This window comes from Nycticebus coucang, chromosome 3, assembly GCF_027406575.1.
Source record: "Nycticebus coucang isolate mNycCou1 chromosome 3, mNycCou1.pri, whole genome shotgun sequence".
Taxonomy (NCBI): Eukaryota; Metazoa; Chordata; class Mammalia; order Primates; family Lorisidae; genus Nycticebus; species Nycticebus coucang.
Window position 1 is genome coordinate 118,045,194 of NC_069782.1, and position 72,089 is coordinate 118,117,282.

Genomic DNA, 72,089 nt, shown 5'->3' on the forward strand with positions numbered 1-72,089 from the left:
TGAGTCATGAGGGCAGATCCGTCCTCAGGGACTCATCTTTCCAGTTCAGCTGTGGCTCCTTCACCCACCACCTTCCCAAAGTCTGCCTCCTGGTGTGGCTGCTGCTAGCTCAGCTCTGGAGAGTTGATGTAATGGTAGGGAAATATCTTACTTTAAGTAATACTTTTTTCCTTAACTTCAAACACATTCTTTACTTAAAATGACAAATAAATCTGCCATCTTTGCCTGCTCAGTTATCAGTCAGCTGAGAAATCGCTCACATTGTGTCACAACCAATTGAACTGGAGTGTTTAGTTCATGAAAATAACCAGGCCGCAACTCATTATTTGAGTTATTGAAGATGATTTAATTAGTAGTATCATCTAATCTCTCTCTCAGCAATCAACTAGCCCTTAAACACCCAGATAAAAATTCTGTATGTAACTATTTAATTGAATGGGAGAGGAATAGGCTAAACATAAAAGATTCATTTTCTTCCAAGCAGTGTTCTCTCCTATCACTAAAAATAGAAAATACTCTCAAAATTTTTGATATTTTAAATAGAAGTACTTATCACTGCATTTCTCTTCCACCAAAAGGCAGAGATCATTGAAGCCGCACAGCGTAACTATGGAACTTAACCATGTTTTCTGCAGATGGCATATCTTGCTACCTATCAAAGGAAGAAAACAACTAGGGATGGAAGGAAAGATGTTCCTTATTTCCTAGTGATAAAGAACAGCAGTTGTAGGTGCTATATCACGTGCATGAACCTCCAGGTTGCATCCGAGAAAGTTCTGCACACCTGGAAGTTGAAGGATTGGTGACAAGTTGTATGAGGGAGGAGCAGGAGGAGCCAGGGAAATGTTTCCACCCTCCTTCTGTCCTCCCATTCCTAGCTTGCTTAATTTGCTTCAGAATTTAGAGAAGGAATTAAAGCTGGAAAGTATGTGAAAAACTTTTTAAGCCTACAGACACTTCTTCTGACTTTAGAATTTGTTGTTATTTTGCCAGGAAACAATAAATCCAGATGTTGGACCATGTCAGAAATCCGGGCAAGGGAATGGATCGTCTCACACAGAATGGTGATGTGGCTTCTGATTCTAGTGGCGTATTTGTTCCAAAGCAATGTGAATTCGGGACGTTTGCCAACTAAAGCTGTGGATCCAGAAGCATTCATGAATGTCGTAAGTTCGGATTTTCCATAATGTTTTGGGGGAAATGAAGTAACTTACATGTTACTATTTGTATCTGGTTATTGTCTGCATTATGTATTATACAGTAGAACCTCTATAACTTGACCACCCAAAGGACTGTAACAAACTGGTCACTCTACAGAGGTGGCCAACATAAGGAACCAGGCCTACTGGGCTGATACGCACATGTAGGTGCATGGCTGGTCCATGAAAATTAGGTCAACTTAAAGAGGTGGTCAATGTAGGGAGGTGATTAGCTACGGAGGTTCTAGTACATTTATATAATGTATAAATACATTTTATACATACGTTTTTATATGTATAAAAATTAAATGGTAGAAAGAGTGCTACCCTGAGTGTCAGTAGACCTGGGATCTCCTGCAACAAATTCAATAAGCAAGTGATTTAATCTCTTTGGACTTTAAACACAATTTAAATTTTCCTCGAACTCTTAGGTTCATCCTGTGAGCAAAAAAAATAACTGTGTTATTTTGGGCCCACCCCAGACCCCTGATGATTTCCCATCTGTCTGTTCTTTTTATTCTTTTTTTACTTTCTCCCATGTGGTGAAGATGTCAGCCCTCGCTTCTTGCTATCAAGGCACCCACGTCTAGGAGCTTTGACTGCACTGTTCTAACCCACTCTCTCTATCCTGTTCTGGACTGGTAACTTTGTTGAACGGCAATGAAAAGACCCTCAGTGCCTGTTGGAAAAGGCATCCTATGAGTAAAATTCACAACAATAATACATCTGTTTAGGTCTACCAGGGGAATTTGGTGGGGAGGGGTATACTTTCATATCCTAATTTGGATTTTAGTAATGAACACCATGGAGGGCATTGTGATAAAAGCTACGGACATATTATTTTATTTCAGCTCCACTTCCCTACGTAGTAGATACGATCATCCACATACTTCAAATCAAGCACCTGACATGAAGAGATGGGGCAAGTTAAACAAGTCCTTGCCACTGGTACAATTTAAATTCAGGTCCGCCTAAGCACTAAGCCTATAATTATAACCACTCTGCATGCAATAAACACTCCCTGGTGAGAAGGAAGAGAGTTTCCCTCCAGATGAGTAAGATGGCTCTGTACAATTAACAACCACACAATGTAGGTGTATCTAACACCTCATGGAAAGACCAATTGTGACATACATTTATAAGAGTTAAGACTCTTTTTACAGGTGCTCCCTTCTACGGGTTCTGAAACTCTGAAAGACCATAGGAATATTCTGAATCTACATGGTGCTAAAGATCAGGTTTCTCTGGACCATTACAATGACTAATTGTCTTTTGATGGTGTGTGTGGATCCCTCGGAATGTTCCACAAACTTCCTCTGCTTTGGGGCAAGGGGAACTCAGTTAGCTGCAGACAGAGACCTGGGCCCCAACACTTTTACATTTGGGGTTTCAGAAACCTAGAGAATAAAACGCATTTATTTGGGCTGTGCCATGAGCAGCATATGGGACAAGTTCTCCATTGAAGGAGGATCCGGGTAGAGCTTCTCAGCGTCCGGCACATTATTTAACTAGTTCCCCAGTAAACGTGTTTACTGTTATAAATAACACTGGGATAAATATTCTTACAGGTATATTTTCATGTATACCTCTGATTTTTTTTCTTAAAATTTCAGGAAAGGACAATGGGATTAAAAGTTAAATATTCAATATGTTTATAATTTTTCAATTTACAATACAATTTAAACATTAAATATTATCAGTTTTTAAATATACATATGCATAGGTCAATAAACTGCCCTCGAAAAAGAGTTATACAAATGTACAAGTTCACAAATAATGCCTTATCCTTTTGAATACACTGGGCCTATATTTTTGTGTCTACAAGTTTATGTCCTGCTATTATCCTGTGTAAACTCTCCTGCTGAGTGTAGTCTTGAACAGCTGCCACCTGTATGTCACGTTCGTTGTGGCTGGAGTTCTTCTCCTGTATGTCATGTTTGTTGTGGCTGGAGTTCTTCTCCTTTGGGTATGTCCATGCCCTTATCTCTACCGCTTTGTGGGTAACTCCTATTCTATCCTGAAGGCCTGGCTCAAATTCTCCTTCCTCCCTCAGAGCTGGCCTTACCAGCTTTGTTCACTGTGCTCCCTTTGCTCAGAATTCCTTTTTCTGCTTCCTTCCTTTAGATCCTTCATCCCACTTTGGCATTACCTCCATCTTCTCAGTAAACACTTGTCACGTTTCTATACCCACCTTATCTCATCTCCCCAAACAGTTGACTACACATTATCCTTGAAGGATAGTCCCCAGATCACCTGCATCTGCATCAGGGAAGCTGTTCAAATGTCCATTTGGAGGGTTCAGCCCAGACCTACAGTGCCAGAGACTGTGAGAGTGGGGTTCAGCAATTTGCATTTTAATGAGCCCTCCACGTAGTTCTGATGCATGCTAAAATTTGAGAACTACTCGTCTATAAAGTTTCAAGGTTAAATATACAGTGGTACGGTATACACATATACACACATAGGCACGCACACAGCATTTTATAACACTTGGTTAACGGGGTTTTCATTACAGTGGTAGCTTCAAGCTCTAGGACCTGCTATGTGCCAGGGTTATAGTTACTGTTACAGGTGCCTGTCTTTTTATATCCCTTACAACAATCCATGGATTATGAACCATTAGTATCCCTAATTTACAGATGAATAAACGAAGGAATAAGGACGGTTTAACTAAATTTCCCACGGTCATAAGCTAGTATGTGTATCAGTGTTAGACCCAGAATAAAAACTCAAGCAGTGGCACGCCAGGGCTTTGTTGTAATGACAGTGGCACCCCAGGGCTTTGTCGTAATGACTGCACATTTTTGCCCTATATCCTACTCCAGGTAGTTCACCTGGCTTTCTCCCCTCTTGCTCTTTTTATGGTAGCCCCCGATACAGTTTCTTCCTTCTCTTGGTAACAACACTGGGCAAGAATGGTGAAGACGCTTAGGATATCTCTACAGCTTTATATTTCCTAAAGAGTTTCTGCATGTAACAAGTATACAGAGCAGGGATTCTTCAGCAGATGTATCACATAGGCATCAAGGCGTCTGGAAGCCCTGAGATTGCATGCTCGTGCAGCCACGTGCATGGCCATTCCTACAGGTCCCCTCAAAGGCACTGAGGGAACTTTACCCTAAAAATGTTCAGAATTGCTGCTCTTGAGCCTATGGTTTTAGAACTAGAAAGAACCTTCAGGAATGCATGGCCCAGAGATTCGCTTTAAGTGTCCTGAGGCAGGTGCCCCACTGGCTGCATTAGAATCCCTTGATACCTGACCTGAAGTGGGCTCAAGACTCTGTATACTTAAGTGATTCTGGGTGCACACTGAGGTTTTGGAATCAGTATTCTGGTGCAGTTATTCTCAAACATTACCGTGCATCAGAATTCCCTAAAGAGTTTGCTAAAACACAAATTAACAGATCCTGTCTTCAGAGTTCCCGACTCCGTAGATTAGGTTGGAACCTGATAATCTGCATTTCTACCAACCTTAGTGATGTTGATGGTTTGGGCCCAAGGTCTACACTTTGAGAACCATCTTTCTTATCCAGTCTTCATATTAAAGACGAAGAAAGTGAAAACCAGAAAGGGTTGGCTGATGTTTTTAATTCCCACAATTAGCTAGGGAAAAGCAAGGACTTTCTTGCCTATGGCTTACAGCATCAAAGATCACCAAGAATACAGCCATCTATAAATCAATTAAAAAGAAATTGTGCTTTTTCCATAGAGTGAAATCATCCGACATCAGGGCTATCCCTGTGAGGAGTATGAAGTCACGACTGAAGATGGGTATATCCTTTCTGTGAACAGAATTCCGGGAGGACCAGGGCAACCTAGGACAGGTATGTTTCACCCTGTATCACCCTAACATGGCCATCTTCCCTGCAGCCACGATTTCCCTGTGATTGAGTGAAGAGAGTCTGGGTTCTTAGGACAGACTGGGGCCCATGGTTCTGCTCAAAGGATCATGTCAGTTCCTCCATAAACTCCACCCCTGTGCACCGCATCAATTATCTCAAATAAACACAGCATTTGCTTTTCAAAAAGAATCTTTAAGAAAAGTCCATGTCTTGACCCCTTCTAGCACTCAACTCATTCCCCCACACCCCTTATACAGATATTCTGGAACATTCACTGATTATTCTTTGAAAAGACCATGAACCTCTCTGTTCATGAAGAATTCAAACTTCAGTATGACACCTGCTGCCAACCCCATACACTAATATTCCTCATCCAAAGAGCACTTGAGACATTTTTTTTTTAAACTTTTTCTTTTTTTTTTTTTTTTTTTTTTGGTTTTTGGCCGGGGCTAGGTTTGAACCCGCCACCTCCAGCATATGGGACTGGCACCCTACTCCTTGAGCCACAGGCACCGCCCAGCACTTGAGACATTTAAGATGTTGCTCAGCTTTTCATTGAGGGTGACTTATTTATTTATTTATTTATTTAATTATTTTTTTAGGCAGAGTTTCAGTTTGTCGCCCTCAGTAGAGTGCCAAGGTGTCACAGCTCACAGCAACCTCAAACTCTTGGTGTCTCTCTCTTGCTCAGGCTGGTCTCACACCTGTGAATTCAGGGAATCCTCCCGTTTCGGCCTCCCAAGTGCTGGGATTATAGGCATGAGCCACAGCACCCTTTTAAGGACCAGGTTCTATGTATACATTTAAAACTTTAGATACATTTCCATAGTTCATTTAATTCCATTTTTTGGTATATGGGATTTTCAGTTATTTCTGAATTTTAAAAAGTTTATCTTCATTACTAAAGTAGGCCAAACTCCCATGCCTTTTAGGCTAGGTTCCTTTAATACTCAGGATTTATGCTTATAACAGCAATTACATTATCTGCCACTTGCACAGTGAAATAAGTTCTTGTGTTCTTTGCATATGCCAGGTACAATGCTAACTGCATTATTTCTTTCGGGCCCATTTAATTTTCACAATAATTCTAAGAAACTGCTATTTAAGTAACTTGCCCAGAAAATCCATGCTAATACTTGCTAGCAAGTTGTAAAACCTGTACTCAAATCAAGATCAGTCTGCCACTATTGCCCATGTTCTTAACTAGATCCAGAAAGTACTTGGCAAATGCTACTGGGCCTCAGTGTGAAGAAGTTTCAGGGTTCTGTTTTGCTTCAATGTGTACCTGTATAGCTTTTTGTAAAACAGTTTTTTGTTTTTTGGGGTTTTTTTCCGCACTAGCTGCACAGTTTAGCACGCTCCCACCTCAGTGCCTTTGAACTTACAGCTCTCCCTCTGGACCACTATTCCGTCAGATATCTATGCAGCTTGCCCTGTCCTTCTTTCAGGCCTCCTTTATCCGAGAGTCCTTCCCTAGCCACCCTGTTCAAAATAGCAACCCCTTTACTCTGCTACTTTTCTGCATAGCACTTCATACCTCCAGCTGCAATAGATATTTGCTTGTTTATTGTCTGTCTCTCTACAAAGTGTAAACTTGGTGAAAGTAAAGACTGCATCTGTCTTGTTCAAAGCCATAACCAGTGGCTAAACAAGTGTCGAGCACATTCTAGATGCTAAAAAAAATTACTGGAATGAGTGAATAAATTTTGTATAAATAAATGAATAGCCTGAGGACACAGAACAAACTTTTTACAAAGCCCCACAAATCCTAGGTGGTGGGCAAGACACAGCTCTTCCAAGCAGTTAAGGGGCTGCAGCAATTTCTAAGGGTGAGGGTCCCCTGCAGTCTGGGTTCATGGACAGAGTTTGGCTTTCTCATATCTTATTAACTCACTGTCGACCAATTCCAGGTTCAAGGAATCTGCCTTTTTGGTCTGGTCAGTGTGGCATACTCCCCTCTAGTGGCTGATGTTGTCCCTGCAGCTTCCACTTGCCCCTCAAGGACGCATTCTCCCAGGACAAAGGGAAAGGGGATTTTTCACCATCTCTTCATAGAGGGTCAATGAAATTCATACTGAAAATAACTGAAAAATCTTTATGGAAAAGCTTATAGCTTGTGATAAAGTCTTTTTTATCTTTATCAAATCATTATACTTGGCTTCAAATATTTACATCAAGAAAGATATAGCCTGGAACATCCTCAGAAATGACGTCTTTTTAAAGTGTAGCCCTTACACACGCACCTACTGGCTATGATTTAAATAGAAGGCCATGGCTGAGGGGATGTTTGAAATGATATAAATGAGCCAGCCCTCTCATTAGGTGACCCACAAGTACAAACTGTACTGCTAATTGGGGCCAAGCTGACCCCAACAATAGGAAATGTCCTGAGGTCTCCCAAAGGAAGCAATGATCATCTATCTTTCTTTGATCACCCCATGTCAACACAACTGGGGTCACCTCCATGAGAGCAAAGAATATGAACCAAACGAGCAGACATCAAGGAAAACTTAACACCGAATTATTTTCTCCTGGCTCTGCACTTATGGTCCTCAGTGGCCTACACGTTCTCTCCCCAGAGGGATAAAATGAGGCAGATGAAACTCATAAATACCACCCAGATGCTAGATGAGTTTGTTGTAGAAAGGAGACTGCACACAGATTCTATTCCCTTTTGTAGCAACAGTAACAAGAGTTCCCCCTCTGATAAGAGGGCAGGCAGCATGCTGAGCACTTAGTATATCTCATTTGACTCCCCAAATCCCTGTAAAGTGGGCAATTGTATCCTCCTTTTGCTAATGAGACACTGAAGCTCAGAGTCACACGCTGTAGTGAAATGTAGCAATAACAATGACAGCAGCAATAAAGCCATTTTTTATTTCCTTTAGGCTGGGTACTGCAGTATGTGCATTTATGATATAATTTAATTGTCACAACTCCTATCAAGGGCATGATATTTTTCCCTCCTAATGGTACACCATTTTATTAATCTTTTAGTGATATTTCCTAATGTGAAAAGTGATGTATATCCCTTAATTTATCAAGTTGGGTCCTTCTTGATGCCTCGTATTATGAAACATGATGTTGGCTTATTTCAGCCATTATATATGGTGTAAATATTTTAATTATTCTGCAATCCTATCTCCTGGGCATTTTTGATATTTTCTGAAGAGCTCAGAAAAGTCCAATACAATGCAAGGGTATATTTAAGAATAACTAAGAATAAAAAGACATTTTAAATGTCTTACTACAAAAAATAAGTTGGTGAGGTGAAGGTTATGTTAATCAGTTTGATTTAAGCATTCCAAATTGTATATCAAATCATCACATTGTACCCCATTAATGTACACAGTTATTATTTTAAATAAAAATGAAATAAAGAAATAGAAAAAATTTTAATAATAATTACACAAAAACAACAAGTTAACTTTATAGACTCTTTCTCTGTGTCAGACATTGTACCACCTATTCCTTGAGTGCTATTTTATTTAACTATAACAAAAATTCTATTTCACTGATGAGGAAATCAAGACACAAAAAAGGTTAAGTAATTGGCCATAATAATTAAGCTAGCAAGAAGCTGAATCAAGATTTAAACACAGGATTATCCAACTTCAAAGCCCTTATACCTTAGTGAATAGCAATAAAGGTAGAGAGCACTTCATACCACTAATATTTTGGTTTTTGCAGGGTCCAGGCCTGTTGTGTTACTACAACATGGCCTGGTTGGAGATGCCAGCAACTGGATTTCCAACCTGCCCAACAATAGCCTGGGCTTCATTCTGGCAGATGCTGGTTTTGATGTGTGGATGGGAAACAGCAGGGGAAACACCTGGTCTCGGAAACACAAGACCCTCTCTGTGGAACAAGATGAATTCTGGGCTTTCAGGTATATGAAAATCTTGAGAATGAAGCAAATGTGGATGTCTGTTGGAAAACTGGGTAAAAACTGTTTTTTAGTATGGGGTTAATTTATTTTGCTGCATCACCAGTATCCCAACATGACATCCCCAGTTTTCTTAGTTAACTGGTGATTCTTCTGGGGAGGTAGTGGGGAATATTGGATTCCCCAAGCAGGTTAGGTCTGGCTATTGGGGTGATAGGGGTGTTTGGGATCAGGTAACAGAGATTGGAATGGGAGACAGGTAGGTCCATTTCCTTGCAGGTGGACAATTGTACTCCAGAAGGAGACCAGAGCAGGAAGCATTAGAAAAAATAAAATAAGAGAAATGATTAAGTCTTAGGGACCATCATTTTGACTCACACATCACTTATGCTCTTACAAAAGATTTTGAATGTTTTCATTTAAATTATCTATTGACATTCAACCTGCTCTTTGTGCCCACCAGAGATGAGTTCCTGCAGCCCCTCTAATACTTTTCCTATAAATGAATCCGCATGGCCCTTTGCTATTCTGCTAACAGTGTAATAGGAGACCTCCATTGGGAGGTGGCTCATGTCCCGGTAAATATTCACTGAAGATGATTATCGCTCTATGATAACATCTGGAGAAAACAGGCTTGCTGACACCCTGTGACTCCAGAGACAGCCACACATCACAGGTTTGAAATGAGTTTAAGTGTTGTGAGAGGCACCATAACAAGCTACTGGGGCTGACAAGTCACGGGATGGTTTGTAATCCTCAGGGTGTGCTTTATTCGTTTCTAATTGTAATTTTTCATATAACTTTGTCTTTTCCCCTTGTAGTTATGATGAGATGGCTAGGTTTGACCTTCCTGCAGTGATAAACTTTATTTTGCAGAAAACGGGCCAGGAAAAGATCTATTATGTCGGCTATTCACAGGGCACCACCATGGGTAGGTTCAAAGAAAAGCAGGTTTGTACACTCAGAAGAAATGTAACCATATAGTGCAAGCTATGCCTGGAATCAGTCGCCTTGCACTTCTCAGATCCAAGTGCATTATCTTAAGAACCATAAAGATCCCCAGCAAAGTGGCTAGCATATAGTTACCTCCCTAAATATATGTATATAATATACATATCTCAAAGTCAATATTATTGTATTTAATAATTTATTTCAAGAGAACCTAATTACTTGAAAACAAAATAGATTGTCATAGAGATCAAAGAGGAGTTTTTGCTATCTACCCTCAAACCCTGTAGGTTTATAGAAAAGTTAAGACACAGTCACACATAATTATCAAAATATCTCAATAAAAGTAAAATACACACTCTGAGTCCTAGGACATTCGCTATCCATGATGACTTATTTCTTCCCTCACAGGCTTTATTGCATTTTCTACCATGCCTGAGCTGGCTCAGAAAATCAAAATGTATTTTGCTTTAGCACCAATAGCCACTGTTAAATATGCGAAGAGTCCTGGGGCCAAATTTTTGTTGCTGCCAGATATGATGCTCACGGTATGTGACTTCCCAGAAAATATCTAGTCTACCTAGAAGTCTGCCTGGTTTCCTAAAATGTAGACTTTTAGACTGAAGCCTCTGCTTTTCTATCATGCAGTGTTACCATTTCACTTCATATTTTTACAGGGATTGTTCGGCAGAAAAGAATTTCTGTACCAGACCAGATTCCTCAGGCAGTTTGTTATTTACCTTTGTGGCCAGGTGATTCTCGATCAGATTTGTAGTAATGTCATGTTACTTCTGGGTGGATTCAACACTAACAATATGAACATGGTGAGTGGGAGCCTTGTGAATTCCCAGGGCCCCAGGGCAAAGCTGAGAATTATTCCTCTCACTCCTTGAGGGACAGAGAATGACAGTGAGGACTTAGGGAAAAGATGTACTCCCAGGATTTCAGTTCCTTCCAATTCATAAGCAAATGAGGGAAATGCTTCAGCCTGGGCTGACACAAGGTTAACGTAAGGGCCTTAGGTCTAGAGGCCGAGGCAGGTGAATCACCTGAACTCAGGAGTTCGAGACCAGCCTGAGCAAGAGCGAGAACTCATATGTACTAAAATAGAAAAACTTAGCCGTGCATTAGGGCAGGCACCGGTAGTCCCAGCTACTGGGAGGCTAAGGCAAAAAGATCACTTAAGCCCAAGAGTTTGAGGTTGCTGTGAGCTATGATGCCTCCACGGCACTCAGGGTGACAGAGTGAGACTCTGTCTCAAAAAAAAAAAAAAAATTAGTAAATGAAATAAAAACGTGAGGGCATTGCTAGATAATAAATCACAGATTCGAGATGGAAGAGGTCTGAAAGCAGCTTTGCTACAGTGACTTGGCAGATGAAAGGGAGCGATTAGAACCAGTCAACAGAGAAGTGCTGCACCTTGTCCCTTCTTCCCTCCACTAGAGTCCTCGGGGTTTGAAGTTGAAGTTCTTTGATGGAACATGAGAATGTTCCCATTTGGCTCAGACTATTAGTTAGGTTAGTGAGTGTTATTGGCAGTGGGTGGGGGGTGTTCCCCAGGAAGCATACTCTGAAATGGAGAGTAATGTGTAGAATGATTTGGGGCCAATACGAAGGATTGGGTAAATGGAAAAGTCAAGGTATGATGCAGATAGAATAGGAGCCTCTGTTGATCCTCAGAGATTTGTGGAGCCAGGTTGGTCCTTCGGAGCTCTCCCAAGTCTAGAGGAGAGAGCTGGGCCTTCATACCTCCGCATCAACCTGTCATTTAACGCAGCACACACCAGTCACAGGAGAGCACTGGGCAAGACCTCTCTCTGAAGCTGGGGCAAGCCTCAGAGCAGGCTGACAGCTGAGGGCTGTCTGCCAGCAGCACTCCCAGTGACTGGGGGCATAGGTGTCTTTAATCCTGAAGATTTTATTTCTCATTAAAAGTTAATAGTTTGGGCTTGGCGCCTGTAGCACAGTGGTTATGGCGCCGACCACAGACACCAAAGGTGGTGGTTTTGAACCTGGCCCAGGCCAGCTAAACAACAATGATAAGTGCAATAAAAATTAGCCGGGCATTGTGGCAGGCACCTGTGGTCCCAGCTACTTGGGAGGCCGAAGCAGGAGAATCGCTTCAGCCCAAGAGTTTGAGGTTGCTGTGACACCATGGCATTCTACTGAGGGCAACCTGGTGAGACTCTATCTCAAAAAAAAAAAAAAAGTTAATAATTTGATTTCTAGCTACCATTGATAAGCATGTATTGTGTGCCAAGCTAATATTTTCCCTACACCAAGCCTATGAGATGAGAGTTATCAACGTCCCTATTTTATTAAAAGTTAGTATACTAAGATTTAGTAGACAAATAACTCACCCAAGTTCACCTGAAAATTATATGACATAATTAAGATTTGAATATAGGCTCAATTCTACATCCCTCATCCTGAATATCCCTAGTAAAATTTTCTGAAAGAAGAGGTCATATCTCTAATGAAAAGTTATTCTCATATGAAAAAGAGGTGCCCAGGAATACAGTTAATGACATTTTATTTATGTGCCTGTGTACATTCTGGTTTCATGGATATTGCTGATAATTTAATGATGTTCCCATTTCTTAGTCTGATACTCCAGAGATTTACTCTTGACAAGCTGCCCATCTTGTGAATTTTTCTGTGTCCCACAAACCACTCATGCTTTGTTGCAGAGCCGAGCAAATGTATACGTTGCCCACAATCCTGCCGGAACATCTGTGCAAAATATTCTACACTGGAGCCAGGTGAGAATGCTGAATTTGAGGCGGCGCCTGTGGCTCAAAGGAGTAGAGCACCGGCCCCATATGCCAGAGGTGGTGGGTTCAAATCCAGCCCTAGCCAAAAACTGAAAAAAAAAAAAAAAAAGAGAGAATGCTGAATTTTCAGTCTTTGCTAAGGCTCTGTGCATATTTGGTGTAGAACAGTCCAAGGATGCCTTTTTGACAACCCAGGGAGTATTTCATGCCACAATGAGTTGAAATGCAATCTCATCAAGGCTGTTTCCACTGAGAATTTGATCAGGATCATTGGAATGTTTCAGAAGGTGGGAGAAGAGGACGAGAGTAGCCCAGGGACATATTTAGTGAAGTAATACAGCCCAAGTGCTGCCTGTCTGGAGCCACTGCACTGATGTGGCTGGAGAAGATCGCGTTTCCCCCTTCTCTTTAGCCCTCCTGCAGAAGTCAAGGAGCAGCAAAACACTAATGTGGGACCTAATTGCCCAAAGAGATTTCCACCAGGGTCCTTTGTACTGCAAACTTCACCTGCAGACACAAGGGGTAGGGATTGCATGTCTGTGTGCACATATGTGAGATAGAGACAGACAGACAGACAGACAGATTGTATCATCAAAACCAAAGAAGAGGCTCCCGTGCCTGTGGCTCAAGCAGCTAAGGCGCCAGCCACGTCCACCTGAGCTGGCGGGTTCAAATCCAGCCTGGCCCGCCAAACAACAATGACGGCCGCAACCAAAAAATAGCCGGGCATTGTGGCAGGCACCTGTGGCCCCAGCTACTTGAGAGGCAAAGGCAGGAGAATCGCTTGAGCCCTGGAGTTGGAGGTTGCTGTGAGCTGTGATGCCACAGCACTCTACCCAGGTTGACAGCTTGAGGCACTGTCTCAAAAAAAAAAAAAACAACAACAACAACAAAGAAGAATTCTGAGTTGTGTTAAATTTTGGTCACTATCTCCCGGGATCTCCACCTTGCACAAATCCAGGGCACACTTTCCTATCGTAGCCCACAGAGTGGTGCAGGGTGCCCTTCCTACATTAATTACAGCAGGGATGCCCTTCCCGGAGTTGATAATGTGGTGGTCAAGTATTTATTAACATATAGTCCCTATGTATATACGTATATGTATATATACATATGTATATGTATATATACATATATTCCATATATATATATATATTCCATCTTTCACCCTTGAAAAGAAAGCTTCATTCTTTTCTTTGCATTTCCCTTTGAAGTTTATCCCAACACTGATTGGAAGAGCAGTTCGGCCTTTGGTCTCCGCCTCCTTCGCACCTGCAGAGGGTGTAGCAAATTTCCACCACACCCCCATTACCACCCTTCTCCAGTGACACCTCTAAATACTTTGTAAATTTTTTGTCTCCTTTTAGGCAGTGAATTCTGGGGAACTCCGTGCATTTGACTGGGGAAGTGAGACCAAAAATCTGGAGAAAGGCAATCAGGTAAGAAAATCAAATACTATCTGCTGAAAATACATTCTTTGGAAATGTGTGAGAGGGAAGTTATAGCAACAGTTTATTCTAGAGAAGGGAATAAAACATGAGAATCCAAACCAAGAATAATATTCAGGGTTGAATTTGAAAATAATTAAGTTGATAGCTTAGCCAAGAAACTGCTCTCCTCCTCCAGTGAAGTAAGAGGTCTTTTTTGCTGAGATTGACTTCCTGCGCTAGGCACAGGGCTTCTCAGGAGCAAGGTGGGGTATATTTAATCCAAAGAAGAGTGCACTCTATGGGGATCCTGAAAGGATTATTTTAGAGTCATAAAAACAAAACAAAAAAATGAAGATGGTGGGTGTAAGGTTGTTTCATGGCACCCTACAAAGAACATTAAGAGGCAAGTGGAGATTGCTGTGTTAATTTTGCTTCTGCATTAAAACCTATGTGGTAGAGGTTGGGCTGCTTTAATTCTTCATGTCTCAATTTCTTTATCTTTAAAATAAAAATTATTGGATTAGAAAATTCTTCAGAGTTCTCCCTGGTCACACTTTTAGTGACTCTATGATTTGCAAGTTCAAAGTATGAAAAAAGGATGTTATTACTTTACCCAAGAAAATAAATAGCTAATGCTATGGAATGACATTAAATGTCAAAATGTAGAGAATTCAAATTGGATAGGTGTACTCTTTTGAGCATAAGATCTTCACTGAAGATTATTGGTTAGCATAGCAAATATTGATATTTACCATACAAACAAAGCTGGACGGAGCAGATTAGACACAGCCTAATCTTCCTTTGTGAGTTAGGACATGCTTTATATCCAATGCCATCATCAATCCAGATATAAAACGCTAAGAAATTGGACAGACTCCATCACACCTCTGGAGAGCAAATTCTCAATCACTGATAATTGGCTACTTCTTTTTTAGAATTTTCTTCACTATTTCCTAAAATATGTCTTTAGAGAAAGTATTCCAGTTCTAAGATAGGTTTACTTTTTTGTTTGTTTGTTTGAGACAGAGTCTTAGTTTGTCTCCCTCAGTAGAGTGCTGTGGCATCACAACTCACAGCAACCTCAAACTCTTGGGCTCAAGCGATTCTCCTTCTTCAGCCTTCCAAGTAGCTGGGACTACAGGCGCCCACCACAACACCCAGCTATTTTTAGAGACAAGGCCTTGCTGTTGCTCAGGCTGGTCTTGAACCTTTGTGCTCAGGCAATCCACCCGCCTGGGCCTCCCAGAGTGCTAGGATTACTGTCACTGTGCCCAGTCCCTCAGATAATTTTAATCAGCATTTACTAACTGAGTTCTAGAGGAAGTCAGATGTGCAGAGTATGCTCCAGAAAAATAGTAATGGAAGGGAAGAGAAAAAAACATACACAAGTTGTCATAAAATCACAGATATTTTGAGCTAAACATGACATTTAATTCAATCTTTTCACCTGTAGATGAGAAAAAAAAATTACTACTGACCTCATAGACTATTCCAACCTTTCTTATGTAAATTAGGCCATAACTCCAAATTATTAGGAAACCACAAAGAGAAACCAGAGTCTTTAGTATTAGAGCAAACTGACCAAGAAGTGGGCCTTCCCATTTCTATGAAAAATCCTGGATGCTGATTACTTTCAGGGGCTCAGCCAGCCCAGCTAATCTACCAGTACTGCTGAGTAATTCCCAGGAATTAGGAATACTACATACCATTTTGGAGGCGATTTTTAGGGCAGGAAATTGAGGCTTAAAGCAGGTATTTAACTTTTACCTCCCCTTGGTTGAAATGACCTGAGTGCCTTAGGTTTATTTGTTAATGTTCCCATGTTGTGGAGACACAGCCATGCTGGGCCTGACTCAGGCGGAGCCTGTGAACACATAGTCTTTGTGACAATCTGCAGGGCTTTCCAGTAGGTCCCTTTGCCTTTTGTTAGAATATCTCTAATTTGGCTCAGCGCCTGTAACTCAGTGAGTAGGATGCCGGCCACACACACCAAGGCTGGCAGGTTTAAGCCTGGCCTGTGCCTGATAGACAATGACAACTACAACCAAAAAATAGCCGGGCATTGTGGCGGGAGCCTGTAGTCCCAGCTACTTGGGAGGCTGAGGCAAGAGAATTGCTTAAGCCCAAGAGTTTGAGGTTGCTGTGAACTGTGACACCACGCACAGCACTCTACTCAGGACAACATAGTGAGACTCTATCTCAAAAAAAGAAAAAGAATATCTCTAATTCTTGCTTCATGAAATGTTCATGAATTTAGTTTTTAAAAGGACAGGTACTTTTTTTTTTTTTTTTTTTTGAGACAGAGTCTCACTATGTTGCCCTCGGTAGAGTGCCGTGGAGCAACCTCCAACTGTTGGGCTTAAGTGATTCTCTTGCCTAAGCCTCTCAAAAAGCTGGGACTACAGGTGCCTGCCACATTGCCTAGCTATTTTTTAATTGTAGTTGTCATTGTTGTTTGGCAGGCCCGGGCTGGGTTTGAGTCGCCAGCTCCAGTGTATGTGGCTGGTGCCCTAGCTGCTGAGCTACAGGTGCTAAGCCCATGTACATTATTTTTAAAGGCAATCAACTTATTTACAAAATATTTAATAGGAAGAAAAAAGTACAAGGCATTATTTGTTTTTATGTGTTTTCTCATTTGACCTAAGTAAGTTATTGCAAATATTGTTTCCATTCATAGATGAAGAAACAGAGGTTCAAGAACGTTAAGTAGTTTTACTTTGATGTAGGGGTGGAACAGAGATTCGTAAAGTATGGCTCCAATGCCCAGGCACCCTTCACTACAGCACATGGCGTCTTTATATTAGGTTTCTTGGAAATGTAACTTGAGTTTGTAGGTCCAAATGTTATCTAGAGTTAAAAATGATTCTTTTTCTCTAGCCAACTCCTGTAAGGTACAAAGTTAGAGATATGACAGTCCCTACAGCAATGTGGACGGGAGGACAGGACTGGCTCTCAAGTCCAGAAGACGTCAAGACACTGCTCTCTGAAATGACCAACCTTGTCTACCATAAGAACCTCCCTGAATGGGCCCACGTGGATTTCATCTGGGGCTTGGATGCTCCTCACCGCATGTACAATGAAATCATACATCTGATGAAGCAGGAAGAGCACAGCCTTTCCCAGGGAGTGTGTGAGGTCCTACTGTGAGACATCTGATACTGACACGTCTTGGGAATACTCCCGTGGGATGGGGCTAGGACCTGGGAAGGATTTTCAGAAGGATTTCCAGAATTGGAAACCTACTATCTTGGCAGAAGGGAGGGCAGAGGTAACAGTATGCATTCTCAGATTTAGTGCATTTGGCACTAAAACTGACATCAGCCTTATTTTCAGTGAATTAAACTACTCATTGGGTGAACATAGGTTTCATATGCTGCTATATATCCCAGTAGTCCCCAGACATTTTGGCACCAGGGACCAGCTTCATGGAAGATAGCTTTTCCACAGGAGGGAGGATGGTTTCAGGATGATTCAAGCACATTCCACCTCCACCTCAGATCATCAGGGATTATATTCTCACAAAGAAAACACAGCCTAGATCCCTGGCATGTGCAGCTGACAGTAGAGTTCACAATCCTATGAGAATATAATGTCCCCACTGCTTATCTGACAGGAGGCGGAGTTCAGGTGGTGATGGGAGGGACGGGAACAGCTGTAAATACAGAGGAAGCTTCTTCGCTGGCTCTCCCGCTGTTCACCACCTGGTGTGTGGCCCAATTCCTAAACAGACCACAGGCCCACACTGGTGCACAGCCCAAGGGGTGTGGACCACAGCCGTGTTCTACCATCCTTAATAGTAAATTTTACCTGACAGCCAGAATGTATCCAGGTATTCCCTATGTTATTCAGGCAAACCTCTTTAAAACTAAGCTGTATTTTTGGAGCAGTAAAGTAAAAGGACAAATTGGGACAGATGCTAAGGTCTTGAATCTCTGGGTTGTTGTTGACTTTGACAAAATAAGCTAGGCTTTTTTCACCTCGTTGCCATAGAGACATGGCAGGAAGCCAAGTCTACCTCAGGAAACCAAGCTGCTTCATAAAAATGAACAAAAAAAAAATCAATGTTACAATATATAAAATATGGTAAGCATCATCCAAATTAGGCCAAGTTTTACAGTTGGATCTCAGGGAAGAAAATTTTGTAGGATATTTATGTGTTTTCCAATAAATTTATTATGTATTCCATAAAGCATGTCAGCAGAGTCTCTTGTTTGAGAATTTACAGCCTGTTGCTAGGATACCTAATGGCTAGAATTTCCTGGCCACCAAAGTTTTCTGCCTATAAAAGTTAAAACCTAGGAAGAAAATTTTATAATGTCATGAGCATAATGAAACAAACTGTCACGCATTTTATTCTTTAATCTTGACAAAGTTAATGTGACACAGTCACCCCAAATCATTTGCAAACCTAAATTTATTTTTTTAAAAAATTGTTCAATTTATATACAGTTTCAAAGATGACAGTTATAAATTGTGTAATGGCTATTTTGCTAAATCCGTAAACCAAATTCAAGGTATACAGTGTGTCAGAGGTATGCTGTGGACGGTATACGGGTGTGTCAAATGCACTTGTTTTTCCTGCCCCCCAGTGTCACCAAGTTATTAAGAGATATTTAAAGGCTTCACAATCTATGTCTACACACTATTTTCCTCATAAAACATGTGCCCTTAGGGTTTTTTCATAGTTCAATAAATATTGCTGGTTTTGATTTTTATCAGACCTTTTTCTGTTCAAAGATAGTAAATCTTTCATTTTTAGAGTGCATGTGTAACCACATATAATGTAGCATAGCCTGTGCCTACAGCTATGTGTGATTCAGCCTTGATCTGCAAAATTCAATCATGTTTTTAAAGTATATTCTTACTCTGTCTCATTCTCAAAGAAAGCCAGATATTTGTATATTTATAATATAGTATATTGTATATTATATATAATATAGTATATTTATATATAATATAGTATATTGTATATTATATATATAATATAGTATATATTATGTAGTATATTGTATATTATATATAATATAGTATATTTATAATTTGTATATTGAGTCTTAGAGACACAATCCCAATACTACCTCATCATATAATTCTATTACTTGTGAAGAAGTCCTTTATCCAAATAAGGTACAATCATATTTTAAATTTCATCAATAAAAATAAACAAAACAAACTAGTTAGCCACCTGTATTTACAAGAAGGTCCTGAAGATAATATCAATAGATATGTGTACATGTTCAAACCAAGGTGGCTTTTATTTGTAAATTGATACCAAAATGTCTAGTGGAATGCTGGTAAAAGTTCTGTATTGTCAATTTGCCAATTTCTGTGACGTAAACACACCCACCACTAACACATGATCCATGTTTTTATTGAAGTTGTTTCATTCAAGGAATGTTTGCACATGACTCTCTAAACCCACACACATCTACACACCATTCTATACAAGTGCACATACTCTTGAGTCTTCCTCTCAGTACTCAAAGAGCTGGCTGAGAGAGACAGTTTGGCTTCCAGAGACCAAATACACTCTTTATAAGAGTGATAAAACTAGAAAGAGAGAACACTATCTCAGAAGATAACCCTGATCCTCTTCTTCAGGAGAAACTGAGCTTCTTGTTGTTACTGTTTGAGATGGGGTCTTGCTATGTTCCCCAGATTGGTCTTGAATTCCAGGTCTGCAGTGACCTTCTACTTCCACCTACCAGGTAGCTGGGACTTCAGTGAGCCACTGCACCTGGCTGAAATAGCAGTTTTTGGCTGAAATGAAGTCTCCAACAACTTTAGTGTTTCCCTTAGAAGTATTATTGCCATGGTGAACTCAATCAAGCAAAAAATACTGTAAATAAAAAGCTCTTTGAAAACATTACCCTGGCAACCATCATTATCTTCATAAAATAATGGCATCCAGATTGTGTGGCCCACAGACCAACAGTCCAAGATGGAGTTAGAACCCAGTCCTCTAACTCGATGTCTCCATTCGTGAAGTCACAAGGATTATGAAGCTTTCCTTAGCATTAATTCAATCTGGGAAAATCTTAACTTCCGTGCAATATCCAGTGAACTCTCACCATACTGAAGGAAGAAAAGCACAGTTATTTCCTACAAAGCCAAACATCAATGAAAAGGATCTAGTAAACAACTTAGATTAATTGACTCCCTGGCTTGGCAAGGGCTTGAAATGTCATTCAGTTCTAATAGTAATGGGATAACTATAACTTCATTCTTAATGAGGATGATTAATTTTACTGTTATTTACATCAGAAGCAAATAATCTACTTCAACATGAGGCCTGGATTAGAAGATGGAGCTAGCAGAAACTCATAGTGTGGTCCACAGATGCTTACCTTATTCTTAATCAAGGGGTCTGCATGGGCTTCCAGGAGCAGAGGGATGAGAGTCTGGTTCTTCATCTCACAGGCGTAATGTAAGGCAGTGCAGCCATACTGAAACACAGAGGGCCAAGGCTGCAGCTCATCAATTGGGGTCTCCACAGTTTGCAGCTTGTGGCTTCTATAGCTAGTCCTTGATGCTCAGTGGTGTACAACTGAGCAAAACAAACAGCCTACTGACTATACACACACACACACAAAATTGGCCTATAAGCCACCAATAACAGCCTTTTTCAATTTCTGTTCTAAACTAAAGAATGCAACTTAGGCCAGGCACAGTGGCTCAAGCCTGTGATCTTAGCACTTTGGGAGGCAAAGGTGGGAGAATTGCTTGAAGCCAAGAGTTCAAGACCAGCCTGAACAAGAGCAAAACCCCATCTCTACAAAAAAAAAAAAAAAAAATAGAAAATTGCCAGACATGGTGGTATGCACTTATAGACCCAGCTTCTCGGGAGGTTGAGGCAGAAGGATGAGTTAAGCTCAGGAATTTGAGGTTGCAGTGAGCTACGATCATAACACTGCACTGTAGCCCTGGTGACAGAATAAGACTTGAACAACAACAAAAAAAAATTCCACCTTATAAAAAGTTGATGCTGAATTGTGCCAAAGTTCCTTGGCAGAAAGTCTTTCAGTAGATAGGTTATCATCATCTTGATCATGGTGCCATATTTGCCCTTAACAAGTCCCAATATGAACCTTTTAACCAATACCCTCTACCAAAATCCCTACACTGCAAAGAAGGCAGGTGCTCATATTGCTACAGCACATCTACAAGATAAACACAGTTTTACTAATAAGTCTACCAAATTTTATTTGTCATAATTTATATCATATGTTATAGGACAGTGGCTCTACTCTGTTGGCCCTAATTTAAAACACTAACTACAAATCCAAAAAAATGTATACGTGGGGCATTAGTGTCCAGAATTTTGCTTTTAAAAGACTCACCAAGCAACCATGTTTGAGTATTAAAAAAATAATATCTTTAACTGCATTCCTTCATGAGGACAATTACTTGATTGTCTTGATAGTCTTTATAACTATCAAGATTAACACAATTAGCTCTCGATTGTGTTCCCTGGAAACTCCTCAAAAGTTACAGGCGATAATGCTGCCATCACTTATTTTTATTAAGTGACAGCATGATGAATGGAAGATCTGGCTCTGAATTTTCCATGTGAAATAGAATCTACTCACCTAAAAATATAAAACAGTGCATTAATTAGAAAATGGATGTTAACATTTAGGTAGTTTGGTGAAATGTGTGTGTGTGTGTGTACACGCACATGTCTGTCTACAGGAATATAATATCTCTATCTGGAGACACAGATAGATGTAAATAGCTGGAAAAATATCCTAGAGAAATTTACATCACAGGCACAAATTTTAAACCTATAGAATTTAAATTAAAATACCATGGAAAAACCTCCAATAAACTCAACTTAATTTTTATTAAAGTCTTAATGTGTTTCAAAAGTATCTAAGGAAATGATGACACACTATAGTTGTCTATCCAAATTTCTCCAAAAATTCCATTTGAAATAAAAGGAAAACATACATTTCAGAAACTTATACTCTTGTATTCTCTCTCTCTCTCCCCCCCCCCACACACATATGTGTGTGCACAGATACCCCACTGAAAATTTCCTCCATTTAAACATGATATAAACATAACCAAATATAACCAAAGTGACATGAATAATTAATAAAAACAGGATGGGGCATCCCTGCTATTATAGAACAATGATGGTACGCATACATAGATGTACACACACCTAAAATAGGCATCACAAATAGAATGTTAAATTTTGGAATCAAATTTCCACTTGCCTACTTTTCAAATATAGAACTGGGAATGCACAACTTTATTCAATTAACACTAGCAAATAAAAAATTGTACAAATAAACATCTGTCTCATTATAATCATTTAAGAAAGGAAGATGAGTACAAGGGAGCAGAATAAGGGCGAAAACAAAACCTTACACTTATAAACAGGAAGAAGAGAACAGAGGCTGCTCAGACTGTTCCCACTGCTCTTACCATCGTTTGACTTTTCTTTGACCTTTGTCTTTATCTTTCATTTGCAGATGGGGCCTCCCTTAGCAGCAGGCGGGGGACTTGACTGTAGCAGTAGCTGTTAACATTCAGTGAGCATTTACTGTGTGACAAGCATCTGCTAAGTACTTTACGTGAACCAGCCTAACAAGTAGGATGCATATCCCCGTTTTACAGATGAGGAAACTGAGAGTCAAATACATTTATAACTTGCTCAATTTCACATAAGCAACAGAAAGTGATGCGCTCAAATTTACACATGGGCATGCTGACTCTACCTTCTTAACTCCCAAGGATGGCACTTTATAACCAGATCCTCCGTTTTCCTTAACATCTCACCAGTGTCAAAGCAAATTCTTTTTAAAATGTCCCTATAATCAATAAAGATTTTATCCCTATGAGTTGAGCAAAATATAAATAACCACAAGGTGGCCTGACTGTGCAAAATAAAAAAGAAGTGGAAAATTAAATGTAAAAGTATCTGGGGGTGGGGGGAAGCAAGCAACCTTATAGATGACAAGTACACCACCTGCAAATACCATTTTGAATATTTTTCCAACATGGCTAAACATACAAACTTACACAGTCTGTAGCATTAACTTCGACACCAGCATCAAGTAGCATTCGTACAAGAGCCTCATTCTGCTTTGTCTTTGATACCTATTACAAATGGCAATTGCAAGAAATTTTAATTTCAAAACATTTTCTCCAGCTTATGACTGAGACATAAACAATAGGCTTCATTTTAATCCCTATGCATGTATGCACCTTTCTTAAAATTTCCCTCAACACTTCATCCCCTCCAACATCTGTAAGTTGAAGCCAGGTGCTCAGAGTGGCCATAGAATGGCAGCATCAACACCCAGGAACGTGTTGGAAATGCACATTCTCAGGCCTCACCCTAGACTGATCAAGTCCTACTGAGGATGGGGTCCAGGACCTGTCTTTCTTTATCCTCCTGGCTCAAAGCTTTGCAACAACTTTCCATTGCTCTGAGGGCAAAAGTAAGCTCTTTGATCTGGCTGCAAAGCCCCACATGGTGCGGGTCCTAGTCCCTCTCTCACTCCACACCTCCTGCCTCTCCCTGCTGTAACTGTACTGGCCTCTGTTAGCCTCTCTGTCCCTCCAGCTCCTTCTTGCCAGAGGATCACTGCACAGGAAGTTACTTCTGCATAGAAGCCACCTCCCTTCCTTCTTTACCTTGTAAATTCATCTTTTATATCTCAGCTAAGAGGCTTTCTCTGACCTACCTGATCAGGTGAAATCTCTCTCCCTAGGCTCTCATCACTTCTCTGTCACCTGCTATGTGACATTTTACATGTGTTCATGTAATCTCATTAATGAGTCTCTCCCTTTCATCCTCTAACCCTAATGAGGACAAGGACTATGCCTGTTTTGTTTGTTGTGCTCCTAACACCTAGTGTACCACATAGAAGATCCATAATCAATTCAGTAGAACCTCTGTAGGTTGACCATCCAAGGGAGTATAACAAACTGACAAACAAAAGTGGTCGACACAAGGAACTAGGGCTACTGTATTAATATGTACATGTGGTGCATGGCCAGTCTGTGACAATTAGGGCAGCTTAAGGAGGTGGTCCATGGAGGGAGGTGGTCAACTATGGAGGTTCTACTGTATATGTCGAAGGATTGAACAGAGGAATGAACTTCCTTCCTAGACCCGGGAGATGGGACTACACGCCAGTTGGAGCCCTCCTCCCACCAACATCCTGTCACCTGAGGAAACAAAGCTTGGTGAGCACAGCCTGAGTTGAGGCCTCATCACATGAGAAGCTCCCCCCAGTTTCCTTGTGCTTCTCCCCTTTCTCAAGAAGAAGCACCTTTTGCTTCTTCTCTGAAAGAACTCAGTCCTTTCTGGTCCCTTCCTCTGTCATCTCCTCTCACGTTGCTTATTTTCTGTGCTTCACTGATTTACAACTTCAGGCCTCATGAATAAATAGCTTACATGTATACTTAGAGCCAGGCTGTTCATTACAAATACATTTTGACCCAGCCTCTGGCCTCCAAACATTGGACCATCTCAGAAAGCAGTTTTGTGTCATAAAATTCTTAATGAACTTTGCCAACATAGCTATGATATTTTTTTCTTCAGAATCTCTAAAAAGGTTTGAAAATGAATGACATATTTTCCCTGCCCCAAACTACAAATATTCAAATGCTATGTGTTAAACACATGATGAAATTTTTCAAGAACTCTTCAAGGATATAAGCAGATTATGTATTTATCAGTGAATTAAATTTTTCTCTCACTCTTTCTCCTATAAATCCAAATATCAAAATCACCATTGTCATAATTATAGTTCTGTAATATTTTAAATACCCAAAGAGACAACATTTCCAACTAGTAGATTTGTTTTGGAATAACATAAGTTATTCCTTACGTTAACAGGAATAACTAACACCCATGACCATTTATCTACAAAAAGGAGGAAGCTTAGTCATTTAACTAGAGTTTAAATTGGGCCTCTTGTGAGTCATGTCCCAGAGATGGAACTAGCCTTAAGGGAAACCTGATGAAAACAAGGGAATGGATCAACACAGACCTGTCAACCTATTTGAAAAAACAAACAAGCAAAAAATGATCAAAAACCCTTTAAGCTTACCTACTAATATGATGGCATTCCTATACCAACTATATCTTTCTTTATTCAAGATAATTACTGCCTAACAAAGATTCATTCAAGCTTGAGTAAATACATCAAGGTGACAGATGACCTTCAAATTCTCCAAAAATATCTTCTACATTGTTAGTTTCTAGATGCAAACTCTTGGGATCTATTTTTTAACACACCCTATGGGAGGCCTTAAAAGTCAAAAACTCAGAAAAATGTGTACAAACACAAAAACTCCTTTTTTAAAACAAAGTGAAAAATATAGTTTAAAGGGAATTTTTTTTTTTTTTTTTGTAGAGACAGAGTCTCACTTTATGGCCCTCAGTAGAGTGCTGTGGTGTCACAGCTCACAGCAACCTCCAACCCCTGGGCTTAAGTGATTCTCTTGCCTCAGCCTCCCGAGTAGCTGGGACTACAGGCACCCGCCACGGCGCCCACCACAATGCCCAGCTAAAAGGGGAATTTTTTTCATGTCCAAGATTTTTCTACACCCTTCAGAGTATGCTTAGTTAAAATTAATAATTTTTCTAAATAAACTTTCTAAATAAACTAAGATTATGTTACCATTGATTAAGTACTTTCACTACCTTTCTTGTTTCACATCAATGATAGCAGTGCACATATGTTGAAAACATCATTTATAGAATACAAACCAAAGACTTATCTTGTTATCATTTCCTTGCAACATATCCCTGGCCTAGCAAAACTGGACAAGTCACCCCATTGATCTCCACATTTGCCCTTTGCTCTAACCAGCTTTTACTCACCATGAGGAAATACCCAATAAGCAGGACAGGCATTAAGAGGATGATGAGTAGATAGTCCATGAAGGTAAATTTTTTCTTCACAGCATAATGCAAGCAGGTTCTCCCTTTCTAAAAGTTAAAAAAAAGGACTCTTTACTAATAAAAAATTTAATTTAAAATTTTATATTTTCAGATCATCATCTCAAAACGTTTAGTTCATGCCTTCAATTTTTTGTGGTACCCCTGGCACCTCTTTCTGTGTGGTAGGTCTGATCAGTAAACAAGCTTCCATTGACCAGTCCAGTCTAAAGGAAAAGACGGGGGAGGGCCCCGGAAGACAACAAAAGCAAACTGTACATTGTCCAAATCTTTAGAAAACACATGCTCACACTCATTTCAGTTTGAGGGAGAAAAAATACACTGAGATATAAACACAGGATTGACTTTAGTGTGAGAAGCAATCATACACTGATGGTGTATGATTATCCGTTTTATGGTTTGTTCATAGGAAAATCTTAACCACATGGCAATGTATCCATAGTCCCTTATGCACACAGGATAGAAGAATACAAGTAACTCGATTTTATTCTTCAAGTATGAGAATACTTACCTGGTAATAGACGTAAGATTTTAGGGGTTGTGGGAGTTCTCTCAGGGCCTCATAATCAAAGGTGGACAGAAATGTGTATAAGTAAGAATAATCAGAGTACCAACCACATCAGTGAGAGGAGGGCGCGAGCAAGAGAGAGAGCAGACACCAACAGAGGGAGGCACTGTTCCTAAGCGGGACACTTTTTTTTTTAAACACTAAGGTAAACTTTTTAGAAACTAAACGATATATAATGATAGAATTTTAAATTCCCCACTATCAAATGGCCCAGAGTTAATTGTTGACATTTTGCTGTATTTTCTTTCACTCTTTTTAAATGTATACATACGGAACATTAAAATGTAGGATTATAGTGTATGCAAAATCTTACTTGCTTTTTTTTGGTCTAGAAATGCACTTTTTTTTTTTTGCAGTTTTTGGCTGGGACTGGGTTTGAACCTGCCACCTCTAGCATATGGGGCCGGCATCCTACTCCTTTGAGCCACAGGCCGGCCCGAAATGCACATTTAGAATATGCACTTTTCCCAGGCCACTCAATATTTGTAAACATACAGTTACAATGGATGCATGACTTTCCGTTGAATGGAGTGGCTCGAACTTATTTAGCCAAACCTGTCCTGTCAGACATTTCAAGTTTTTAACTTTTCATTTTTGTAAATCATATGCATGAATGTGTTCATTCATAAAGCTCTGTTAACATTTCTAAATTTGTCCTTTACATATGTTTCTAATAATAGAATTCCTGGCGTAAACGTTATTAATGCCTTTTTTTTTCAATCACCTCAAAAGATTTATTAAAAACATCTGACAAAATTAAACAATTTTCATGATTAAAAGTTCAAAAGGTATACATTCAAAAGTATGAACCCCAACATAATAAGATAACGTAAACAAGCCCTCAGATACCATTATACTCCAGTGTTTACTATCAGGAGCAAGACAAGAAAGCCTAATCTGACCACATTATTCAACATAGTACTAAAAGATCGAGCCCAAGCTATTAGGTAAGAATAAAAGGCATTCAAATCAGAAATGGAAAAATAAAATTCTATTTGCACACAAGGTACTCCTCTATATAAAAAACCCTAAAGGTGAGACAGCACCTGTGGCTCAGTGAGTAGGGCGCCAGCCCCATATGCCAAGGGTGGTGGGTTCAAACCCAGCCCCGGCCAAACTGCAACAACAACAAAAAATAGCTGGGCGTTGTGGTGGTGCCTGTAGTCCCAGCTATTTGGGAGGCTGAGGCAAGAGAATTACCTAAGCCCAAGAGTTGGAGATTGCTGTGAGCTATGACACCACAGAACTGTATGGAGGGTGACAAAGTGAGACTATCTCTAAAAGAAAAAAGAGAAAACCTAAAGGTCATAGCAATTTAAAAAGTTACAGGTGGCGCCTGTGGCTCAGTGAGTAGGGTGCCAGCCCATGAACTGAGGGTGGCAGGTTCAAATTCAGCCATGGCCAAACTGCAACAACAAAAAAAAGCCAGGCGTTTGTGGTGGGTGCCTGTGGTCCCAGCTACTCCATAGGCTGAGGCAAGAGAATCACCTAAGCCCCAAAGCTGGAGGTTGCTGTGAGCTGTGATGCCACAGCACTCTACCGAGGGCAATAAAGTGAAATTCTGTATGTAAAAAAAAAGCCCACCCAGTAAGGTTGTAGATCAAAAACATCAACCAGGAAAAGTCATTTACATTTCTACACACTTTTTTAAAATTTCAAATTAATATAAGGGTACAGGCGATTAGGTCCAATGTTTGCATTTGTTAGGTAAGGTCCCTGCTGTAGTTGTGCCCCTGACCCCCGTGTGTCATACACCACTACATTATGTCAAATAGGTGAGAGCACACTTATCTGGCTTCGTATCAGAATTGAATACACTAGATGCTTGACTTTCCATTCTGGTGATATTTTACTAAAGTGAATGCTCTACAACTATATCCAAGTTAACCCAAAAGTTATAAACACTTCATCTTTTTATGGTTGAATAGTAGTCTATGGTATACATATACCACAATTTGTTGATTGATTGATGGGCACTTGTGCTGTTTCCACATTTAGGCAATTTTAAATTGAGCTCTGATAAACATTCTAGTGCAAATGTTCTTATGATAAAATGATTTTTTTCTTTCTTCTGGGTAGATGCCTAGCAGTGGGGTTGCAGAAATGGAAGGCCTAATTTTACTTCTTTATGGGATTCCCCATACTTTCTTCCATAAAGGCTGCATTAGTTTGCAATCTCACCAGCAGTGTAAAGGTACTCCCTTCTATCTATAATCATCGCAGCATCTGCAGCTTTGGGACTTTGAGATGTGGGCTATACTCATTAGGGTTAGGTGCTATCTAAAGGTGATGTTGAAAATTTCTTTAATGATTAAAGATGAGCATTTTTCCAACTGTTTGCTGGCCATTTGTCTGCTTGAAAGTTCTGTTCAAGTCTCTTCCACAATAATAGATGGCATTGTTTGTGCTTTATTTGTTGATTGATTTGAATACTCTGTTATCTCTAGTTATCAAACTTTTGTCAGATTCATAACATGCAAATCTCTTTTCCCATTCTGAAGGTTGTCTGTTTGCTTTCATTATTGTTTCCAAAGCTGGGCAGAATCTTTTTAGCTTAAAAGTCCCATTTACTTTTGTTGCCAATAGTCTTTTCCAGGCCAATCTGAAGAAGAGTTTTTTACCATGGTTTCTTCTAAAATTTTTATCCATGTGTCTAAGATTCGATTCTTTTATCCATAGTGATTCAATTTTTGTAAGTAGTGAGAGGATGTGGGTCTAGTTTCTGTCCTTAACATATGGTTATCCAGTTCTCCCAATACCATTTATTCAATAAGAATTCTTGGGCGGCGCCTGTGGCTCAGCGGGTAGGGCGCGGGACCCATATGCCGAGGGTGGCGGGTTCAAACCCAGCCCTGGCCAAACTGCAACAAAAAAATAGCCGGGCGTTGTGGTAGGCACCTGTAGTCCCAGCTACTTGGGAGGCTGAGGCAAGAGAATTGCCTAAGCCCAGGGATTTGGAGGTTGCTGTGAGTTGTGTGACGCCACGGCACTCTACCGAGGGCGATAAGGTGAAACTCTGTCTCTACAAAAAAAAAAAAGAAAGAAAGAATTCTTTTCCAGGCTCAGCACCTGTAGCACAGTGGTTACAGTGCCAGCCACATACACCAAAGTTGGAGGGCCCAGGCCAGCTAAAACAACAATGACAAATGCAACAAAAAATAGACCGGCATTGTGGCAGGCTCCTATAGTCCCAGCTACTTGGGAGGCTGAGGCAAGAGAATCGCTTAAGCCCAAGAGTTTGAGGTTGCTGTGAGCTATGACGCCAGAGCACCCTACAGAGGGTGACAAAGTAAGACTCTGTCCTGAAAAAAAAAAAAAAAATTCTTTGCCCCAGCATATGCTTTTGTTTAGTTTATCAGAGATCAGATGATGATTATCAGGCTGGTTTGATCTCTGGATTTTTTCTTCTATTCCATATATCTGTCTCTATGTGCCAATAACATGCTATTTTGATCACTGTGACTTATAACTTGAAGTTATGCAGTGATGCCACCCACTTTTTTTTATTACTAATAATTGTGTTGGACATATGGGTTTTTTTCTGACTACACACAAAATAAACTATTTTTCAAAGTTCTAAAAGTATGATATTGGCATTTTATTGAGGATTGCATTAAATCTGTAGATTGCTTTGGATAGATCAACATTTTAACAATGTTGATTTTTCCGAACCATGAGCACAGTATGTTCTTCCATTTGTTAAAGTCTTCTATGTCTTTTCTCAGGGTTTCAGAATTATCATTGTAGAAGTCCTTCACCTCTTTTTTTAGGTATATATTCCTAAGTATTTCATTCTTTTTGAAGCTACTGTGAAGGGGACTGTGTCCTTGATTTGCCTCTCAGCTTGGTTGTTATTGATGTATATAAAGGTGACTGATTTGTGGACACTGATTTTGTATCCTGAGACATTACTGTATTTCTTGATCACTTCAGGAGTCTTGTAGTTGAGTCTCTGGGGTTTTCTAAGTATAAATTCACATCATAATGAAAGACTGAAGTTTGACCTCTGCCACCATTTGGATTCCCTTGTATCTGCAAATAAAATTGCAACTCCTTGTTTCTGATTTCAATGAGCCTGAAACATTCTTCTCTAACCCTTCACCCTGGTCTTCTTTATTCCTTGGAAGTTAGATGTATTTTCTGAAGATAGCCTATAGTTGGCTTGTGCTATTTTATCAAGTCAACCAGCCTGTGCCTTTCAGTGGGGATTTCAAGCCATTCACATTCACAGACAGAACTGATAAACTTGGTGGACTTTTATTTGCTTGTCTTCTGGAGGTCTCATGCCTAGATCTATCATTTGGGTCACTGTAGGAGTTAGGCTTTGACTTTTCATTTCTGGTAATCTTTACTTTGCTGGTGGACTATTATGAACATCTGTGTCTAGTATGGGTCTGAGTTATTTCCTCCAGGGCCGGTCTTGCAGTGGCAAATTCCTTCAATGATTGTCAACAAAAGATTTGCGCTCTCCATCAAATATGAAACTTAATTTAGTATCCTAGACTGGAAGTTGTTTTGTTTAAGTAAGTTGAAAGTTGTAGCTCATTCTCTTCTGGCTTGTAAAGTTTCAGCTGAGAAATCTGCTGTCACCCTGATGGATCTGCCCCTGTAGGTCAATTGGTGCTTACTCCTGGCTGCTTGTAGAATTTACTCTTTTATTTTGATGTTGGCCAAGCTCATTACAATGTGTCTAGCAGATGCTCTGTTTGTATTGCGATGCCCTGGGGTCCAATATCCATTAAAAAGGAGTACATCAGAATCTTTGATGATGCCTGGGAAATTTTCAGTTATGATATCCTGCAGTAGGGCATCCATGCCTTTTCTTCGATCTTCTTCTCCTTCAGGGATACCTATAATCCGTAGGTTTATATGCTTCATGAAGTCCCTTAATTTTCTAAGAGAATGCTCGGCTTTTATACTGTTCTCTTCCTGATTCTTTAACTACCTGAGTTAGCTCAAAAGCCTTAGCCTCTAACTCTGAGATTCTTTGTTCTCTGTGGTTTAATCTCTTACTGATATTTTCTACTGCATCTGTAGATTCCCTTAATGACTCCTTCAGTTCCTTAAGGTCAAATATAACCTAATTTCACCATGTTTTTCATTCATTTCTAGGGGAAAATTTTCAATTTTCATTGGTTTACTATCCAGTTTCTCCATAAATCTGTCCATCATTTTTGCCATCAATACTCTAAATTCCCTTTCTGTCATTCCTATCATTTCTTTATCCATGGGATCCTCTGTTATTTCTGCCTTGTGATCCCTTGGGGGGGTTGATCTGTAATGGCATTTCATATTGGCAGAATTTTTTTGTTTGTTCCTGCTCATGTTTATTTCCTTCTTGTTCACTTCCTTCTTCTTTCTCCTCTCTCTTCCTCTTCTTAACTTTCCTTGTTTCTATGCTTGGGTGATGGAGTGGCCCCAAAACAGCTGGTGAGGAAATGTCTCTAGTCTGCTTCTTGGAGCCCTCTGTCAATAATAATTATCTGAGCTAGAGCAAGTCACGTCTCAAAAAATAGCCGGGCTCTGTGGCAGGTGCCTGTGGTCTCTCAGCTACTTAGGAGGTTGAGGCAAGAGGATGACTTGAGCCCAGAGTTTGAGGTTGTTGTGAGCTCTAACACTGCAGCACTCTATCCAGGGTGACAAAGAGAGACTCTGCACATCACAGGGGCTGCACCAGAGAAACCTCAGGGATCCAGAAAAGCAACACTGGAGAAAGAACTTCAGCTCGCCTTGTGCTGCAAAGACAAAGGCCGCACCAGCTATTAATGCCTTTCATACTGCACTGCCATATTGGGCTCCAGTAAGATAATCATAATTTAAACTTCCTTCCCTGGCTCATGCCTGTGGCTCAAGCAGCTAAGGCACCAGCCACATACACCTGAGCTGGCAGGTTCGAATCCAGCCCGGGCCTGCCAAACAACAATGACAGCTGCAACCAAAAAATAGCCAGGCGTTGAGGCGGGCGCCTGTAGTCCCAGCTGTTTGGAAGGTGGAGGCAGGAGTAAACCCAGGAGTTGGAGGGTGCTGTGAGCTGTGAGGCCACGGCACTCTACCTAGGATGACAGCTTGAGGCTCTGTCTCAAAAAAAAAAAAAAAAAAAAAGAACTTCCCTCCCTGACCAACGCTTCATTTTCTTTTTCAATTGTGGTCAATTTCACAGGCCAAAAAAAAAAAAAAAATTATGTTTTCATTTAATTTGCTTTTCATACAATGCATGTTCTCTACACACTCTATGAAAAGCATGTACCTCTGAATCACCAGCAGAGCTTTTTGTTTGTTTTTAAGGCCTTTGTTTGGGACTTCTGGAAATAATTTATAGACAGATTTAAGGAATGAGAAATCACTGGTTCAAGTTATTGATATACAAATGTTAGTATCTGGGAAAGATTTTCAAATTAAGTGTTAAAACAACATTAGAAATATTAAAAAGAAAAACGAAGCATTAGAAAGGAAGAGAATGCAAATCAAAAACTTTTTCCAGTAAAATCTCTATCAAGCTAATGTATGCACAACATCTTTTCCTTTTAGTGATTTTTATAGTGCCAGAGGCTCCTACCAGGCTGGCTGAGGTTCTCTGTGGTGAAGCAGAGATAAGGATGCCGCCTCCTCAGCTCTGCACCTGGGCGGTCAAAAGGCTCCCTCCTTTAGCTTCCTAAAGAGCACAGGAAGCCACAGACATCTGCCTTCTGGCAAGATCGCTCAGCACAGCTCTACAGAGCTGGTTTCTTAGCTGTGTTCTAAAGAGATCATGTCCTACTAAGCTGCACGTCTGTTAGATCCAGCACAGGCACGACTTGATTTTAAACCCAACCAAGCAAAAAGTTGAAGCATGAACGAGAAGAGAAAGTCCAGTGGGGATTACTTTTCTGATGAGACATCATTCTTCCACATGAGCTGGTCTTTAAAATCACTTAGAAGGGGCAAGTGGGGCCCTACAGGCTGTTTTCTCATTGAATGAACATGAGTGGGTTCATATTTATCGACCAGAATGACTTTTGACATTTACTCAGTGTAACTTAAATGATGCCTTCACTGCAATGCAGATGCTGGATGCTCAGAGGGGTTCCACAGGATTATTATAGCAACAGGCACATACTCCTCTCTGCCTCGGTCCTCTAGACTCCAAAAGAGCTAACACTGCATATTTAAATATATTCTGTATGGCTTTCTGTGTGACTTCAAATTGCCTCTGGTCCATGAGTTTATTTGTCTTTGGTAAATTTCTCCTTAGCATTCTACAAGCACACAATAGGATCTTCCGGACATGAGACATTAACATAATAGATAGAAATATCACTAATGAAATAGCAGCATGAAGTCAGTATTTCTTTTTCAAAAATTCTTTCCCATTGCTTCTGTAATCGTGAGGGGAAAACAGGGGGAAAAGAAAAAAGAAAAGCTCTACCCATCCACATGAGTGAATAATTCTCTTCCTCTTCAGAAGTATGAAGACATAATTCATCATTAAATATACCAGTTGATTAAATTATGTTTTATTTTGATTTTTATTCTCTCTAAAGAAAAGCTACAATAAATGTTAGCATTAAGAACTACAAGCAATAAGAAAACATTCACCACTTCCAGTGATTAGAAGAGAAAGGAATTACCATGGACAATTATGTTCTCCACTCGAGTGTCATGACCTTACCTGGTTCTTGAGGTTGACATTAGCATTTCTTTTTAAAAGGAAGGAAATGATCTTCATGTGGCCACGCCGGCAAGCAGAGATCAGGGGGGTATCTCCATTAAAGCTGTCTTGCACGTTGACATAGTTACTGTCTTCTTTCACCCACTGCCACACTTGCCCCAGGTCATTCTGATAGGCTGCCTGGCATATGGGCTAGTGGAAAACAAAAGCAGGTTTTGAAATACAGACATATTAAATCACAAGAAAGTAATAATAATAATACCTTAAGACCTCAATGTCTTCAAAGTGTAATATACTGCTTTGGAGAGTAGATTTTTGGTAGAATAAGCCTAAGTCCGTGAGGAACCTCTTATGTTTTCCTAAATTGCTTGACACACAGAAATGTTCTTCAAATAGACCAATGAGTAAATGGATGAAATACTACAAATTTGACTCAGTAAGGAAACCGTGTATTGGGTTCACAGATAGATGAGCCTATCAGAAAAGCAGAATTTTGTTAAAGACAACCTAAGTGTATGGGGAGGAATTTAGGCAGCACCAGGTGATGGAACAAGACTGGCCTGACCCCTTATACTCAAAGGTCTCAACAGAGTGGAAAAGACAGGTATTAGACAAACCACACTCAAATAACAAGTTACATAGCTCACTATCATTGATCAGATGTTGTTCATAAAAAGCATTGTAAAGAGCTTTGCAAAGTACCACGGAAGTTCAATAACAAGACCTCAGAAAGGAGGAGCCAAAATGACCGACCATTGCTTAGGGGTCATCCTGGTTGGAAGGTGGACGACTGGACTGAGGAGAGTAGAGCACTGTTGCAGCTCAGGTGTGGGTCGCAGGGAGAGACACCAGCGATGTCTGGGGACCCCACTGAGAGAGACTGCAAGGACGAGAAAGAAGAAGATACGAGAAGGTAGTGGCATGGACCAAAACCAGACAGCCCAGTGCAAAGGTAACAGGGGTTCTCCTCCCCAACCTGGGAGCCTTCAATGAACAGCAGGACACAAAACGTACTGGAGGGACTTCCACCCAGTGCGAGCCCAGGCATTGTCACCTACATAGGAATACCAAGGTGAACCAGTGAACCCTGGGAGTTCAGGGGTTCAGAAGGGACACCCATGGGAGAGGGCCACAGGAGACCAGAGGGCTTTCTTACGCTTAGACACTTCCTCCTCCGCACCTCCCCCTTCCTCCACATCAGAGAAAGTAATTTTAGCTTGGGCAGGCTGGTAGTCCCACTTCCCCATCACAACAGTGAGAATACTCTGAATCTAGAAGCCCGAGAATGGCTGCTTCTCTGCATGGGTGCACTGGCCCAGCTCACCCTGGAGAGCAGGGCTGCCAGTTTGTAAGTTTCCGGTCTGCTGTCCTTTCACGGGTTCCCTGTGCTGGTGGCTTAGACCGCACGCAGGCCAGACCTGATGCCCCATCCCGGACCAAAAAACAGTGCAGCAAGATGCAGAGGCAAGGTCTTGGTGCTAGATTAGGGTGGCAAGGAAGCCCTTGCAAACAGATCCACTGGGGAAGCGTGGAGGTGGTGCTGAGGAATGGGGATCTGAGCGCATGTCTACCGCAACCTCTGCGGAAGAACCGCCATATTGGACAGGGGTGTGGCTCTAGAAGTGAATTAGCCTCCCCCCGGTTCTTATGATAACCGAATCCCTTGCGAGTGGGCTGAACTGGAGCAGCAGCTCCTCCCCCGTTACAATAGAGAGTGGAGCTTGAACCAAGAAACTCGGGAGTGTCTGCATCTTCCCAGAGGAAGCATGTCTCTGGCTGAGACACCCATGGTTACAGAGGCCTACCTTTCGGCCCTTAATGTCTTGTGGTGGAAAAGGGGTGGGGCACAACTGGAAACCCCTACTGGCCAGCGAACCTTAGAGACACACGGGAGTGGGCCAGGAAGGTGGAGTGAAGAGAAGTTTAAGAGCTAGTCTCGGGCAGTGAGGGAACTTGCTGTGAACTGATCTGATGGGAGAGTGTTGTGGGGTTCCAGGGAGCAGTGAGCGGGGAGGGCACTTGTCCCATTCTGCAAAGACTCTGCCTAGTGAACAAGGGCAGAAAAAGCCTATCCTGGGGCCTTAGCACTCAAACACCTGGGCCACTCCCTCAGGAGCAACCTTCCCAACTTGGAGAAATTGCCCTGAACGTCATAACAGACGTTCCCCTTACTGGCTGGAAAAACAATCTCTGAGCCCCACAGTGGCTTTACAAAGCCTTTCTGGTTCTGATATCTGGCAGTGATCTGTCTTGCCACCCCAGACCACCACCTCAGGGGTAGTAGTGGTCAAGCAACCCTTCCCCTCCCCTAGCTACCAGTCCCTCCTAAAGCTTGGGGCATTTGTGTGTACCACCTGGGGGACCAGAGCTTGCCATAGTCACAATTGAGAGACCAGTTGAGAAGTAACCAGCAAAAGAACTCTGGAAACATGAAAAATCAGAACAAAAGGATGCTCCCAATATAAAACAATACCAACCAAAACAAAAACAGTGACAGGACTGATGAAGGATTTCGAAAATAGATTGTAAGAAAGCTCAATGAATATGAGGGAAAATAGAAACTCAGCAGAAAGAAACTATAAAATCAATGCAGGAAATGAATAAAAAACTAATTCGAGGCAATACAAAACAGGGGAGAGCTTTAAGAATGAGCTATATTAAGCAGAAGAAAACAGTCTCACACCTTGAAGATCCATTTGAATTAAACAAGTCAATCAAAGAGAAAGAAAAATAAGAGGAACAAACAAAGCCTACAAGAAATATGGAATTATATAAAAAGGCCTAACATAAGAATCATAGGCATGATCCTGAAGGCAAAGAAAAAAAAACAAGGGTTGGAAAATCTATTTGAGGGAATAATTAAGGAAATTTTCCCTGGTCTTGCTAAAAGTCTACATATCCAGGTACAAGAAGCTCAACAAACTCCCGGGATAGTCATCACAAAGCAGCAATCACCATGACACACAGCCATAGAAACTCCTGTGAAAGCATAGGGTAGCTGACAAAGAAAAACCCATCAGACTAACTGCAGACTTCTCAACTGAGGCCTTACCAACTAGAAGGAATTGGGGCTCCATTCCCAGTTTTCTCAAACAAAATAATGGCCAGTCTAGAATTTTGTATCCTGCAAAGCTAAGCTTCTTATAGGAGGAAGAAATAAAGATTTTCACCCAAGCAAAAGCCAAGGGAATTTGTCAAGACCAGATCTTGTCTTTAGTCTTTTCTAGCCTTCCTATCTCCAAAACACAGAGTTTCTAGTTTTGAAAAGTAAGATGTTTTCCTGGCTCAATTAAGTTGTATAAGTACAGTCATGACGAGTCCCTTAAATGATGAGGATACGATCTGAGAAATACATAGTTTGCAAATTTTGTCATTGTGCAAACATGACAGATTGTACTTACACAGACATGGATGATAGAGGCTTCTGTGCTACACTGTGCAATGTGGTATAGCCTATCCACCTAACTACAAGCCTGTACAGCATATTACTATGTTGAATGCTGTAGGCAATGGTAACACGATGGTCGGTATTTGTGCATTTAAATTTATCTAAATGTTTAAAAGGTAGAGCAAAAATATGGTATAAAAACTTTTAAATGGTCTACCTGTATAGGGCAGCTCTATTATAATCTTATGAGATCATCCTTGCATATGTGATCAGTCTTTGATCTGAATTAAGGCAAGGGTTGCACTAAGCAGCTGAAAAAATTCTATTCTGTTACGAACTCTCAGTTTCCACTAGGGGGCAGCTCAGTGTTAGAAAAGCATTGACAGAAAGGAAGTCCAATAGACAAGTGCTTGTTGACATGTCTGGTGTGAAGAAGGATGGGAGGTTCCATTCAGGTTGAGGGAAGAGCTATTATGAATCTCTTTGGCTCCCTGAAGTTTCTGAAATTTGGAGGTACCATGGGCATAGAGGAAACACATTAAGGAAATTAGCATGACTCTATTCCCTAACACTCTTCAGAACCCTTAGGTTCAACCTCACTGCTAAAGTACTAGTTCAGATCATCATTCTTGCATAAGTAGCCTTACATTTCCCAGCTCATCCAAGCAGCCTCCAAGCCATCCTCCAAATACAGCATCTGCATGTCACTTCCCCGGTGAATTGGATTAGGATGCTGTCCTCAAGCTGCCACACATGCTTCTTCGAATCTTGCACATCCTGTCTTCTCAGCTTTATCTCCTGCCCCTCCCTTATCCACAGCCTTGATCCAAATGAATCAAGTATGTGTGTTATTAGCATGTCCCACCCCCAACTAGACTGTAAGCTGCATGAGGGCAAGTATGTGTCGGTACTTGTTCATCATTGTATCCTCAGCACCCACTACAGTACCTGACACATTCAATATACAACTGGGGATTAAATAAGTAAATTATAAGATGAATTTAGTAACTCAGTTATTCCACTTATTCCTCACAATGACACCATATGGTAAGTGGTGTTATTATACCCACTTTGCCCAGATGAAACTAAGAGAAGTTGTCTTCCTTGCCCAAAGTCACATAGTTCATAAGTAGCAAGGCCAAGAGTTAAGTCAAGAAGAGTGACTGCGAATACACATATTCTGCCTTGAAAATCAACCTTCAAAATGTCTTCTGGCTACAGACTTCGCATTTGAGACTTGCATCCAGCATTAAGCTACGGTCTGTATTTTTAGGATACAGATAGGTCCACTTTTAGCATTGATTTGCTGATCCTTGGTTATATAAACAGATTCTTCCCCTAAACTGAACTAGAATTAGCAATATCTTCCAAGAGGTAGAAAATAGTGCTCAGAGAGGCTGCAGGAAAAACCAAGAAAAGATATGACCAAAACACAGAGGAGGGAGTTTCAAAAAGAAAGAAAGATCCCTGGATTTAGTAATTAAAGCCATTTAGATACCAATTTTCATTTAATGATGCAGCTGGTTGCAGAATACAGGGCCTGAGTACATTATCAGTGAATAATTAGAGGCTGTGACTGGAGAGGAATGGTGCTAAGTTTGGCTGTGAAGGCTGCCAGTCAAAGCTGAAAGCTACAGCAAGGTCCAGCCAAAGTTCTTCATATTTGCAGGCAAAGTGATGTTGCCAAGTGATTGCGGACACAGATAGTGAAAGCAAGTTTGCTATGTTTCAATCTCAGCTCCACCACTTTTCAGCTGTGTTATTTGGATAATTTACCCAAACTCTTTGTGCTGAGTTTCCTTCTGCATTTAGTAATAATTTCTTCTTTATTAGCTTACAGAAGAATTAAATTAAATCTGAGCACTTAGCTCAGATAATAAACCCTGACTTAATGTTAGCTACTTTTATTATTATTAAAGCATAAGGAACTCACAGAGGTAGACAGGGTGGTTATGAAAAAGTATATAACTGCTCAAAGAAAGCGAAAACCGTAGGATTGACAGCAAACGTAGAAGCACTGGCTTCCACCTGCCCAGAAGGAGAATCTGGCTCTAAAGCCAAAGCAAGGAAGAAAAGACAGATCAATGGCTGGAGAGAACTTTAAACTGGCTGAGTGTCTTGCCAGAAACACTGAAGTTTAATCTTATGGTTTACACTAATCTGCATTTATCATAAGATAATGGATTAATAGGCACAATTACATAACTAAACAAATAGTATCAATCTGAAATGGATGAGTGAGTTAATGACACAGTATATGTGATGGAGAGATAAGGTGGATGAGACTCTGAAGCACACTGGGGAAGGCTGGGGACGGTCATAAATTAAAAGTGTGTATAAGAGGGGCGGTGCCTGTGGCTCAAAGGAGTAGGGCACCAACCCCATATGCTAGAGGTGGTGGGTTCAAGCCCAGCCCTGGCCAAAAACTGCAAAAAAAAAAAAAAAAAAATAGTGTCTATAAGAGATAAATAAAAATATAACATGACTCCGAGCATCAGATTGTGTAAACACAATAAGGAGCTGCAGTTGACTGAGCCTATAGTGTGGGTTTGTGACTTCCTTCTGCAAATCTATGGTCAGGGAAGGGTGTAGAAAGTGAAGAGGCAAAGGGCAAAAGTTAGGAAACACATCTCCCAGGCAAGGAAATGCGAGGAGCGTGGTTTAGCATGAAATTCACACTGTAATTCAGACTGACACTATATGTAGCCAGATGGAGATGACTGGATTTGCAAAAAGAGAGACAAGCAAACAGAAACAGAGCAGGATCAGAGCAGGGTCAGTGCATGTGGGCTCATAGGGAAAGTACCCGGTCAGGACCTTACGAGATATTACAGATAAACTGCCCAGAGATAAGAAGTCAAGAGCAGCCATTTCTATTTTAAGTAGAATAACCTGACCTCAGGCACTGAGGAAGGCAGACTAGTGCTGAGGGGGAGGGATATTCACCAACAGCCTGCAGAAATTGCCTTGGCTAACCCGCGCACTGCGCTCCCTGAGCTGTGCTCTGCACAGCCTGAAAAAGTAAGACCCAGGACTGATGGAGCTCACTGCTAACCAGCCTGTTCCTCCAACTTCCCCCATCACTCTCCTATTCATTCACAACATTCCAGCGATTCTGGCGCATTCCACGTTCATTTCTTTCTGCTAGGCTGGATCCAGTGTTGGCCCACACCTCACTTCCTCAGGGAAGCCTTCTCTGCCCAGTCAGTGGAAAGTGCCTCCCACCTAAGCACTTTCCATCACATCACCTCATTCCATCTTTTAAAATTGCACTAACATTACTGGAACTGGGCATAATGTGCCTCATTTCCTAGAGTGAGGTACTTATGATTTTTGCTTGATTTTCAAAGCTCCTCTTTGTGGGTCAACTGTATATAAACCTCTGCAAGCTGTCACGTCTCTGATCAGGGCAGTGTCCTCACTCCTACACGTAAGACACCTGCTTGCCACCCTGATGCTGTTCAAATTGTACTGTCTGTTCTTCAAGGCTCACGGGTAATGTTTAAGACAACTCCTTAATTCTTCTACCTGCAGTGAGAAGTATATAGAACCTAAAGCAGCTCATTGGCCTTTTGACAGTAGTCGAAGTCTAGTCCCCTTAATTAGATTACAACCTGTCTGAAGTTAGACTTCTCCAGGATGAAGCATCTAAAATGTGGAGAAAAATCTTCTGTTGATTGACACACTGATCCACCTACCTGGCTGGGAAGTGGTTAGGGAAGGGGATAAGATTAGAAAGTGATATATCATTGGGAAGCAGATCAGCATTCCACCTCAGTGGTTCTCAACCCTAACTAAGTATTAGGGCACTTTTAAAAACATGACCCAAGTAAGTAACAATCTGTAGGAAGAGTGGGGACATTAGAGCTATTTAAAATTTCCCTGATAAGAAAAAAATCTTTTTGTCATAAGGACATTTACACTAGATTGTTTATTGCAGCTCAATTTATAATCACTAAGATGTGGAATCAACCCAAGTGTCCATGAACCCATGAATGAATTAATAAACAGTAGTATATGTATACCATGGAATACTATTCAAGCATTAAAAGGATGGAGACTTTTCCTCTTTTGTATTTTTTTTCTGTACATGCATATGAGCAGAGTTTATTTATTTATTTTTAATTAAATCATAGCTGTGTACATTAATGCAATCATAGGGTACAATGTGCTGGTTTTATATACAATTTGAAATGTTTTCATCAAACTGGTTAACATAGCCTTCATGGCATTTTCTTAGTTACTGTGTTAAGACATTTATATTCTACACCTAGTAAATTTCACATGTACCCTTGTAAGATGCACCGTAGGTGTGGTCCCCCAAATTACTCTCCTTCCACTCATCCTCCCACCCCCTTCTCTCCCTCTCCCCACATCTTTTGTATTAACCTGGATAGAACTGGAGAACATTCTCTTATTCTCTTTTGTTTTTTTTTTGAGACAGTGCCTCACTCTGTCACCCTGGGGTTGAGTGTCTTGGTGTCGTCATAGCTCACAGCAACCTCAAACTCCTGGTTTCAAGTGACCCTGCTACTTCAGCTTCCTGAGTAAATGGACTACAGGTGCCCACTACAATTTTTCTATTTTTAGTAGAGACGGTGTGTCACTCTTGCTCAGGCTGGTCTCAAACTCCTGAACTCAAGCAATCCACGCTCCTCTGCCTCCCAGAGTGCTAGAATTACAGGCGTGAGCCGTCATGCCCAGTGGAGAACATTCTCTTTAGTAAAGTATCACAGAATGGAAGCGCGAAATTCCAAAGTATTCGATTCTATCATGAACCCAGTCGATGAAATAATACAGGCCCACACAAGAGAAAAACTAACTTTAATTCAAGTTGGGGAAGGGGAGGAGTGGGAAGAGAGAAGGAGGGAAGGGGACTGGTGTGCTCCCAACTAATGCGTACAATGTAAGGGTATATGGCACACCTCCTGGGTGAGGGGCACAACTACAACAGGGACCTTACCTAACAAATGCAAACATCGCAACCTAATTATTTGTACTCTCATAACAATCTGAAATAAAATCAGTAAATAAACAAATAAAATGTCCCTGGTGAGTCTGATACACAGTGAGGGCTGAGAACATCTGGAAAGGTGAAAGAAACCAGCCCCCATAATGGAAGCGAAGCTATAACATAACACTGCAACTATTAAACTCATATTAGCTGGAGAGTATTCAACATTCTGGAATCTTGGGCTGTTAGGAACAACTTTTTGTGTCCTTTAGCCTTGCCACATGTCCGGCTTTCGGTATAGCCCATAACTTGGTACTAAAGTTCCACCCTGTCCCCTTTCCAGCCTACTTATCTAGGTACTAACATTTAAGAAGTGTCTGTGGGTAGGTATGACACACAAGGCGTGATGATGATTAACTAAAATAATCAGCGTGGTGATGATTAACTGTATGGATTACTCAACAGAATCATAATAGACATCACAGCTGGAAAAATACTAGGTATTATTTTAATAATATAGAAATGTCTTAACTGCTTGTACCATTAAGGATATCTCTAAAAGCAAAGCTTCCCCAAATGACCCCACTTTTCAGTGGCATTTCCCCCGCAGTGGCATGGAGCTGCTACAATTCCCAATGTAAGGGAAAAAAATCATGTAGAATTTTGCCTTAGTCTCAGAGGAATTGATTCATTGTGTATTGGCATCTCCATGCTAAAGCTCCACTCATTTAAAATGTTCCTACAAATTTCTGAGGAGCATTTGTGGCTTTTGAAGCAAAATGATTCCAGTAAAGAGCTTTACACATTAATAAAATGTCTTCTCAGAAAAGGAAAGATGATCTTTTTCTTCTTCTTTAGATTGAGACTTTTGGGGGAATGATAATAAATACCTATTGGGTTTTATTAGATTTGTAGAATTAATCCCAAGTCTTTTCTTTCTGATTACTCACTTCTTCACATACTGTGATTTAAAAATTCTTTGGGAAATTCTTCTTTCAGACAAATAAAAAAGGCAAAAGAAATATTTTTTAAAGATTGTTTTAGGCCCACTTAGCCTTTGTGTAACATGAAGGAAGTTTCCAGCAATGGCTGGGTCACATGGGATGGTCACAGTTCCTCACAAACAGTGCAGAAGAAGAAACTGAAGCAGGACACACATGTAACTCTGTTTTCTATTCGTTCTCCTGCAACATCTGCTTGAGAACATGATATGACCTTCATTGCCAGAAGCTCAGGAAGCCTCACTGCCACAACTCAGGCTCCAGGACATCAAAAGATCTGAGGACAGTGATGAAGACCAGGACAAGAGAGTCTTCACCACCAGAGAGGAGGAGAAAACGTGGACAAAGGGAGGGTTATGGCAGCTAGAAACTGGCAAATCAGAAGCCCTGATGAATAGAATTCCTCCACTACCTCAGACCACCAAGGAGGTAGGTTCAGAAGAAGGAAAGCAGTGGTGTGCTCGTAACTGGGTAACATCCAAGTTCTCCAAATGGAGAAGGAAAAAAAAAAAAAAAAACTCACTCTCATTGGTGTAACTGCCTAATTTTAAGCCACCTGCCTAATTTTAAGCCACCAAGGAGAGGTCACGAAACTCAGAGTTGGACAAAATTGGTTTTCACAAACCAGTTCAAGCTGACTGTAGTTTCAATAACAGACTAGCAAACATTTTTTATTCTGTATTGAGTCATACACATACTAAGAACAATTTTGTTCCTCTCTGGTCCTTCACTCAAATGTACAATGACTTTCTGATTTTATGTCCCGGAGTTACCAGCACATCCCAGCTACAGGCTGTGTTCCATGAGAGAGCAACTCCAAAGCCACTGTTTCTTGCCCGCATCTTCATTTACCTTTCTCAAGGAAAGCTTCTCCATAAAACCTTCTGTTGTCTGCCGTCCACTTCACCTCATTTTCCTATAATCAACTTTTACCCCCATTCCTTGATTTTTTAGTATTCTGTGGAGGAAGGAATTTTTTTTACATAGACAGAAATGAAAGTTGCTAGACAAACTCCATCCTACTTTGTTTTAGGCTGAAATAGAATCTTGATGCCTGCCGAAGGTCAGCAGTTAGTATAGCCACAGAATCATTTGTAAATAGGGCCAACCTCCCTAGAGTCCTCATCACACCTAATCCTAAGCATGTTGGAGGGAAGCATTGCCTTTGCATCAATGCTTGCTTGATTCTGAACATCTGCGTGATCTGATCATGCATTAAGTCAATGCCAATGTTTTCTACCCTTCAATGTTTTTATCTTAGTGGTACCAATTAACTGCAAAAGAATATGGACATTAGGGTGCCAGGATTAGTTGTACATGGGTTGTTATGAAAGTTTTGACATATGAAGAAATCAAGAAGTGCACAGATGTAAACAAATGCAATCCTCCCAGCAACACCAAAAAACTAAGCAAATTGAAACTTGTGCAGGTGAATCAGAAAGGTCACTGTTGAATGTGTTTCTTGGATGATAACACAATCTATCTCAGAATGTTCTTGGTGACTTACATATTATTTCAGTATCACAAATAAGGTTTAGTTATTACTATAAAGTCTGCTTAAGATAAATTTGATTATCAAGATAGGAAAGCTGACCTGAAATAAATTAAGAATTCCCTATATTCAAGAATGACTAAGAAGGGCAATTGGGAGAATTATTTGTGTTTGGTCTTACGACCCAGGTAAATTCTTTGGAGAAAACAAATATTTTATTCTGCACATCTTTGTAACTCTCCTGTAACCTACTATAATATTTTCTGCAAGGTAGACCCATGTTTATTAGACTGATATTTAGGGCAAGAAAGCTATCATTATACCTTCCTCTTCAACATCCTGTATATTGGGAATCATAAAAATCAGAATTTATATGATCTCCCAAATAAATCAAAGCTTATCTCAAAAACTAGAAATTTTTAAAAATTATAATACTTCATAATACTATGAAGAAAAGTAAAGGGTGATAAAGATGATGCATAGAGACCTCTTGTAGACCTCTTGAAGGCAAGATTTAAGCAGAGATCTGTGATCTGTCTTAAGTGATGGAATGAGCCAGGTAACCTACAGGGGGAAGAAATTTCTAAAGAAAGGGAACTCACATGTCAAAGCCTTGAAATAAGTGCTTGATTTGGCGTGTCCTAGGAATAGCAGGAAGGTCAGTGTGGCTGCAGGAGCAAGGTGAGTGGCAGGAAATCTGACAAGTAACTAGGACCAAGGAACATGAGGCCTTGTAGGCCATGGTCAGGACTTCGAATTTTATTCTATGTTTGATGGGAAACTAGCTGAGTTTTGACATGATCTATCTTAAGGTTAGAAAGTCCATTTTAATATTTGCAACTTAATGAGTATGCAAATCACTTTGTCGTAGTACTTTCAAGATTCCCAAACAGTAAACACCTTCTACTTTCATCTCTTCTCCAGAGGTTTTCCAAAAAAGGCATTTCTAATCTGAACAGTTTTAAGATTAGACAGGGTCTTGCTTTGGCTCAGGCTGGTCTCCAACTCTTGAAGACAAATAATCCACCCACCTGGAACTCCCAGAGGGTTAGGATTATAGGTGTGACCCACCACGCCCAGCTCAGATAAAATAATTTGTTTTTTCTACCTTAGAGTTTTCCTCTCCCGCTTTGTCCTTGATATTAGTGGAGCTAAATTTGAATCTTAGTCTTTCCAACCCCAGTGACTGGCTTCTTAACCACCATACATTCAGCTTCGGACTCTTAGACAAATAGAACTTCTATCAATTTTTTCCTGTCCTAGTCCTTCATAGAATTTAAGAAACTCAATTTTTGGGCGGCACCTGTGGCTCAGTGAGTAGGGCACCAACTCCATATACCGAGGGTGGTGGGTTCAAACCTGGCCCTGGCCAAACTGCAACAAAAAATACCCAGGTGTTGTGGCGGGCACCTGTAGTCCCAGCTACCGGGGAGGCTGAGGCAAGAGAATCACCTAAGCCCAGGAGCTGGAGGTTGATGTGAGCTGTGATGCCACAGCACTCTACCAAGGGCAATAAAGTTAGACTCTGTCTCTACAAAAAAAAAAAAAGAAAAGAAATACAATTTTCTCTTCACTTATCACTTTTCATACTGATTAGCCAATTTCATATATAGAAGTTAGAACTCAATAAGTTTTTATTCCTAGAATAAAGATGTGTCTAAAAATTATCTCCCTTTTGACTCATGATGCTTATGTTTATTGAGTGTTATAAGCTCCAAAGATGCTCAAGGGAGGTTGTCCTGTAATATTCCCTTACTTCTCTGGCAAAACCACCACACCTTCCTATAATGACCTGCTGTCCTCCCCTCCATTTTCTTCTCTACATGAACTCATCCTTTCCCATGGCTTTAAATACCAAGTATATACAGACAACTCCCAAATTATTACCTCTTGCCAACATCTCTCCTTGAGGTGCAATCCTGTATCCATCTTCCATAATCTTCCATCCCCACCCAGATGTCTTACGGTATTTCAAATGAACCAGGAGTCTCCCCCATCCCTCTATCCCTTTCTGAGTGGTCCCATCTTATCAGCACCACCAACCAACCACTGGGCTAACCTAAGGCAGAATCCTACATACCAACTTAACTTCTTATTCTCCTTCCCCTCCAACCTACAAACAAGAAATTTTCCAGTAGGAAATTGACCTAAAATTCAGCCATCAGCCTAATGAGACCTAACCATTGTCACTCACTATCACCCCCTTAGCTATTTACAGGGACAACTTCCTTCTCTCTCCAATTTATTCTCCCATGCCATCAGAGTAACCTTTACAAACACTAATTGCGTCATGTTATTCCCCTTCTTAAATCCTTTGTTTCCCACAGTGTTTAGAATAAAATCTAAATTTCTCATCTTGGCCTAGAAGACCTATAATGATCTGGCCCCTAACAACCTCTTTGACTTCAGCCCCTGGCACTCCTAGGGGGGACCTGAGCACCAGAACCCTTCTGTTAAACAATGGGTACTTTTCAGGGGTGGGAAGCATCATGTTTTCTAAACTGACATTATTTAGAACTGACAATCAGGATGATCATAAAAAGCAAGTCAACTTTTTGTCAGTTTTATTGGTCTTTAAATTCTCTATAGACAATATACCCTCTATTGCAGTGGTTCTCAACCTTCCTAATGCCAGGAGCCTTTAATACAGTTCCTGTGGGTCACGACCCAGAGGATGAGAATCGCTGCTCTATTGCCTGCCATAGGTGAACTGTTTTCCCCAGCACGTCCTTTCTATATCACTCTTTCAATTATTCCAACGGGTCCCACTTCCTGTGCTTCAGACCCTCCACGTGTATTCTCTCTGTCTGGGAGGCTCTTTTCTCAAGCCTCAGGTGGCTAGATTCAAATTCTGCAAAACTCAGCACAAATGCTAGTACCTAAGACGAGACTTTCAGGTCATATCTAGTTAAATAGATGTACCCTTCTTCCCCTGTCTCATATTCTCTCCCATGATCTTGTTGCTTTCTTGATATTCCCTTTTACCATTTATAATTACTTTAATTACTTTTTAAAATTTATGTATTAGGCTTTTACATTATTAGTGCCAAGAAGTCAGGGACCATCCTTCTGTTATTTACCACAATAATTGTGTTGAATATGCCTTATCCAAAATGCTTAAGATCAGAGGGGTTTTGGATTTCAGATTTTTTCAGTTTTGGAATATTTGCATATACATAATAAAAGGTATTGGGAATGGGGCTAAATTCCAAGCACAAAATTTATGTATGTTTTATGAACACCTTGGACACAGCCTGAAAGTAATTTTATGTAATACTTTCTTTATGTTTGTTTGTTCATTTACAACAGAGTCTGTCTCTGTTGCCTAGGCTGGAGTGTAAAGGATAATCATCACTCACTGTAACCTCTCATTCCTGGGCTTAAGGGATTCTCTTGCTTCAGCCTCCTGAATATCTACACACTCCAAGTGAATTTTAATTTTTTTTTTTTTTCATTCTTTTGTAGTGACAAAGTGTAGCTATGTCACCCAGGCTGGTCTCAAACTCCTGGGATCAAACAATCCTCCTGTCTTAGACTCGCAAAGGGCGGGGATTACAGGCATGAGCCACTGGGCCAAGGCTACAATATTTTTAACAGTTTCATACATGAAACAAAGTTTGTATACATTGAGCCATCAGAAGGCAAAGCTGCCTGTGTTGTTTTGGCACTACTAGCACTGCTGATTCTGAATGCCAAAGAGCCAATGAGCACTCATTTTCCTACACTTATTTACACATAAGTACTTAAGAGTAAAAAATATGACATGCCATTAATACAGTGAAAATTAATGTGTTCAGGTTAAGCAAATAATAGCATCAGCAGAATACTTCTATCAGTTGTAAAATAACAGCAATAACAATGGCAGGCTTCAATCTTCACCTATGATACCGTGCCCTATATTTTATATTTTTTAGATGAGAAGAAACATCAGATGCAGTTGAAGGAGACAGAAATGGGTTCTCTAGAGATGATGGGGCATTCTGCTGGGTGACTTTTAAAATGTTTCTTTCAGAGTCATCTTCCTCATCAACAATGGTTTTTGTCTTAGAAGCCTCTCTTTGATTTTTTAAACTGACATGATTTCTTGTTCTGTTATGAATGAACGCTATTCTTGTCCTTCAGTAAGCCCCGTACACATTTTCACCATGTTGTCTATAGACACTTTTTCTACAGTGTTAACAATCTCATCTTTATTAGCACTATCATCACAATCACTCTGATTCAGAAGCATTTTGGTTATCTCACCATTGGTTAGTGAATGAACTGGGAACTCATTGTCAATGTTAAAAACTTCTAGATACACTTCTTCCAGCTTATTGATGGACTCTGAAGGAAATCAAACATCTTTTTTCTCACTTGACATACAGAATTCTTCAAGGTCACTACCTTGTTCATCATACTCACTAAATATAGTTGCAGGCCAAAGGTTATGCCAGGCCTACACAACTGTATGTTGACTTCCGATGTCACAAGGATTAGCAATAGCATGTATAGCATCCTTCATTCTGAATACCCACGTCTATGTTCGCTGCTGCTAACCTATTGCTCAAGAAAGTATTTTTATATTTACTTTCTATTGATTTAAGGACAACCTGGTCACATGGTTGAATTAATGAAGTCACATTTGGGAAAAAGTACATGAAGTAAACTATTTTTGACAAAGATTTCTGCTAGAGGATAAGCAAAACATTTGTTAAGGAGTCACCAAATTGAAAGGCTAACAAACACCTAACCCCAGTGAGAAAAGCCCCCATTACAAAGTCCCAAAGCTTTAGATGTCCGTGCAGATGTGGAGAGAAGGGGACACTTTTTTTTTTCTTTTTCTTTTTTTTTTTTTTTTTGTAGAGACAGAGTCTCACTTTATGGCCCTAGGTAGAGTGCCGTGGCATCACACAGCTCACAGCAACCTCCCACTCCTGGGCTTAAGCGATTCTCTTGCCTCAGCTTCCCAAGTGGCTGGGACTACAGGCGCCCGCCACAACGCCTGGCTATTTTTTGGTTGCAGTTTGGCCGGGGCCGGGTTTGAACCCGTCACCCTCGGTATATGGGGCCGGCGCCTTACCGACTAAGCCACAGGCGCCGCCCCGAGAAGGGGACACTTTTACACTGTCAGTGGGACTGCAAACTCACACAGCCTCTTTGGAAAGAAGTATGGAGAATCCTCAAAGAACTCAAAATAGACCTTTTATTTGATCCTGCAATCCTATTACTAGGCATCTACCCAGAACACAACAACAACAAAAAGTCCTTTAATCTAGATTGTTTATCATAGCTCAATTTATAATCACCAAGATGCAGAAACAACCTAAATGCCCATCAACCCATGAATAAATTAATAAACTGTGGTATATGTACACCATGGAAGACTATTCAGCCATAAAAAAGAGACTTTACATCTTTTGTATTAACCTGGATGGAACTGAAATACATTCTTCTTAAGAAAGCACAACAAGAATGGAAAGGCAAGTATCCAATGTATTCAATACTAATATGAAGCTGGTAGACAATCTAATACATACCCACTTAAGAGAAAAACTCAATTCAATTCAAGTTGGGGGAAGGGAGATCAAGGGAGGTGAGCGAAGGGAGGAGGTTTGGGTGCTCCCACTTAATGGGCACAACTGAGAGTACATGGCACACTTCTTGGATTTGGGACACAACTACAAGAGGAACTCTGTCTAACAAATGCAAACATTATAACCTAGTTGTTTGTACCTTCAAATTAATCTGAAAGAAAATAAGAAAAAAAGATCATCTAGAGGATAAGCAAAACATTTGTTAAGGAATAACAAAATCTTGAATAGTCATGGAATCCAGCTTCTCTGTAGTAAGCAGGGGTTTGGTACCATATCCATATGTTTGTGAAAGCAATCAAAAAAGATGTCCTTCCTGATCCATGCCTTTTTATTAGCATAAAAATGGGCTGGGAAGAAATTCACACTTTGAAAACAATAAGCATCAAAGCTTTTGTCTATCATAGCAAGTTTACACTTGTGCATGCCTGATGCATTAGCATATCCCAGCACATTTATTCTGCCTTTTGCAACCTAATTCCTAAAGAGGCTGTCTCATCAGCAGTAGTCCATGTCTTTCTGGGGGCAATAACACCAAAACAGTAATGTTCCATCAGCATTACGACCTGTTCTGGCATCAGGTCTTTATCAGCAATGACCTTGGCAAACTTGCCATGAATTTCTCTGCTGCTGCATGATACTTTATCACCACATTATGATGAAGCAGATGCTTTATCACCACAAATCTTCAAAAATTCAATGCCATGTCTTTTCTTAAATGTATGCAACTAGCCTATTGAATATTCATAGTTCTCTTTCAATTTTCAGCACATTAAGATAGATCTTTGCTTATTTCATGATCATTTTGTGGCATGTATTCACTGTGATGCCAACAGATTCCTCTCTTTCTATACACAATTGATATCTTCATTTTTAGCTTTCTTCAGTGATTTTCTGTTTTTCGTTAACTTCTGTTCATCACTTTCAGCATAGAACTTTATCCTTCTGTTTCCTGAGGTTCTATACAATGGTTGCTCTAACACCACACCCTTCTGTAACATGTTGCACACTTACACCACTATCTACTTTCTCCAACATCTGGACTTTCTGTATTATAGCTAAACACAAATGCTCCCTTTCTTTCTTATCACTGTTATTGGTAGGGGTATCTGCAGACCTTTTCAACATTTTCAACAATCTTTAGGCCACAGATCAGAGTCTAAGGAAAAAAAAACACAGTGAGTAACAAATATAAATCCTGGTTTCCTGGGGTACTTGCGGTCAGCTCTTCCCTCCTGTGTCATTTTACTACCCTTTATGGGTGGACTTGTTTGGGGGGAATCTAAGCAGGCATAGAAGGTCTTTTTTCCCTTGGGGTTGCTGATTTAACTGTGTGTGTGCCTGCATTTTTGACCGTGACCCATCACATGAGATCTAATGTGGAATTTTCCACGTGTGTCTCATTGGGGCTTGAAAAGTTTTGTGTTTTGAAGCATTTCCGTTTGAATTTTCAGATTAAGGATGTTCAATCCACATATACCAGGAACGAGTAAATGCCTATATAGTATGTGCTCAATTCATATTGTTGGTTAAACAAATGGATGGGTGAATGAATAAACATGTACAATTTTTTCAATTTTGGTTTCTTTTCATACATTACAGTTACCATTTTCTTTCTGAAATGTTAAAACTTAGCACATTATAACTTGTAAAATTAGTTGTAATATGTAAGGGAAGAATTAAGAAAGCATTCGGGGTGATGAAAACCTCCAAAGCTCTTCTTGCATATCTTATAGATGCCAAAAACTTGCTAGGTTCAATATATAAACAAAGTAGATAGAGCCGTAAAGACTGCAAACATGGAATTATTTTGTTTGTTTGTTTTGTTTTGTTTTTGAGACATAGCCCCAAGCTGTCACTTCAAGTAGAGTGCTGTGGCATCACCGTTCACAGCAACCTCCAACTCCTGGGCTCAAGCGATTCTCCTGCCTCCACCTCCCAACTAGCTGTGACCACAGGCACCCACCACAACGCCCAGCTATTTTTTGGTTGCAGCTGTCATTGTTTGGCGGGTCCAGGCTAGATTTGAACCCACCAGCTCAGGTGTATGTGGCTGGCACCTTAGCTGCTTGAGCCACAGGCGCTGAGCCAACATGCAATTTTTTTACTGTCTTTCCTTTTCCTGTATCACAGAATGACACACTATTAATTGCTCAGCTAGAACACATTCAGCTTTCTTGTTTTATAGATAAGAAACTGTGACCCAGCGAGGTTAAATGACTTCCCCCTGACAAATCCCACAGAGTTCTTGGCATAATCAAGATTAAATTTGAGAGTTTTTTGACTTCCAATCCATAGACCTTTCATCTGGTTGCAACTCTATTCCTATCTCCCCTGAGTTCTCCTCAACTCAACCAGCTTTCCCAGTAAGAACTGCTGAATCTAAATTGCTCTCTTTGGGCACTGTATATTTCAAAACAATCCTTCTCTTTTCTGACCTATATCTCCTTTTCCTGTAGTAACATCAGCTTCTCTGAAAAATATATCCACTCCCGAAGGATTAATATTATAGTAAATTTGTAGGCATGTGTGTATGTGTGTTTTTGCATCCGTCTGCTCAGAGCTAGCATTATTATTTGGCCTTCCAAAGTTTAAAAGGATACATAATTATGATTTTCAAGAAAGTCCTCTGAGAGCTGTGCCCACAGCTGACAGGGTCAAGAATCTACAAAGATATTAAGGGACTCCTAACCACGACTTCCTGAGCTCTTTGGGTTACGTTCTCACCATCTTCCTTCTTTCCAATTTTTGTAATATGTCCCTGAGCAACAGTTCTGCTCTGCAAGGTAGAATGTATGTTTCTGGAACCTACCCATTCTTTTCATTAAAGGAAAAGGGCACTATCCTAGGGAGAAAGAGCACCGGCAGAGTAGCAGAGTGGTGAAGACCAACTCCTTTATGGAGAGCAGCATCTCTGTTGAAATTTCCAGTAGTGCAACAACTTAGTAGTTTGACAGTGATGTAAGAATTTCCCTGAATGTACAAACACAGGCCTCATATCCTATCCTCTGTTCTCTAGCCATAAGTACTTTTTAGCTGCATAACTCTGGGCAAGTTACTATCTTTGCCTCAGATTCTCCATTTGTAATATAAGGATAACAATAACGACTCTTAGAAGGTCATTGTGAATATTAAATGAGTTAATGCATATAAAGTGGTTAAAAAGGGCCTGGCATATAAAACAAGCACTAAATAAATGCTTGTTATTATTGTAAATATTATAAACATGTATCTCTGAGAAGGATTTAAGTCGATCAGTCTTGTTTAAAAGTCCAACTTACACAGTTGGAGTTAATTATTCCAAAATTTGTCCTCTCACAGAACTCTAAGTTTATCCCCTCATACAGATTTTAGGAACAACTCTGGGACATTCTCTTATTCTCACCTTCTTTTTTAAAATATATGTTGTATAACTACTGGCAAGCTAGAGACGCTAAGGAAAGATAATAAGCCTATGTTCTTCATCCAGAGAAGCCTCCCACACTCATAGTGGGAGTATAACAGAACTTTACTAAAAGTTTCCTAGATAATAGACACTTGGAGCCAGCATGGAAGCAGGGCTGGGGCCCAGCTGCTCTCCTCTTCATCATCAGTGGCCCACAGTTTTTACTCTTAGGAAACGTAGCACGCCTGGTACATAACAGATGAGTTGGTTAGGTTTAAATATTTGAGATTACTCCAGAGTTTCTCAACTTCTTTAAAGTTACAGATGAAAAGTCCCAACCCAGACTTTTCTCATCAGAACACCAGACAGTGAGACTAGACTCGCCCCTCCCCAATTCACATATAATTCCACATGCAACTGGAAAAAGCAATCAAAATGCATAATCTTTGGCCCCACTGAGATCAACAGAATAAGAATGTGCATTTGAACAAGACCTTCAGGTGATCTGTATGCACATTAAAGTTTGAAAAGAACTAGGCTGGCGTAGTATTTCTCTCAGGATGGTGGTAAGCCGATCCCCTAAGTCAGAATCACCTGGAATGCTCCTCTTAAAAACATGTTTCTCAGTGGGTAGGGCGCCGGCCCCATATACCAAGGGTGGCGGGTTCAAACCTGGCCCCCACCAAAGTGCAACAAAAAATAGCCGGCATTATGCCAGGCACCTGTAGTCCCAGCTACTTGGGAGGCTGAGGCAAGAGAATCGCCTAATCCCAGGAGTTGGAGGTTGCTGTGAGTTGTGATGCTATAGCATTCTACCGAGGGCAATAAAGTGAGACTCTGTCTCTAAAAAAAAAAAAAAAAACAAAGACAAACAAAATAAAACATGTTTCTGAACCTTACCGTAGACTAAGAGAAATAGGCTCTCCAGGATGGGGGCCCATGAAACTGCGTTTCAAATGACTTCCTCTCCCTGACACTTGAGCAATCTAAAGTCTGAGAATTATCAGAGTAGCCTTTTAGAACATTGTATGTTTTGTAACATTTTCATATACGTGATCTCTCCATGAAACTAAAATCACTCAGATATATATGTCAGAGTACACTTAGAATTACAAACCAAACAGTGCATTTACTATAAAAATACATGCACACACACACAGAGCACTAGAAATAACTGCAAATAAACTGCCTTTAAAACTGGAAGATCAAAGTCATCCAAGCAGTTTCCTTTGACCATCAGCAATGGAATGCAGGTTAGCCAGAAAGTGAGTAAGTTATAAATAATTACATCATTACACCTCTTGTACTCTTATTTAAACATTACTCTCTTGGACGCCTTTGAAACATTATTAAAAACCTATTTGATTCTAATAAGGTATAGCCAATACAAGGATAAGTACTTTTGTATCCCTCAAATATGAAAATACTCAAAATATCAAAGTTACATTGCTTTTATCCCTCTTCTACACAGTAATAATCTTTATTAATAATTGCTACAGGTGAATTTACTATCAAATACTGAGCTGTTTGTATGGTTTCACAGAAGAACCAGTTAATCCTTTGGATATTTAAAATATCCAGTTTGGTAAAATTTTTACTTTTTTTTTGAGTACTTGGCATGAGAAAAGCAAGTTTCAGACTCTCCCTGTAAATGTGTACCATATCGATTTTGACTTAGAGCGAGGTAACATTTTAGAATTGCAAAATAATTTCCCTTAAAATATTAAAAACACTAGCAACACTAATACGCAGGACTTTATTATTTTTTTTCTGACTTAATGTTCACCCAGAAAGTTAAACAGAAGAAAGACATTAACAGGGATAGGAAATTGCATTTTTAAAGTATGAGCAATTTTTAACACCTTTGGAGATCCCACTTCCAGAAAGGTGGCCTACCTCAGAGTAGAGGATTCCCATGCTGGTTCTTCACAGGTTAACTTCACTCTACAGCTTTTTGGATCTTCCAGAGGTATTTCTGATTAATATCAGAATTTCTTCTGGCTGAGAGAAAGGTCCCTAGAAAGTTCCCAAGCCAGCGGCAAGCCCTAGGAGTGCTTTTCCAGCCAACACCTGTGACTGCTTTTTCAGCAGCTCGGCAGCAGCAACAGACCTTCTGAAGAGCCCAACCCAAGGAAACAAAGGCATTGGTTTACTGTGTAATGAATGACCCACGCACTGTATCATCTCCTGTTACAACCCTGAGGAGCCGGTTTCTGAGTCATATTTGCTTTGCCAGTGGTAACATGCAGGGCAGAAGGAAGCAAGGTTCTTTTGGGAGGTTGACAGAAGAGGGGGAAGGAAGGATGTTCTTACATTGGCAGGAAGGATGCTGGGTTTAAAAGAAGGTACTGTGTTTAGGACATTTCCTATTTGAAAACTGTTTTTCAGTGGCCATTGAAAAAGGCCAGAGACTGACAAACTCACTAGAGCCATATGTGTCTGGCGAAGGGCTTGACAAACTATCTTCAAAGTTCCTAGACTAATGTTAATGGAAAAGAACCTGAACTCTGTACAATAATTTAAAGAGGTCTTTTCTGAGCCAAGTATGTGCAATCATGGCCAAGAGAGCCACAGGTTGCAGTTTGGTTTCTTACGTTTTAGGGAGACAATAATTAAATCATAAATCAATACATGGAAAGCATACGTTAGTTCATTGCTTTGACCCCAAAAGGCAGGACATCTTGAAGTATATGTGTGCGGGTGGGTGAACTCTACCAAGGGTGACAAAGTAAAACTCCGTCTCAAAAAAAGAAAAAAAAAAGCTCTTTAAATTGATTATACAAATATGTATCATTATTGCAATAAATAAATGTTTTATTGTTATAATAAATTAACATTGGCTTATTTCTAAAGTGGGTAGGGTGTAGCCTTGAAAAATAAAATTTCTTGACACATCCATAGAAGGTGCAATTTGAAAGGATTTGCAAATGAACCCTGATAGATGTTGAAATCATCTGAAGTGAATGAGGCCATATGACTCAGCAATCCCTCCTCGTGTCTGAAGTAGTAACAAGCATAGCTCCTACTGACTATGTTGTACAGGTCTTTCTAAATTTGAAATAGTAAAGTAGTTGGGCACAATTACCTACAAATCCTAGTTTTGAAAATTTTTCCAAGTGTGTTTAATAAATACCTATATTTATTTTTTAAGTATGAGTTGTTTACTTATTTTTTATTATTTTTGATTTGGCATTTTTTATTTTTATTACATAATGTTCAATAAAATGGACAAGACTTTAGTAAAGAAACAAAAATTAGAAGACGACATTATACTGTGTTGAATACTACTTAATCTAGTGCATTGACAACTAAATTAAAAACAATTAGTCGTCCATATAATGAAGATTATTTATCATTCGGTTTCATATGTAGTAAAGAAAATCCACCGGGTCCCCTATGCATAATTTGTGGCAAAATATTGGCAAACAAAGCTATGGTTTCTAGCAAATGAAAGAGACATTTACAATCCAGATATTCTCACTTGTTGGAGAAGCCGGTGGACTATTTCAAATGACCTGCACCCAGTAATACTAAACAAGCAAAAATATGAACCAAATATGCAATGATATCAGATAAAGCACAAGAAGCAAATGCAGAAATCCTCACTAGGAAAATGAAATCTCATACAATTTCAGAAGCTGTTATTTTACTGCCTGCTGAGCAATTGTACAAACCATGTTTGGAGAAGAAAAAGAAAAGGAAATTTTAAACATTTCACTTTCAGGCAGTGCCCGTGGCTCAGTGAGTGGGGCGCCGGCCCCATATATCATGGGTGGTGGGTTCGAACCTGACCTCGGCTAGACTGCATCAAAAAATAGCTGGGTATTGTGGCGGGTGCCTGTCGTCCCAGCTACTTGGGGGGCTGAGGGAAGAGAATCACCTAAGCCCAAGAGCTGGAGATTGCTGTGAGCTGTGAAGTCACAGCACTCTACCAAAGGTGACAAAGTGAGACTCTGTCTCTAAAATAAATAAATACATAAATAAAAATAAAAAATTCCACTTGCAGATAATACAATTTCTTGGCATATTAAGGGTTTATCTGAAAATACAGAATTTCAAGTAATATCTCACCTTAAGGAAGTAAATAAGTTTGCAATTCATTTGGATAAATCTACTGATTGTTAGTGGTAAACCCCAACTTTCAGCATTCACTAGATTTGTCAATAAAGGAATCAAAGAACGGTTTTTATTTTGTCAACCACTCCAAACAATAACAAAGGGCCAAGATATTTTCAATTCGATCTATGATTACTTTTATTCTAATAACTTGTCTTGGGATTTCAACATAAGTATTTGTACTGAGGGAGTCTCATCTATGTCCAGAGGTGTAAAAGAATTTGTTACACTTCGCCAAAATAAGAATCCATAAATTATTTGTATACACTGTTCTACACAGGGAAGTGCTGAGTCAAAATCATTAGTGCCTGAATTACAAAAGGTCCTGGATAACACTATTAAAATCGTTAATTATATAAAAAGCAGGACATTGCAATTAAGATTACTTCCAGAATTATGTTCCACAATGGATGCTTTTCCTTTTCTTTTCTTTTCTTTTTTTTTTTTTTTGAGACAGAGTTTCACTTTGCTACCCTTGATAGAGTGCTGTGGCATCATCGTAGCTCACAACAACCTCAAACTCTTGGGCTCAAGCAATCCCCTTACCTCAGCCTCATGAATATCTGGGACTAGAGGCACCCCCCACATGTGCAGATATTTTTAGAGATGGGATCTTGCTCTTGCTCAGGCTGGTTTTGAATCCATGAGCTTAAGCAATCCGCCTGCCTCGACCTCTCAGAGTACTAAAATTACAGGTGTGAGCCACCATGCCCAGCCTGGATACATCTCACACGCAGCTCTTATTGCATACAGAACTGACATGGTTATCTTAAGGAAGAGTTCTATCAAGATTTTATGAATTAAAAAAAGAAATATCAACCTTTTAAAAAATGTAACATTCTCAGCCCAGGTGTCGTGGCTTACTCCTGTAATCCTAGCACTCTGGGATGCCCAGGTGGGCAGATTGCTTGAGCTCAGGAGTTCAAGACCAGCCTGAGCAAGAATGAGACTCTGTCTCTATTAAAAATGAACAACTGACTCAAGAGGATCACTTGAGCCCAAGAGTTTGAGATTGGTATGAGCTACGATGCCACAGCACTCTATCGAGGGTGAAAAACTGAGACTGTGTCTAAATAAATAAATAAATACATAAAATAAAAATAAAAAATGTAACATTCTAACTTAGGTGATTTACTCTGTGACAAGATTTGGTGTAATAAAGTTGCATTTTTTGCAGATTTATTTCAGCATTTGAATACTCTTAATAAGAGTATGCAGGGAAATCATGAAAATGTTCTCATAGCTATAGATAAAATTAATGCTTTCAGAGAAAAAGTGCTGCTTTGAAAGGAAAGAATTAAAAGAGAAAATTCAATAGAAATGTTTGAACTAGTGAAAAGGTGTAAAATGGATAAAAATCTAATTGAACAAATTTGACAAACGTTAGATTTATTGCACACAAATTTTGAAAAATATTTTCCTGAACCTACACTTGACATAACATCTCTGGATTGGGTGAGAAATCCCTTTGTTTAAAGAAATCCCTTTGCTGTACATCAGCAAATTTAAATATTACCGAAGAGGAAGAGTTAATGGAAATAAGAAATGACAGGCTCGGCACCTGTAGCTCAGTGGCTAGGGCGCCAGCCACATATACCAAAGTTAGTGGGTTCAAATTCAGCCTGGGCCTGCCAAATAACAATGACAAATACAACCAAAAAATAGCCAGGCATTGTGGCAGCACCTGTAGTCCCAGCCACTTGGGAGGCTGAGGCAAGAGAATTGCTTAAGCCTAAGTGTTGGAGGTTGCTGTGAGCTGTGACATCATAGCACTCTACTGAGGGTGACAGTGACAGTGAGACTCTGTCTCAAAAAAAAAAAAAAAAGGAAAGAAATGACAGAAGATTGCAATGAAAAACATTCAACAACAGATACTATAACCTTTTGGTTATTGATAGGGTCAAATCCTGCCCAAATAGGGTGGACCCACCTAAAAGAATCAACCCCCTATCCTCTCCCACCTAATGGCCCACCTAAGAAAGATGAACGGGTCAACACCCTACCCTACCCAACCCCACCGATGTCCCACCTGGGAAAGGTAATAGGCCAACCCTCATCCTTACAAAGATATCCAACCCAGGAAAGGGAATGTTCCAACCCTCACCTTTTGGACCTTTAACCCCACACCCCACCCTCACCGTTCTCCATTACCCACGTGTGGATTCATTCCTGGTTGGAAATCTCACCCCACCTGCACCAAGGTGGAATAAAGCCATTTTAATAGCACAAACACAAATCTAGCCTCCATTTTCCTTTCGTGTTGGGCCTGGGGATAATCTTTCATCTTTGGCTCCATAACCTTTCAATTATCTCTCAAGGGTGAATTTCCAATTATCAAAAAAGCAATAAAAATACTTCTTCCATTCTCACCATCATATTTGTGTGAAGCAAGCTTTTCTGAAATGAATAATATTAAGAACAAAAAATGATCATGGCTAGAATCCTTGGAAGAAGATTGAAGAGTATGCCTGTCCAAAATTCAACCTTGCAAAGAAGATATTCCCAAAAAAATCAAGTTCAGATATCTCATTAAATGTAAAATGATAATAAATAGAAAAATAAATAAATACAAATAAGTGTGTTTAAAATTTTTAATTATTACCTTTTTATTATAAATCATAATAAATTGTTTTGTTTTGGGTTTTGGCCATGATGGTGCATTTTGTTTGTGTTAATAAATAGATCAAAAAAAAGTATATTTTTTTACACTTTTCTTTTGATCAACATAATTTAAGTATGCCACAGAAGTTTAACTATAGGTTCAAGTGTGCCGTGAGATAACAAAGGTTGCAAAGCACTGTTCTAAAGGCTTGGAATGTTTTAAGTTAAGATAAGGAAGTCTGTTCATCGGAGACAAGCTACAGGACCTACAATGATCATGTGATCTGTTAAGTAAATCGATGGCCTGCAGGTATTGTTTAAGCTTTATCTTGCATGATCTTAGGTCCTGTTAATGATTTATTCTTACTGTTACAAAGAATAACTCCAAAATGGAGGGAACATATTAGGTATGTCTGACCTCCCTTCTCCTGGCCAGTAACTCATGTTGAAGGTCTTTCTGAGGTCCTCTTGGCCAAGAAGGGGTTAATTCAGTTGGTTAGAGGGCTTAAAATTTTATTTTAGTTCACACTACAAGGAATGCTTCTCCAGCTACTTAAGCAGTCTTTTAAACTAATAAATTAAACTTATTAACATAATATAATATTATCTTACTAATATAGTAATATTATATTGAATTACTAATATATTCAATTAGTAATTACACAAATAATAAATTGTATATTAAATATTTTAATACTATTTACAAATTTAGCCAAATTATTTTAGAATATTCATTCTAAAAATCCTAAGTCTAAAGTCAATTACTCCATTACATATTTTAAATTAACCACCAGGCCGGGCACAGTGGCTCACGCTTTTGTAATCCTAGCACTCTGGGAGGCTAAGGTGGGTGGACTGCTTGAGCTCAGGAGTTAGAGACTACCCTGAGCACCAGAAAGACCTCGTTTCTACTAAAAGTAAAAAAATTAGCTGGGCAGAGTGGTGTATGCCTATAGTCCCAGCTACTAGGGAGGCTGACACAAGAGGATCACTTGAGCCCAGGAGTTTGAGGTTGCTTGAGCTATGATGATGCCATGGCACTCTACCCAGGGCAACTGAGTAAGACTCTGCCTCAAAAATAAAAAATAAAAAAATAAATTGAACAAGCAAATTATTTGGTAAGACATGCTAATCCTCCTCTCTTAAACACTACAAACATTTTACACACTACATATAATACTAGTTAGTCACACGTTTTTTCTGAACTTAACACAAACATATCAAACTTTCCCAGAAATGAAAGACCCACTGCACAGCCATAAACAAATGAAGACGATCCCCAAACAGTTGATACTCTTTAGTGGTCAGAGATTAGGGGCCAGAGGCTAAGGCCTGTGCCCATACATAATTAGGGGAATTCTTCCTACTCCATTGATAAATATACTGTTATTATTATAATTATTACAACAAAGTCTGCACACTCAACTATGCAGTTGGCATTGAGTTCACCCTCCCTGGAATTTGAGAATTAGCTAGCTTGTCTGTTGGAGTAGACAGAAGACTGCAATACCTACTAAGATTGCAGCTGACTTCCTCTTTGGCTTGGTTTGATTTTGAATTTCTTTATTCTCTTAAGACATTTAAGTGTCTTCCTATTGACTAAGACAAACATTAATGTTATTTCTACTAGGTACCTCACTCTCTTACGTAAATCTTTTGTAACCCCTGGTAGCCTCTTTCATAACCTCTTTTAACTAATTTGTATGGCTAGAACTCTTCACTCTCACTGCTTCTTTGCTAAGGGTGCTGTCAGCTTTCTTCTCCCTGACAGAACTCTAAGACTCTCATCGTTTTCTATCAGGACCAGAACTCTTCTAACTGGATTCTATGCTCTGGCATCTGGTTCGGAAAGAAGATACTCATTATAATTGTAAATAGTGAAGGGTTGACTAAAAATATACCTATACAAAAAGCAATTGACTCATTACAAATTGGTAAAACCCTTGCACTTAATGCTAGGCCACTGGACCTCAATCAAGGGAGATCTTGGTAGACTGCCAGATTCAGTAAATTAAAAGACCAGATGTTCAGTGAGATTTGAATTTCAGATAAATTTCTAAAATACTGCATTGGACCTACTTGTACTAAAAAATTTTTGTCATCTGAAATTGTTGTTTAACTGAAAACTAAAGACATAGCATGTCTCGAGTCTTTTTTTTTTTTTTTTTTTTTTTTTTTTTGCAGTTTTTGGCTGGGGCCGGATTTGAACCTGCCACCTCTGGTATATGGGGCCAGCACCCTACTCATTTGAGCCACAGGCACCACCCTCTGGAGTCATTTTTGTTTGTTTGTTTGGCCAGGGCTGGGTTTGAACCCACCACCTCTGGCATATGGAACCCACCCCTTTGAGCCACAGGCACTGCCCATCTTGAGTCATTTTTGATGGTTACACTAGGAGCCGAATCATGCTACTGGCATGGGGTGGGAAGAAGCTGGGAACGCAGCTAAATTCTAAGAGTGCACAGAACAGCCTCTCATGGCAAAGAATTATCCAACCCAAAATAGTGTTGTGAAAGGGCAGCCTTGGAAAATATCTAATCCCATAATTTCCCCAGTAGCAGTTAAAGATCAGTCCTATGAGTTCTCATGCTAACAGGTACCCCTGAGGTAGTTCTCTTTTGCACAACTTCTGAAAAGAGCTGGGCAGGCAGAAAAGAAATGTAAATCTTTCTCTTTTAAAATTGCTTTTGAGAACCTGCTTTTTGCAGAGTTCCTGAGGGAGTAGCAGGGGTCCCTGCCCAAAGCTGCATCTTGAGGCCAGAGAGGGCAGAGTCACATCTCCAGTGATGATGCCTGTCTCCAAGGCAAGGCAGGGAAGCCAAGTCTTGTACTTGGACATCCTGCCACCATTTCTGTTATCAGCCTGCCACTTAGAAGAAGAGAGAGAAAGCAGATAGAGAAGTTTCTCAGCTGGACCCCCTTCCATTACAACTCCCTCTTAAAAGGCCCGAGTGGCTGGGTTTTTCTTCCTTTTCTATCTTCAGTGCTGGTCCTTTGTCCACATAGGAAACAGTAAATAAATTTCTTCCTTCTACTCTAACCTTTGTTTAGAGAAATCTTTCTCTAAACCCATGTGCACTAGCTTCCACCCTAACATTTTCATCTAAGCAACAAGGAGAATTAAAAGTGAAGGAAAAGAACTTGATAAATTATAGTGTTAGAATGAAATCTGGTGAAATACTGTCAGAATGAGGTCTGACAAGGAGATAAATTTTTTTTTTAAGTGTTTAGGATTCTCTCTGTCGAATTGAGCTTTAAACATAGGTAAGGAAAGAGAAGTTCCAGAAAACAACTTTCACACATAAATGTCTTCTCTTAAGAGATAATGTTTGGGGCGGCGCCTGTGGCTCAGTGAGTAGGGCGCCGGCCCCATATGCTGAGGGTGGCGGGTTCAAACCCGGCCCCGGCCAAACTGCAACAACAACAAAAAAAAAAAAATAGCCGGGCGTTGTGGCGGGCGCCTGTAGTCCCAGCTACTCGGGAGGCTGAGGCAAGAGAATCGCGTAAGCCCAAGAGTTAGAGGTTGCTGTGAGCCGTGTGACGCCACGGCACTCTACCAAGGGCGGTACAGTGAGACTCTGTCTCTAAAAAAAAAAAAGAAATAATGTTTGAGTCAGACACTGAGGCCTTAAAATTAGATCTCTTTGATCTTGGCTGTACATGTGGACAATCTCAGCTGACCAGCATCTGGCTTCTGGTAAGAAAAGCCGTTATCTCAAAGACTTTCCCTCATGAGGGGTTCATTATTCACATAACAAGGGAGTGTGGTCCACAGAAACCCAAAGCTTTACCCTGAAATCTTGACCTTCCAACATTGTCCAATGTTGTCCAACAGTGGCTCCCACTGGAAGGATTTAAGTAAAGGAGAATTGTGATCAGAATTTATTTATATAATGAAGCTCTCTCTGGCTGTTCTATGGAGAGTGGATTTGAGGCAGGCAAGCGACATAATGAGCAGGACCACTCAGGCGTCTACTACATTGGGTCAACTGAGGGATGATGGTAAACTGAGGCAAGAGAGCACCCAATGGGGATAGAGAGAAGAAGGTGAACTCTAGGGTTTAGGAGGCAGAAATAACAGATTCTGCTGACTATGAGTTATTAGGCTATTATCTCCTAGAGTCAAACACGCTTTCTTGTATTTGGTTTTGCAATGCCAGCACTCTGTAAGCTATATATTTTTTCCCGTTGGTCTGTGGAGACACAAGTGACTCCATCTTGGATGCTGATCTGCCATGTTGACCTCTGATTAACCTCCATCTCATAAATGCCTCCTGATTCCTACTTTATTTACAATCCTTGGCAAAGGAACATGGTCTCACTATAAAGCCTGCGTTTAGAGCAGAACAACCATGATGTTATCGCACAAATTATAGGCCATGACACACATCACATTCTTGGCTGCTCTGAAGATTGCCTTTAATTGTCTCTGTAGAGTACACACCACCTCTCCCTGTGGTATATAAGCCCTGGGTCTGGGGAGGAACAGCATGAAGATTTACTTGCCGTGCTGCTGCCAAGACTAAGTTTCTGTCTGTAAGATCCCCAATAAACCAGCTTTTTCCAGGAAACTGGATTTGTCTGACTTGCTCTTTGTTTTCTTGGTTTCATCCATGCTTGGGGATCACCTTGCATATACGGCCCTTTCACCAAGCTTGGTCTCTTCTAAGAGAGAGTGCTCAGGGAAGATTACAAGGCTAAGGAGGAAGAAAGAGACCTGCCCATTCTACATGACTGCGATCCTATCAACATCATCCCAGCAATATAGTTCATCTGAGAAACAGCAGTAGGTATAAACTTTGTTTTCCATATTCCCAGAATCAGCCTACTCAGACCTTTCAGAGGTACCAGCACTATTTCTTTCCTGCAACCCAACTTCATGCAACTCCTTTCTTGAGATTCTGAGGTACCAGCAGCTGCCAGGAAATGGCCCCTCCTTAAGGCCTGGGTCTCAGAATTTCAATTTCCTTCTGCCAAGTTTCCTAAATTCTAGCAATCCTAATCTCGCCCTTTGTGCCCTTGGCCCAGCAGGTGTTACCCCTGCAACTCTGTCTCTGCATTGCCTTAGTATTCTCTCTTTACTTGCCAGTCCTCCAACACCTACCCAAGAAATTCCCTACATTGAATTCTTTCAGGTTAGATAACTGGTTGGTAGGCCGGGTGACTGTAACTCAGTGGTTAGGGCGCTGGCCATGTACACCAGGGCTGGCAGGTTCAAACCCGGCCTGGGTCTGCTAAACAACGACAGCTACAACAAAAAAATAGCCGGGTGTTGTGGCGGGAGCCTGTCCTAGCTACTTGGGAGGTCGAAGCAAGAAAATTACTTAAACCCAAGAGTTTGAGGTTGCTGTGAGCTGTGACTCCATGGCATTCTACCAAGGGCAGCATAGTGAGACACTGTCTAAATAAATAAATAAATAAATAAATGATTTTTTTTTTTTAGACAGAGTCTCATTATGTTGCCTTCAGTAGAGTATGGTGGCATCACAGCTCACATCAACCTCAAGCTCTTAGACTCAAGTGATTATCTTGTCTCAGCCTCCCATGTAGCTGGGACTACAGGCACCTACCACAATGCCCAGGTAGTTTTTTTGTTTTGTTTTGTTTAAGAGACAGAGTCTCACTCTTGCTCAGGCTGATCTCCAACTCCTGAACTCCTGAACCAAGTAATCCACCTGGCGTGGCCTCCCCAAGCGCTAAGATTTCTGGTGTGAGCTATCACGCCTGGCCCTGGTGTTGTTTTCTTTACTGGAGCCTGACTGATAATAGAACTCTGGAAATGTTTACAAGCTAAAAATAGCAGAAATTTTCCATCTGGTATAATACATAGGAAATGGAGAATAAGAATGATATTGACGGGGGGGCGGCACCTGTGGCTCAGTCGGTAGGGCGCCGGCCCCATATACCGAGGGTGGCAGGTTCAAACCTGGCCCCGGCCAAACTGCAACCAAAAAATAGCTGGGCGTTGTGGCGGGTGCCTGTAGTCCCAGCTACTCGGGAGGCTGAGCCAAGAGAATCACTTAAGCCCAGGAGTTGGAGGTTGCTGTGAGCTGTGTGAGGCCACGGCACTCTACCGAGGGCCATAAAGTGAGACTCTGTCTCTACAAAAAAAAAAAAAAAGAAGAATGATATTGATGGGGGTCAGAAAACGGCATCCCCAAACGAAGACTTTAGATGCAAAAATTTTTCTCTGACCTTCCCTTGTCTCCCACCTCTGAGTCCTGGTACTCTCCCATGGCTAGCCATGGGAACTAGAATCCCACCCTCCCAAGGCAGGTCGTACAAGTCATAACCCTTTTTCCCAAAAGCCAGTCACAAAACCAAAAATTATTCTATGTAAAAACTGGCTATAAAAAAACTGTACAACCTACCATATTTGACTTGCAGGACCCCCATTCCAGAGAGGGCCTTCCCCACACCCAAAATGAAGAAATGCAAGCTCAGAGAAGCCGGGAAGAATCCAGGCCTTGCTGGTTTTCCCAGTCTGTTAGCACTAGAACAGACCCTTTTTGTCCAATCATATTTCTGCATGCTTACTCATATTTTGTTGAACTTAAGCGTAGAAATGGACAATTTTCCCTGTATCTTTGAGTTTTTGTTCTGAAGACTTCCATTTACATATACACATTAAAATAAATTTGACCTTTGTTCCTCCTATTAATCAATTGGCCTCATGTAAGTATTTTTTTTTTTTTTTTTTTGAGACAGAGTCTCACTATGTCACACTGGGTAGAGTGCAGTAGCGTCACAGCTCACAGCAACCTCAAACTCCTGGGCTTAAGTGAGTCTCTTGCCTCAGCCTCCTGAGTAGCTGGGACTACAGGCACCCGCCACAACATCTGGCTCACGTTAGTATTCTTTTAAAGAACCTTTATGAGGCCAAGGAGCTTTGCTCCCTGCACTATGCATGCGTCTTGCTTGGGAAATTTTGTAGATTTTGATATGTTTCACAGTAATGCAAAACATTAGAAAAGCAAGATTAGAGAAAGATCAGTGCAGGTTTGCAGAAATTTTGTTTAAGGGACATATTTGTACTACAGTAAGTGTAGATTCCAAAAGAAAGCTTGTTACATGGTTCTGAAATTTTAAAGTGTTGCATGAGAGATTAAGATTTTTAGGATCATTAGCATATAGATTAATAATCCTCAGTATAAGAAATGGAATAATTTAAATATCTTGTTAAAGTTATTTTTTTCTCTACAATCTATAAGTCCTTAGTTGTACAGGGTTATATTTCCCCTTCAAATTATACAAGCACTTTTCTTTTCATTTTACCCTGTCTAATGTCGACAATTGCTATCTAGTTAAATAAGGACTTTTGCTAATCAGAATGTTTATATTTGAATTTTATGCATTGAACCCCTGCCATCCCTTTCTACTCTCTTGCTTCTGAAAGCTTGTTATTTCGTTCATTAACTTAAAATTAAGTACAAGATTCAGCGGCCAAGTTATAATAACAATTGCTTTGTACTAATATATAGTCTTTAAAAAAAATCTTTACTGTTTTATTTCAGGTTAATATGAGGATATTAAAAAACAAATTACAATATTTGAATTTGTTAGGTATAGTCCCTCTTATAGTTATGTCCTACACCCAAAAGGGTTCCATACACCCCTATATTGTCCCCATTCAGTGGGAACACCCCAAACCTTCTCCTCTTTCCTCCTTCCATCATTCCCCCTCCCTCAACTTGAATTGAAATTAGTTTTTCTCCTATGTGGGCATGAATTAGATTGTCTAGTGGCTTCATACTAGTATTGAGTACATTGGATATTTGCTTTTCCATTCTTGTGATACTTTACTAAGAAGAATGTGTTTCAACTCCATCCAGGTTAATATAAAAGATGTGAAGTCATTATCTTTTTATGGCTGAATAGTATTCCATGGTATGCTTATATCATAGTTTGTTAATTTATTCCTGAATTGATGGGAATTTAGTTTTTTCCACATCTTGGCAATTGTAAATTGAGCTGCGATAAACAATTTAGTACATATGTCCTTATGATAAAATGATTTTTTTCTTCTGGGGGATGCCTAGTAGTGGGGTTGTGGGATCAAATGGGAGATGTACTTTGAGTTCATTAAGTATTCTCCATACTTCTTTCCAAAGAGGCTATATTAGTATGTAGTCCCACCAACAATGTAAAAGTATTCCCTTAAGTGACCTTAACTTTGCTGAATTTACAAAGATAAGCAAAACTTGGGCTATTACTCTTAAATGTCTGTGTTAGAGAAAAACAAAACTTAAGGTTAACCAATCAGAAGTTGCCAGTTAATTTTTTTTTAACAGCATAGACCAAATAAACTAATATATAACTGTGACAAATCAAATATTTTCTTTGCTTTACTTCCTTGGTCATCTTATAAAAGACTCTTAAAAGATGTAAAGACTTTGAGAGGTAAACTGAGGCATGATAAAATTTTGAGTTTATTTGAGCAAACAGCACGATACAATTTTGAGTTTATTCCCCTTGGTGGGAATGCAAGGAATGGGCTTTTATAAGGTGATGCTGGGTAAACTGGCTGGCAACCTGTAGAAGATTGAAACTGGACCCACACCTTTCACCATTAACTAAGATAGACTCTAACTGGATAAAAGATTTAAACTTACGACATGAAACTATAAAAATACTTGAAGAAAGTGCAGGGAAAAACTCTTGAAGGAATCGGCCTGGGTGAATAATTTATGAGGAGGACTCCCCAGGCAATTGATGCAGTATCAAAAATACACTACTGGGACCTGATCAAACTAAAGTGCTTCTGCACAGCCAAGAACATAGTAAGTGAAGCAAGCAGACAGCCCTCAGAATGGGAGAAAATATTTGCAGGTTATACCTCCAATAAAGGTTTAATAACCAGAATCCGCAGAGAACTCAAACGTATTAGCAAGAAAAGAACAAGCCGGCGTGTCCTTGGACTTAAGAGAGCAGGACGTCCGGCTTCCAGCTTGGAACTTTAGTACTGTCAGCAACCAAAGAGAGAGTTAAATATGGGTGATATTGAGAAAGGCAAGCAGATTTTTGTTCAGAAGTGTGCCCAGTGCCACACTGGGAAAAAGGAGGAAAGGAGGAAAAAGGAGGCAAGCACAAGACTGGGCCAAATCTCCATGGTCTCTTTGGGAGGAAGACAGGTCAGGCTGCTGGCTTCTCTTACACAGACGCCAATAAGAACAAAGGCATAACCTGGGGAGAGGATACACTGATTGAGTATTTGGAGAATCCCAAGAAGTACGTCCCTGGAACAAAAATGATCTTTGCTGGCATTAAGAAGAAGGGAGAGGGGCGGCGCCTGTGGCTCAGTGAGTAGGGCGCCGGCCCCATATGCCGAGGGTGGCGGGTTCAAACCCAGCCCCGGCCAACCTGCAACAAAAAAATAGCCGGGCGTTGTGGCGGGCGCCTGTAGTCCCAGCTGCTCGGGAGGCTGAGGCAAGAGAATCGCATAAGCCCAAGAGTTAGAGGTTGCTGTGAGCCATGTGACGCCATGGCACTCTACCGAGGGTGGTACAGTGAGACTCTGTCTCTACAAAAAAAAAAAAAAAAAAAGAAGGGAGAAAGGGCAGACTTGATAGCTTATCTCAAAAAAGCTACTAATGAGTAACAGTTGGCCATTGCCTTATTTATTACAAAAGAGAAATATCTCACGGCTTTTTTTATGTGTACCATAATTTGATTGGTCTCATTTACCAGAATTCAGATCATGAATGAGTGACAGAATATTTTTGTTGGACAGTCCCGGTTTAAGTAAGACTGGCTTGTGATTAAATGAGTGTGATCGGTTTTTTGGATTTTGATAGTGATTCCAGTCATCACAAGCTCAATGATATTGGGCATTTATCTGGCCTTCAGATTTCTGAACATCAGTTTCAGCATCTAAAAACTGGAAGAACAGTGATCGAAATTAAATGAGCTAATGATTTAAAGTAACTAGATCATGAAGAGTATGGGGAAAATATCTGCAAAGATGGTGACCAACAATTCCTCTATTCCCATGCCTGTAGGCCATGCTTGCCATCAGTATGAGCTAGCCTTGGGATTGGCTTTGGCCAGCAAAACATACCAAAAAGGAGGGTATCCCAGTTCTGCACCTAAGTCTCAAGTGGCATGCTAGCTTCTTTTTCACCTTCTTTTGAGATCCATCTTCCAGGGAAAGAAACACACATTAGACTCCCAAATGATGAGAGGCCACTAGCTTTCCCCGCCTTCCAACTTTTCCCATATAACCAGACTATAAGAATGTAGGGGTATGATTATGGTGCATGTATTCAAAGTTTCTCCACAGATAGAATTTCCCCTGGAAATAGAGGGAGAAGCCAACATAATAAAGTGCACTTAATAATGAAACCTCTCTGAACTCAAAATCCTAAGCCTAGTTACCCACCAGGCTTCAATGGGTAACTCACTCACCCTGAATGTTCCTTCTAGCTCTTAATTCCACTTTTTCTTTTTTTGGGGGGGGTTATTCATATGTTGCAGTCAGGATATTAAATGCCGATTCAGATGGCTTGGTTGAATGACTGCCAGGGACGCATTTGTCTCAACACATTTAGAGATCCAGAGAACCCAGGAAAACATCTGGGCTCCCCTTTTAATGACTCTCATTTCCTTCTGGTCTCCATTCGACAGATTGTCTCTTAGTGAAGTCTCATCAATTATTGTAAAGCCTGAACGGAGTACTTTGCTTTCTAATAGTACAGCATAAGGATGATGAACACATGGTCTGGACTCAAGAGTTGAGTCCATTTGCTGTGGAACCTCAGAGGTATTATTCTCATTTATTAATTTAGTCAATAAATAGGTACTGAGTAACTACTATGTGTGAGGCACTATTTTAAATACTCAGAAAACAGTAGCAAATAAAGACTGACAATGTCTCTGGTCTCTTATAACTTATAGACTATGCTTCCGTTTCTACACTATTAAAATAAATATTTTAATGGTGCACAGTTCAGCAGATGGCTTGCAGGTTGAATAACATATTGTGTATATGTGTAACTTAGCACACCGTAAAAACACAACACATGTTACTATTATGTATAATAGTATGCAGTCAGGTCTATTCAGAAACATAGCAAAGGAACTTATGACATTTTAATATCTGTATATCTTATATATTTTGAGATATATTTTATGAAGAAAAAATGAAAAGTAACCGTTTCAGTAGAAAAATATTAAACATAGAATGCAACATTTTTATATTTCATGTTTAAAATATTAAATAGACAACAGAAATGGTAGCAAACATTTTCTTATTTACCTGTGGGAATTCTATGTCTCTGGGGAGAAAATAATGAAAAGTACTGTTTTCTGACTCTAATTACTGATATTTTAATGTATGTTTCAGAAACTGTAGGAGAAAAA

At 40.2% G+C, this 72,089-nt stretch overlaps 2 protein-coding genes and 1 pseudogene across 3 annotated transcripts; 2 read left to right on the forward strand and 1 right to left on the reverse strand.

Annotated features, from left to right (window-relative positions):
- Positions 1-878: 878 nt before the first annotated feature.
- LIPM (lipase family member M) lies at positions 879-18,107 on the forward strand. The gene is made up of 9 exons (XM_053585144.1): positions 879-1,166; positions 4,909-5,023; positions 8,732-8,930; positions 9,749-9,858; positions 10,287-10,423; positions 10,553-10,699; positions 12,566-12,637; positions 14,017-14,088; positions 16,957-18,107. Exons 1-9 carry the CDS (start codon positions 1,020-1,022, stop codon positions 17,224-17,226), a joined length of 1,269 nt encoding a protein of 422 aa, XP_053441119.1. The 5' UTR covers positions 879-1,019; the 3' UTR covers positions 17,227-18,107.
- Positions 18,108-19,144: 1,037 nt separating this feature from the next.
- ANKRD22 (ankyrin repeat domain 22) lies at positions 19,145-56,282 on the reverse strand. 2 transcript variants are annotated; one of them, XM_053584675.1, is made up of 6 exons: positions 55,911-56,282; positions 34,222-34,413; positions 25,928-26,035; positions 23,110-23,187; positions 20,427-20,525; positions 19,145-20,154 (listed from the first exon to the last, which is right to left on the reverse strand). In XM_053584675.1, the coding sequence occupies exons 1-6, from the start codon at positions 55,929-55,931 to the stop codon at positions 20,077-20,079; spliced, it is 576 nt and encodes a 191-aa protein (XP_053440650.1). In that variant the 5' UTR covers positions 55,932-56,282; the 3' UTR covers positions 19,145-20,076. The 2 variants fall into 2 exon arrangements, with proteins under 2 accessions (XP_053440650.1, XP_053440651.1); XM_053584676.1 differs by lacking the exon at positions 23,110-23,187.
- Positions 56,283-69,721: 13,439 nt separating this feature from the next.
- LOC128581720 (cytochrome c, somatic-like) lies at positions 69,722-70,329 on the forward strand (annotated as a pseudogene).
- Positions 70,330-72,089: the final 1,760 nt, after the last annotated feature.

What these genes read in the sequence shown, in the direction of transcription:
- LIPM (XM_053585144.1), top strand. Translation starts at nt 1,020, where the DNA reads ATGTCAGAAATCCGGGCAAGGGAATGGATCGTCTCACACAGAATGGTG. An exon ending in GATGAATTCTGGGCTTTCAG is followed by an intron (nt 8,931 to 9,748) that starts GTATATGAAAAT and finishes TTCCCCTTGTAG; the next exon opens with TTATGATGAGATGGCTAGGT. An exon ending in ATCTGGAGAAAGGCAATCAG is followed by an intron (nt 14,089 to 16,956) that starts GTAAGAAAATCA and finishes CTTTTTCTCTAG; the next exon opens with CCAACTCCTGTAAGGTACAA.
- ANKRD22 (XM_053584675.1), bottom strand. Translation starts at nt 55,931, where the DNA reads ATGGGAATCCTCTACTCTGAG. An exon ending in AAGTTAATGCTACAGACTGT is followed by an intron (nt 20,526 to 23,109) that starts GTAAGTTTGTAT and finishes TCTGTGTTTCAG; the next exon opens with TATGGCTGCACTGCCTTACA. An exon ending in ACCCCTTGATTAAGAATAAG is followed by an intron (nt 20,155 to 20,426) that starts GTAAGCATCTGT and finishes TTCTTCCTTCAG; the next exon opens with TATGGTGAGAGTTCACTGGA.